We start from the raw sequence: 69,554 nt of genomic DNA on the forward strand, positions 1-69,554 counted from the left end.
GGGTAGTCGCCCCCTCCACAGCCTAGTGCCAGGCTCGGGGTATGCTGGTTCTCTCTCAGTGTCAGGTTCTCATGCCTGGCCGTCTCCTGCCTCGCCCCATTCCTGTCTCCTCCAAAGCCCTCCCCGTGGCCATCCGAAAAACGCATGTCCGGTGTCCTAAATCGTCCCATCCTCCCTCTCCCCGTGCCTCTGCACTCCAAGGGAGGAAATAGGGGGTTGTTTCCCCCCTCCGATCTGGCTTCATATGATGGAACAGCTTTTGGCCTCTTCCTTCTTGAAGGTAGAAGAGATGAGTTCAGGGCACTGGGGAGGCGGAGCAGTGGTTTGCAGAGGCGTCGCACAGCGCTCTTCGGGGCACTGGGCTAGGCTTGCTCAGACGCACCGTGGATGCCTCCCACAGATGCTGTGGATGCTGTTTTCTAAGGTGAAGGCCGAGCCTTCCGGGTAGATTTCTGCACCAGCTGCTTGGCTGCAGCACAACCCTGCTCATAGGAGACGGGCGCCTGCTTCCGGCAGGACAGCTCCATCGAGGCCGCAGGTCTGCTCGCAGCCAAGGAGCTAAACGCCGGCGCTGGGACGGTAATCTAGGGTTTCTGTCCCCCACTTCTTGGCGCTGTCCACTGTCTCCGGACCGCTGATGTGAAAACAATGTCTCAGTCGCTGTAGCAGAGTGGACGGACACTGTCGTAGCACGGAGATCCCAAGGTATCCCAGAGACTAAGCTCCACCCTCTGTTCCTCTGTCTCCAAACAGGCTGTGGAAGTTTCCAACACCGTGGGCTCATAGGTCTCTGGATAGCAATCCTTCACTAACACTTGTAACATCGTGGGCTTCCCACCCTGGACGTCCCCGATCAGAACGCACTTACATGTAGCCACGACTGGCCGGGGGACCGTTTCTGCTTCCTGGCTGCAGTGTCCGCGGGACTTGAACTCTGATTCAGAGAGGAGAGGGATGCACCAGCTGCGTCTCAGCACACCAACCCAGCCAGAATCCCTGCCTCCCTCCAACTCTCTGTGCAACTTTTAATACTCTTGAAGTCCAGGCTTCACTCAATATACTGACTTAGTGCCTCTAAGGCAGATCAGATTTCTACAGTTCAAAAAATGTGCTTTAAAAGAAAATCTTATTTTAAGTAATACTTTAAGGGTGACCATCATTGGCACAAGGTAATCGTGTAACAAATGGGATTTGAGGCCTGGGTCAGTGGCTTGTGCCAGTAATCCCAACACTTTGGGAGGCCAGACTGAGGCAGGAGGACCACTTGTGCCTAGGAGTTTGTGACCAGCCTGAGCAATATAGTGAGACCACATCTCTAGAAAGGATTTTAAGAGTTAGTTGGGCATGGTGGTGCATGCCTGTGGTCCCAGCTACTCAGTGGGCTGAGGTGGGAGAATTGCTTGAGCCCAAGAAGGCAAGGCTGTAGTGAGCTGTGATCACACTCCTGCATTCCAGCCTAGGCAAGGTAGGGAGACCTTGTCTCAGAAGCAAAATGGAAATGTAATTTTGATATCTTTTATTTCCATTTCTATCATAGTTTGCTAGTAACATGGCATGATAAAGTTTCATAAATATATCAAAGAGAAATTGTACAATGAAAGAGCTCAATGCAAACTATTCAAGTTAATGACTCTGAAACAGTAACCAAAGCAAATCATATAGCATTTTTTTTTTTTTGAGACAGTGTCTTGCTTTGTTACCCAAGCTGGAATACAGTGGCGTGATCTCGGCTCACTGCAACCTCCATCTACTGTGTTCAAGCAATTCTCCTGCCTCAGCTTCTGGAGTAGCTGGGACTACAAGCATGCACCACCATGCACAGCTAAATTTTTGTATTTTTAGTAGACAGGGTTTCACCTTGCTGGCCAGGCTGGTTTCAAATTCCTGACCTTGTGATACACCTGTCGTGGCCTCCCAAAGTGCTGGGATTATAGGCGTGAGCCTCCGTGCCTGGCCCACTGTTTTGAATAAATATCAAACAGAATTATGTTTTGTTATATTGATTACTTTTGACACGTTGCATTGTTGTCTCAGTTAGCAGTTTCCTGTTTTTTTCACACACATGAAACAAATGGGACAATAGGAGAGGCCTGGGCTGGAGAAAGATAGATCTGGAATTATATTTTATGTTTGGATTTGGGTATGATTCTAAGAAATATATTTCTTCTAGCTAATTGCTTCTAAAAATGGAAATATTATATTTAAGACAAAGAATTATTGCTTGAGTCAGCTTCAAAATATTCTACCCATATTTATATCCAAAACATATTTTTGTCATTCATTAATATGGCTAACACAATAAAACCACAGAAGATCATTGTTGGTAATAAACCCCAGAGATTATTTAGTTTCAAATTAAATGCATTTCTTGGTGATATTTCTATTGCTTCATAGTAACATACATGCTTTATAGCACAATTATTATATAAGTATTATTAAAAGGCATCAGTAACAGCGACAGTTTGCCCTTGAGTCTTATCCTGAAATGATACTCCTTTGCTTACACTGTGTAAGTATTTTGTTTCTGTTTATGTCTTTAAAGGACTAGAAATCATTATTTGAAGCAGGGAAGTCATGGAGGCACTGAGACAGACGCAATTGACTTACACAGCATTTCCTCTCTCCTTGTTCCAAAAGAATCACTCCTTGAAATTTAGCAGGATACATGATGACTCAACTAAAAACTAGGTTTTCTGTCAGTCTTCCTATCACCCTATTTAGTTTAGAATTAATCCCAGTTTTTTTCTATTAAGCTATGGTATTAATGGTTGCATCAAAGTAGGCCCGGATAGTTTCTGTGCTTCCAGATTCTCCCTTGATTTCTTCTCACAGTACAGGAGACATCTGTGTGGGCACAGCAAGAAGGGCTCCCACTGTAATGGAAGCTGATATCTGAACGATGTCCAGTAATATAACCAGTCTCTCTTTTCTCAGCCCTCTCAGGATGCCTGCAACACAGCCAACACTTTCCTTTCCATGGCAGCAGGCATGTGAACATAAGCTATTTTTGAAACTATTTTTTCTGTAGAACAATTTTTTAGATCTACTGATACAATGAAAAATAACTTGTCAGCTAATTAATACATATTTCAAAAAGTATATAAGTATGTTCAGCACTCCCCACTTTTTTTTCTTCAAAGTTGCTCTGGTTTAGACAATAAATTATATAGCCATACTACCTTTTGGTTACCATTTTAAAGATCAAACTTGCCTACACTTCCTCTCCCCCTTGAAGTTGCCTGGAAAATAACATTGTTGCAGTTTTCATGGAACCAGATATAGAGGCCACATGTTGAGCATGGATGCGAGTAAGAGTCACTAAATATGGGTGTCTGGGAGAAGGCATGGAGGAGAGCCTCCCAGCAGCCGGGATCCCTCAACTGCACACTGTTACTCAAGAGAGAAATAAAGTGCTTCTTACTAAGACATTGTATTTTGGTGTCTTGTTGCTACAGGAGCTTAATCTGTTTCTCAAGTAATATACTTCCTAAATAATAAAGATTAAACCTTATCTGTACACACTATGTCAGAAGTCACTCAAAGAGAACTAAGGCTTAACTGCACCTCTTGTGAATGACTAGTTGTGCATGTGTGTGTGTGTGTGTGTGTGTGTGTGTATGTATGTGTATGTGAGAGAGAGAGAGAGAGGGAGGGAGACAGGATCTTCCTCTGTTGCCCCAGGCTAGAGTACAATGGCACCATCACAGCTCACTGCAGCCTCACTTGATCTCCTGGGCTCATTCAATGTTCAGCCTCTCAAGTAGTTGGGAACCCAGGCACCCGTCACCATGCTCAACTAATTTTTTTATTTTTTTATAGAGAAGGGGTTCTCACTATGTTACCCAGGCTAGTCTTGAACTCCTAGGCTCAAACCATCTTTCCACTTGGGCCTTCCAAAATGTGGGGATTACAGGCATGAGCCACCACATCTGGTCTGTGAGTGATTAAGTTTTAAAGTTAATTATTAACGTGAAAGTTATGTAAACAGTAATACTCCTCTCACTGAACTGAATTGAACCATGAACATTAGAACAAACTAACCTGGAACCAACCCAAATGCCCATCGATGATAGACTGGACAGGGAAAATGTGGCATATATACCCCATGGAATATTACGCAACCATCAAAAATGATGAGTTCATGTCCTTTGTAGGGACATGGATGAACCTGGAAACCATCATTCTCAGCAAACTGACACAAGAACAGAAAATCAAACACCGCATGTTCTCACTCATAGGCAAGTGTTGAACAATGAGAACACATGGACACAGGGAGGGGAGCATCACACACTGGGGTCTGTTGGGGGTAAATAGGGGAGGGACAGTGGGGGGGTGGGGAGTTGGGGAGAGATAGCATGGGGAGAAATACCAGATATAGGTGAAGGGGAGGAAGGCAGCAAATCACACTGCCACGTATGCACCTATGCAACAATCTTGCATGTTCTTCACATGTACCCCAAAACCTAAAATGCAATAATAAAAAAAAACCTAACGTTTAATAGAGCATGGAATGAAGCAGTTTCTTGCAGTTCTGGACCATGTTGTGTGAAATATGTGTGCCACCTAAATATCACAATCCGAGCAGTGACATGTCCACACTAGGAATGACTCTGACTCACTGAACCCAGATTCAAAGTCCTCATCTTTGACTCCTCCAGGGTATACGGTTACATGATGGAACCATATGTCTTTAATAGATCATCCAAACTGTCCTCTCTCTTAGCTTAGCTGTATTATTACCATGGTATACTGGATGAAATCTGGAGGTCCTTTAACACTCGGCTTCTATAGGGTCAGTTCTATTCCACCTTATCATTTCCTAATGTAATTGTAAAAGCTTTCTTCTTATTTGTACTGTAAATCAGAATATAAAGCCATCCTGAATCAAGTCCTATTAAACGTGCAAGTATGGTGATTTAAAAAAAAAAAAAACTAATATTTGCAAGCTATAAAGAATATAATGTCTTATGAGACAAACAAAATATGGCAAAGTATAATACTTTATTCAATGTAGATGCCATAACATTACCTCTCTTCCTTTACGAGTATTTGGTTGTCACCTAGATGTGCTGATTTGTGCTATATCTGTTTCTTCCAGACTCTTAAGAGTTTGAGTCTTGAAATGCTTATGACTTCATAGCATTGCTCTTCTGTTCAGTGACAATTTATTTCAATTATGTTTTAAGGGGTAAAATATTACTTAAGGATGGTTTAAACCTATAATATTGCTGACTCCTCAGCTGATTTTATCTTACCCTAGAGAAAAATTTCTTTGGTCAGGTGCCTGGGGGAATTCGTAGTCTCAGAACTACTAATAATACAATTTTAAGGTATTAATACCTCAATATTATTTTTTTTTAATAGGAAATGTGTCACAATTTGCATGTCATCTTTGGACGGGCACCATGCTAATCTTATCTGTGTTTTTCCAATTTTAGAACGTGTGCAACCAAAGTGAGCATATTAATACTGCTTTAAGGATTGGAGTTTCTACACTATAGTACGTGTTATGACAAGTTTAATTCTGTTTTATCCTTTCTTTCAGGAAGCAGTCTTTTGGGTTTCCAGACAACCTCAGTGGTTAACCAGGGTCCCCACTTTTGAGAAGCTTTAAAAAACACTGTTTCTTCCCCTAAGTCCCTGGGGCTCCCAAATGTGCAGCTCAGACTTTTGGTGGCTTTCTCCAGAAAGCAAATTTCCTGACTTGAAAAGAGTTCTGAAGGGTGGATTCCTCGTTCCAGTTTCTTAGTTTCTAGTTCTAGTTCTGATCCTGTCTAAATTAGGACCTGGTTGTTCCCTGTTGTCTCACTAGCTGGTTGATGCTATTAATAAAACAAAACAAAAACACATTTTTGTTTCATTAGAAGTCCAAGACTGATGGATTGATATTAATTATATAATGTATGATGTATAAATGTGTGAAATGATGTGTCACATCACCATGTTTAAAAGAAATCATACTGTTCTCATCTGTTGCTTATGACCATGAGACAATAGCCTGAACTTTCTCCCCAGCTAGACAAAACTTTAAGCAGGTTTTCTTCTGATGCTGGGTCCCTCACTTGCACTTCTTAAGATCACTCACTTCAGTGAAGTTGAAATTGCCCCTTTGAGATATAAATCATTCCCTAGCCTCTGGCCAGTTTCACAATGCAGAAATGTCTCTCCCAAGGACCTGGGAGCTATCCCAGTGCAAGGTAATCATCTAGAAAGAGAGCACCCCTATCTTCCAGTCTCTGTGAGAGGTTAGGAACCTAACTTTCCTAATCCTCAATTAGCAAATACATCTGGCCCAATCACACTGGCCAACCTCTCCCCTAGCATCATGCAGTAGATTTCACTAGCTCATGCAAAACTCTCCCTCCTCTTGTTTCAACAGAGTGGAATTCAATCTTTCCCCTCTATTGCAGTAGCCTTAAATAACACTTTCTCTACCTCTTTAACACCATCTCTTGCAATTTTTCTCTGACATTTAATTACTGATTAATTCGTTCTGGAAATTAACCCTTTTTTTCCCATGGTTTCAGCAGCAGTAGCTAAAAGAAAAATTTTCATCAACCAACATAAAACCGAAGTTTTATTGTATGCTTTAATACAAAGGTAAAACACTGCAAACCAGTGGAACTGTATAGAAAAAATTCGCCGGGCGCGGTGGCTCAAGCCTGTAATCCCAGCACTTTGTGGGGCCGAGGCGGGCGGATCACGAGGTCAAGAGATGGAGACCATCCTGGTCAACACGGTGAAACCCCGTCTCTACTAAAAATACAAAAAAAATTAGCTGAGCATGGTGGCGCGTGCCTGTAATCCCAGCTACTCGGGAGGCTGAGACAGGAGAATTGACTGAACCCAGGAGGTGGAGGTTGCGGTGAACCGAGATCGCGCCATTGCACTCCAGCCTGGGTAAGAAGAGCGAATATCCGTCTCAAAAAAAAAAAAAAAATTTTCCGGCCCCGGTGGCTCACGCCTGTAATTCCAGCTACTCAGGAGGCTGAGACCGGAGAATTCATTGAACCCAGGAGGCGGAGGTTGCGGTGAGCCGAGATCGCGCCATTGCCTTCCAGCGTGGGTAATAAGAGCGAAACTACGTCAAAAAAAAAATCGTCCGGGCGCGGTGGCTCACGCCTGTAATTCCAGCTACTCGGGAGGCTGAGACAGGAGAATTGATTGAACCCAGGAGGCGGAGGTTGCGATGAGCCGAGATCGCGCCATTGCACTCCAGCCTGGGTAACAAGAGCGAATCTCCGTCTCAAAAAAAAAAAAAGAAAAAGAAAATAATTTAATTTTACAGAGCACATCAGTTTTTTCAGGCTCTTAATTTTCTTAAGCATAAAAGAGCAATATAAATTCCTGTGGAATTCTCCGGTTACTTAAGAATTTTATTATGAGTGAATTAGTTTAATAAGGCTGTTTGGTAGAGGGTGTGATTGCATTAAAAAATTAGAATGGGAACAAAGACTTGTAAAATTCAACATTTTATTTTATTTATTTTTGAGAAGGAGTCTTGCTCTGTCACTCAGGCTGGAGTGCAGTGGCACGATCTCGGCTCACTGCAATCCTGGCCCCCCAAATTCAACTGATTCTCCTCCCTCAGCCTCCCCAAGTAGCTGGGACTACAGACATGCACCACTACGCCTGGCTAATTTTTGTATTTTCAGTAGAGAGGGAGGTTTCATTATGTCGTCCAGGATGATCTCGAACTCTTGACCTCAAGTGATCCACTCACCTAGGACTCCCAAAGTGTTGGAATTCTAGGTGTGAGCCACCACACCTGACCAAGAGTCAATACTTTAAACTACCATTTATTATATTCACTGTGTCTATGATTGGACATATTTTTTCGATGGCCACAAAATTATAAAATGGATACAGAATAGTCTCTTCAAAAAATCAAGGAAGTTCTTTCTTCTTAAAAGGATCATAAAGCCGGTCACAGTAGCTTACGCCTGTAATCCCAGCACTTTGGGAGCCGAGGCGGGCAAAGCACCTGAAGTCAGGAGTTCAAGACCAGCGTGACCAACACGTTTAAACTTCATCTCTACTAAAACTACAAAAATTAGCCAGGAGTGGTAGAGGGCACCTGTAATTCCTGCTACTCAGGAGGTTGAGGAGGTAGGAGAATCGCTTGAAACTGGGAGGTGGAGGTTACGGTGAGCCGAGATCGCACCACTGCACTCCAGCCTAGGCAACAGAGTGAAACGTCGTCTTTTAAAAAAGGGGGGCGGGGTGGATTATAAATACAATTCAAACTGGCATGATGCTTTTACTAATATAGGCTGACGTTTTACTTCAAAGATCACATTTGTCCGTCTAAACTAATTTTGGTCAGTACGTGTGTGTGCATGTGTGGGTGAATGTGTGGATGTAAATGGCAGTAAAGGGTAGACAAAAAGGGAAGGTGGTAAAAAGAGACTTGGTCTAACATTTTTAACACATTTTTAAAATACACAAAATGTATGTACTAAAAACAATGGTTTGCTGAAAACAAAATATTGCAAACTAGAGAAAAGACAAAACTGGCATTTTAAAGATTTTATTATGTATTATTAAATATGTATTACATGTAAATGTTATAAAATTTAGCGTCCCTATCTCCCAGTCTCTGAGAGTGGTTAGGAACCTCACTTTCCTAAGCCACAATTAGCAAACACGTCTGGCCTAATCACATGGACCAGCCTCTCTCTCAGCATCATGCAATAAGTTTCAGTAGTTCATGAGAAACTCTCCCACCTTTCATTTCAACAGATATGTCAACTGATACCATTACAAAATCATTGTATCAGATATTAGACTGAATCTCACAATCACACTCAGCTTGATTAACACTTCTTTTAGATCTGCTCACTAATGTGTCTCCATTATCTATGAATTGAATAGCTTAAGAAATGTATGTCATCTGTGTTTTATAGTGTAAGTTACTGAATGTAGAAATATGGACTTTCTTTAACTTCCACTTTCTGCCTAGGAAATACCAATATTTTTCGAGTACGGTTAAGTGTTTCCAAGCATTCAGAAGTGTAGAGTGTAGGAAATCCACTGCAGAATGAGGTTGCTTGTCATCATCTCAGTCTCAACTCCTCTCCCTCCCTCATCCTTCTATGTTTCATTGATGAGTACAGAAGATCAATTATTTTTAAATAAAATGAACATTGATGAAACTAAGATGTTGATTTGATTATCCAACCAATCATTTATTGAGTGTTCATTACAAGTCAAGTTGTGATCTGGAGAACAGTTCAGGAAATGAATGTTTGATCTTGATGTACACAACAGAAATACAAACGTACCATTTTAAAACCACATGTCTTCTGACAATCCAGATTCCCATGTAGGTTGTGTGAAACTCTTTCAAATGAGAATGTAACATTTCAAAAAGAAATCATTTAAACAAATCATTCTTGAGACAGACAATGGAATTAGAAGATCATATATGGCAATTTCACTAGCTCAAATCTTAAAGTACTGTTTTTAGTCAGTTGGCAGCCATATAATTCTTAGTTTTATAGACTGATATTCACCAGAAATTAAAAACTTTAAAAAATATTCCAGGCCAGGCGCGGTGGCTCACGCCTGTAATCCCAGCACTTTGGGAGACCGAGGCGGGTGGATCACGAGGTCAAGAGATCTAGGCCGTCCTGGTCAACATGGTGAAACCCCGTCTCTACTAAAAATACAAAAAATTGCGACTTCTCCGGCCTCTCCTGTCGGACCGCAGAACCTCACCCGGGAGCCTGAATAAATTTCTTCAAATTGGAAAAAAAAAAAAAAATTAGCTGGGCATGGTGGCACGTGCCTGTAATCCCAGCTACTCAGGAGGCTGAGGCAGGAGAAATGCCTGAACTCAGGAGACGGAGGTTGCGGTGACCCGAGATCCTGCCATTGCACTCCAGCCTGGGTAACAATAGCGAAACTCCGTCTCAAACAAAAAAAAAATAATAATCATCTGGGACCGGCGGCTCATGACTGTAATTCCAGCTATTCGGGAGGTTGAGGCAGGAGAATTGCTTGAACCCAGGAGGCGGAGTTTGCGTTGAGGCGAGATCCTGCCATCGCACTCCAGCCTCGGTAACAAGAGGGAAACTGCGTCTCAAAAAAAAAAAAAAAAAATCTTCCTGGCGCGGTGGCTCACGCCTGTAATTCCAGCTACTCAGGAGGCTGAGACAGGAGAATTGATTGAACCCAGGAGGCGGAGGTTGCGGTGAGCCGAGATCGCGCCATTGCACTCCAGCCTGGGTAACAAGAGCGAATCTCCGTGTCAAAAAAAAAAAAAAAAAAAAAAAAAAAAAAAATCTTCCAGCCCCGGTGGCTCACGCCTGTAATTCCAGCTACTCGGGAGGCTGAGACAGGAGAATTGACTGAACCCAGGAGGCAGAGGTCGTGGTGAGCCGAGCTCGGGCCATTGCACTCCAGCCTGGGTAAGAAGAGCGAATCTCCGTCTCAAAAAAAAAAAAAAAAAAAAAATCTTCCTGGCGCGGTGACTCGCGCCTGTAATTCCAGCTACTCGGGAGGCTGAGGCGGGAGAATTACTTGAACCCAGGAGGCGGAAGTTGCGGTGAGCCGAGATCGCGCCATTGCACTCCAGCCCGGGTAAGAAGAGCGAATCTCCGTCTCAAAAAAAAAAAAAAAAAATCTCTTCCGGACCCGGTGGCTCACCCCTGTAATTCCAGCTACTCCGGAGGCTGAGGCAGGAGAATTACTTGAACCCAGGAGGCGGAAGTTGCGGTGAGCCGAGCTCGCGCCATTGCACTCCAGCCTGGGAAACAAGAGTGAATCTCGGTCTCAAAAAAAAAAAAAAAAAAAAAAAAAAATCCTCCTGCCCCGGTCGCTCACGCTTGTAATTCCAGCTACTCGGGAGGCTGAGGCAGGAGAATTGATTGAAGCCAGGAGGTGGAGGTTGCGGTGAGCCGAGCTCGCGCCATTGCACTCCAGCCTGGGTAAGAAGAGCGAATCCACGTGTCAAAAAAAAAAAAAAAAAAAAAATCTTCCGACCCCGATGGCTCACGCCTGTAATTCCAGCTACTCGGGAGGCTGAGGCAGGAGAATTGATTGAACCCAGGAGGCGGAGGTTGCGGTGAGCCGAGCTCGGGCCATTGCACTCCAGCCTGGGTAAGAAGAGCGAATCTCCGTCTCAAAAAAAAAAAAAAAAAATCTTCCGGCCCCAGTGGCTCACGCCTGTAATTCCAGCTACTCGGGAGGCTGAGACAGGAGAATTGATTGAACCCAGTAGGCGAAGGTTGTGGTGAGCCGAGCTCGGGCCATTGCACTCCAGACTAGGTAAGAAGAGCGAATCTCCGTCTCAACAACAACAACAAAAAAATCTCTTCCGGCCCCAGTGGCTCAGGCCTGTAATTCCAGCTACTCGGGAGGCTGAGACAGGAGAATTGATTGAACCCAGGAGGCGGAGGTTGCGGTGAGCCGAGCTCGCGCCATTGCACTCCAGCCTTCATAAGAAGAGCCAATCTCCGTCTCAAAAAAAAAAAAAAAAAAAAAAGGAATGTTCTGGGCCCGGTGGCTCAGGCCTGTTCTTGCAGCTACTCGGGAGGCTGAGACAGGAGAATTGATTGAACCCAAGAGGCGGAAGTTGCGGTGAGCCGAGATCGCGCCATTGCATTCCAGCCTGGGTAACAAGAGCGAAACTCCGTCTAAAAAAAAAATGTTCCGGGCGCGGTGGCTCGCTCCTGTAATTCCAGCTACTCGTGAGTCTTAGGCAGGAGAATTACTTGAACCCAGGAGCCGGAAGTTGCGGTGAGCCGAGATCGCGCCATTGCACTCCAGCCTGGGTAAGAGGAGCGAATCTCCGTCTCAAAAAAAAAAAAAAAAAAAAAATCTTCCGGCCCCGGTGGCTCAGGCCTGTAATTCCAGCTACTCGGGAGGCTGAGACAGGAGAATTGATTGAACCGAGGAGGCGGAGATTGCGGTGTGCCGAGCTCGCGCCATTGCACTCCAGCCTGGGTAACAAGAGCGAATCTCCGTCTCAAAAAAAAAAAAATGTTCTGGCCCCGGTGGCTCACGCCTGTAATTCCAGCTACTCGGGAGGCTGAGACAGGAGAACTGATTGAACCCAGGAGGCGGAGGTTGTGGTGAGCCGAGCTCGGGCCATTGCACTCCAGACTAGGTAAGAAGAGCGAATCTCCGTCTCAAAAAAAGAAAAAAAACTCTTCCGGCCCCAGTGGCTAACGCCTGTAATTCCAGCTACTCGGGAGGCTGACACAGGAGAATTGATTGAACCCAGGAGGCGGAGGTTGTGGTGAGCCGAGCTCGGGCCATTGCACTCCAGCCTTGGTAAGAAGAGCGAATCTCCGTCTCAAAAAAAGAAAAAAAACTCTTCCGGCCCCGGTGGCTCACGCCTCTAATTCCAACTACTCGGAAGGCTGAGACAGGAGAATTGATTAAACCCAAGATGTGGAAGTTGCGGTGAGCCGAGATCGCGTCATTGCATTCCAGCCTGGGTAACAAGAGCGAAACTCCGTCTAAAAAAAAAATCTTTCGGCCGCGGTGGCTCGCGCCTGTAATTCCAGCTACTCGGGAGGCTGAGACAGGAGAATTGATTGAACCCAGGAGGCGGAGGTTGCGGTGAGCTGAGATCGCGCCATTGCACTCCAGCCTGGGTAAGAAGAGCAAATCTTCGTCTCAAAAAAAAAAAAAAAAAAAAAAAAAAAAAATCTTCCGGGCGCGGTGTCTCACGCCTGTAATTCCAGCTACTCGGGAGGCTGAGACAGGAGAATTGATTGAACCCAGGAGGCGGAGGTTGCGGTGAGCCGAGATGGCGCCATTGCTCTCCAGCCTGGGTAACAAGAGCGAAACTCAGTCTCAAAAAAAAAAAAATAATAATCTTCCGGGCGCGGTGGCTCACGCCTTTTATTCCAGCTACTCGGGAGGCTGAGGCAGGAGAATTGATTGAACCCAGGAGGTGGAGGTTGCGGTGAGCCAAGATCGCGCCATTGCACTCCAGCCTGGGTAACAAGAGCGAAACTCCGTGTCAAAAAAAAAAAGTAAAAAGAATTTTTAACCTAAACCTTTTATTTGGGAAACACTGCAGTATGACAATATAATATATTTTTATCATTGTCCTACTGATTTTGATTTCTACTGTGTTTAATTTTGCGGGCTTATGTATTCTATCTAGGTCATCAGGACTTAGAGGAATAGAACCAGGTCACACATTTCTCTTTTTCCCCCTACAGTGCATGCACTACACTGTTCAGAATTTTGTAAACAAGTAAAAAAATTGTGCAATGTACGAACTTATTGATAAATTAATGACATATTAGTGTTTAAGACAATTGAAGCACTGTTCACTGTAGATAGGGAAAAATTCAATACAGTTGAATTACCTAGAATAAATTTCCCAGTGCCATAAGTTTATGCAGATAAAAACAACTACGCAGGCCAATTTTCTAGAGTAGAGCTCCTGCTGTACCTTTTCTATTAGCATTGGACAGTTATTTTACCCACAGAAGTGAATATACTTTTTTCTTAAGCAGTATAAAGCATCCTATATCTTTATCACTGGGTTTTTAGTTGCAGAAGAGGTTTAATCTTGCGAATATAGCCCATGAACAAAAGGTTTCACCTGCACTAATGCAACTCACATTTAATTGTCTTTGCCTCTCTTATTTAACTGTCTTCATTGTATTTGTCTTAATACAATAGCAGAGACCATAGCAGAGATTTTTAGCTGCTTTGATGTCACATAATTAAAAATTCCCTCTAAGTATAGTTCACTTCTGTTCTAATTAGTGAATTGTGTTTATGTGAAATCTTTTTAAAAAGTTCGTATGTTATATATTAGTTTTAAACATTAGAGTTTAAAAAATAATCTTGATTTTATTAGATATTAGTTTAAAATCTACTACAGAATTTGCATTAGTGGTCCTGCCTAATTTGATTGCATAATAAAATTCAGGTTTCTTTTAGTTTAGTTTGAGGGCAGAATCTTATATAGAAATATGTCAACAATGACATCCACAGGCACAAGCAGCATGAGAAACAACAGTTGAAAATATGGGTTCATATTTCATATTGATTGTTTCAAAAACAACAGTGAAACCACAACAAATCAATGAGAACATGCACAAGATGCAGATAGTTCACGAGAGGACATATAAGCAGCAACTAAGCACACAAAAAGATATTCAACATCATTAGCCATTAGGGAAATGCAAATGAAACCTACAAGGAAATATCACTGCACACCTATCAGAATGGCTATTTTTAAAATAAAGTGACAACATCAAATGCTGGCAAAAATGTGGAGAAACTGAATCACTCATGTATTGTTGATGGCGATGTAAAAAGGAACAGCCACTCTGGAATAGAGCTGGGCAATTCCTTAATAAACCAGGGCTTGGAAAAGGAAATGGGAAATGGGTTTCGCTTTAAAGGACAACAAAAAGATTCATGTGGTGATGGATTTTTTCTGTATCTTGACTGTGTCAGTGTCAATATCCTGGTTGTGATATTGCGCCTTAATTTTGTAAGATGTTACTAATGAGAGAAGTGGATTAAAGCTTAAAGGGGGCCTGGCACAGTGGCTCACACCTGTAATTCCAGCACTTTGGGAGGTTGAAGTGGGCTGATCACTTGAGGTCAGGAGTTCAAGACCAGCCTGGCCAACATGATGAAACCTCATCTCCACTAAAAATACAAAAATTAGCTGGGCATAGTGGCAGGTGCCTGCAATCCTAGCTCTTTGGGAGGCTGAGGCAGGAGAATTGCTTGAACCCAGGAGGCAGAGATAGTGCCACTGCACTCCAGCCTGGGCAACAGAGCAAGGCTCAGTCTCAAAAAAAATTAAATTAAATTAAAAGCTTAAAGGAAACTTCATGTGAATCTATAATTATTTCAAAATTTAAAAAATAATAATTAAAACATATTTTACTCTTCTCCCCAATCATTATATGTTTATTTTTCTATTTATTTATTTAGCTTTACTGCATGTTATATCAGGAAATATTATCTTAAAAATGGGGGTACTGAGCATCTAATCTCATTTCTGATTTCACAGGAAACATTCTCAATTGGTCACCATTAAGTATGATGTAGTTTGTGGATACCATTTTCTATAATCTATAACCTGTTGAATAATGCAGTTCATTGATTCTTAGTGTGCTATAGACTTTTATTATTGACTGATGATTAAAGTTATCAAATATGATTTATCTTCTGAAATATATTTTTTTCTTAATTTGTCAATGTGGCAAGTTGTATTGATTGATTTTTGAAAAATCAACATTAGACTCCTGCAATAAACCAAGTTTTGCTGTGGTGTATTATTTTTTGTATGTTGCTGAGTACAATTTTCTAAATTTAATTTTAAGTTTTCATCATCTATTCTTATAAGTAAGAACAATTGTTCAACTTTTGATTGCAGTGTTTTCTTTCTTTTTCTTTTTTTTTTTTTGAGATGGAGTTTGACTCTTGTTACCCAGGCTGGAGTGCAATGGCGCGATCTCGGCTCACTGCAACCTCCATCTCTTGGGTTCAGGCAATTCTCCTGCTTCAGCCTCCTGAGTAGCTGGGATTACAGCCACGTGCCACCATGCCCAGCTAATTTTTTGTATTTTTAGTACAGACGGGGTTTCACCATGTTGACCAGGATGGTCTCGATCTGTTGACCTCGTGATTCACCTGCCTCGGCCTCCCAGAGTGCTGGGATTACAGGCGTGAGCCACCGGATTGTAGGGTTTCCTTAATCTGATCTTCTTATAGTCTTTCAAATAAATTGTAATTTGCTATTTTTTCATAATGTTTGTTATATTAGAACATAAAACCATCTGAACACAGGGTTTTTGATGTTTCTGTTTTATTTATTTATTTATTTGAGATGGAGTCTTGCTTTGTTGCACAGGCTAGAGTGCAGTGGGGCAATCACAACTCACTGTAACCTCCACCTCCCAGGTTCAGGCAGTTCTCCTGCCTTAGCCTCTGGAGTAGCTGGGATTACAGGCACCTGCCACTACACCTGGCTAATTTTTGTAATTTTGGTAGAGGCAGGGTTACACCTTCTTGGCCAGGCTGGTCTCGAACTCCTGACCTAGTGATTCACCCACCTCAGCCTCCCAAAGTGCTGGGATTACAGGCGTGAGCCACCATACCAGCCTTAGCTGTCTTGTTTTGTTCCTTCCCCAAAAGAGTGTATTTATTACGGATTCAATTAACTTAATAGTTATAGAATATTTAATTCTTTATTTTTGTCTTGCTTCAGTTTTGGAAGAGACGTTTGTCTAGGATATGTTTATTTTACTTTATTTTGTCAAATATATGACAGCCAAAAATTATTCACATTATGCTGTTATAATTTTTCATGTCTGCTTCGACCTCTCTTTCTTGTGAATTCCCTTTCAAGCGTTCCATTTTCCTTTCCTAATATCTCGCTTCTGTGAAGTCCAATCCAATCCATCAGAAATATTTCAATACACTTGAACTTCACATTGGTTGATTGGTCAGAGGAAAGATAAAAGTCCCAGAATGTCTTCCACCTGGAGGCGTTTCTCTCACTAGGTAAGTTAGGTGCACATAGATCCACAGGAATTGGGATAAGCAGTTCTGTTCAAATTCATAATTCATCTATCAAGCAAGATCCAAGTACAATTGGATACATTTTATACTGACATAGTAGCCCAGGCCCTGGCCTACCCAAAAATTCTGTATGGTATATTTGCCATTTTCACACCATTATCTTTGAGAGTAATCTCCAAAAATGTTTTATATGGATAAATTTGGAATTAATTTAGGTAAAGTACTCAGACGTGGTTAAGGATTATATCTCATCTTTAGTATAGCTCTTCTTTTATTCTTTTATATATTTTACTTTCAGAAACAGTCAAACTTTTCAGAGTTCAAGTTTATGTGTACACAAGCACTGTATTTTATCTTCACCATCTCAAATCAAAGAGAAGAAAATGCCAGCTCACACCTTCCACGCTCATTTTTGTGTTTTAGGAGACGTTCCATTGAAGAGGAAAATTAGAAAGTCAAAGACTTGAAGAGTAGAGAAAATAGGAAAGTGTTTAAAACTGGAAATACTCCACTTACTCATGGTTACCTTCACTGACCCTGTACGGTAAACAATTCGAAAACACACAGGCACCTGCAGTTTAAAAATAAATGTTACCGATTTGCATAATTTGTATTAACAGAGGATGATGTATTCTAAATAGAAGTTTTGATTCACAAGAAGATTAAAGCCATTCAGAAACCTAATTCACTCATTGAAAGGAAAAAAAAAAAAAGATGAGCAAATTGTCTCTGGAAATTGTCTTAGGTCAGAAGTCGGTGGTCCCTGTTCACATGTACCCCAAAGCATCCTGCTGCTGCAGCTGTCTGATAAGCATGGTGTACTCTGCCTTCTCTGCACGCTTTGCATCTAGCTCATATTACCTCATCTTTATTTCCTTTCTGACGCCTCATCCCGGAATCTTCATATAAGGTCACACAGGAAGGAGAACTGCATTGAGTTTTGGTGCCCTAAATGGCTTCTGCCAACTTTGTCCCCCCACTAATTTCTCTCGGCCTCAGTTTTCTCAGCTAAACTATGAAATGTGAATGATAATGTCTGCCCTAAAAGAAATTAACTTAATTTTTACATATTATTTATGAAAGAAGACACAAAAAATGTCTCCCTAAAATGAAAAGTTACATGTTATTGACATCTGTGTTTTATAAACAGATTGAAAAGGGTTTATATGCACAAGATTTGTTTCTTTATGTGTTTGTTTTTGTTTAATTAAACCCATCAGGGCTGGACACAAGAAGTTTGCTTCCATGTTTTGATAAATAAGGGGCACTGAAGAACCCCCTGATCCCCAAATCTCTCCCACACTGCATCTTGACCCTCTACATTTTGCTTTGTTTCTCTCTGGAATTTCACATGTAGAGGTATGTTTCTTCGGCTTAACAAGTATTAATTAGTACCGTGGGCATAGAGTTTATTGTACCTAAGAGGATATTCTCACAAGTGAAGTAGCATACTCCTAAAAATTAGTAAGTAGCTTGCTGTTGATAATTAACAACAGGTAGCAGCTAGGACAGTGCCGGGCAACCACTATTCATTGTGAGTTTAAATTGATTGCTTTCTCAAATCTGAAAGAGATTTCTGGCACTTAAGAAAAATAGAATTATGTAAAGGAGGGAAGAGAAACGAAGAAAAAGTTCCTTAATTCAGGCTCTTGCAGAAGACCCTGAGCAGCAGGGGCCCAGTGGCTATCTAGGAGGCCGCTGACAACTATGTGCTTGGCAAATTGACTGCCTTTTTGTTTACAGTGGCTGCCTCCTCTCACACACCCAAGTGCTGATTTCAGCAAAATACGTGGACTGTTCCCATTTATAAAAAGGCAGAGAAAGGTCAGGTGCAGTGGCTCATGCTTGTAATCCCAGCACTTTGGGAGGCTGAGGCGAGCGAATCATCAGAGGTCAGGAGTTTGAGACCAGCCTGGCCAACATGGTGAAACCCTGTCTCTACTTAAAAAAATTACAAAAATTAACCAGGTGTGGTGGCACAAGCCCGTAATTCCAGCTACTCAGGAGGCTGAGACAGGAGAATTGCTTGAACCCGGGAAGCAGAGGTTGCAGTGAGCTGAGGTCAGGCCACTGCACTCCAACCTGGGCTACAAGAGTGAAACTCTATCTCAAAAAAATAAAAAAGGGCAAAGAAAAATGACTACAAAATAAAATTAATCGATTTTGATCTATGTTGCAATGTTTAAAAATACGATTTCTAGGTATCATTTTCTGTGGCTTAGGGCATATATGTAAAAGATATATTTACATATAACATATATATAAACATGTGCACATATATATGTGTGTGTATATTTGTGTGTATATACATATTCATTCACTCGATTATGGTTTAAGAAGCAAGAAACCTTGAGCACATGAGTCTTAGTGCCATGAAACCTGTTAGAGGAGGTTGTAGGAGACTGCAGTTTCCTCTGTCTCTTTCTCAGAGAAAAGACACGTCACATTGCACCAGCAATTATCTTATGACTTCTCAGTTACTATCTCTGAATTCCTTACATCGAATGAGGAACTTTCTCTTTTCATGACATGTATCAAACTGTCACTCCCTTACATATCAGTGAAGGCATAGTATGTGCCAAATACTATATTACACGTTATAATTCATAATTTTTCTTCATAAAAACAAGAATATAACATAATGTAATATAACATAACATAACATAACATAACATAACATAAGAATCGCTGGATGTCACCCTTGGGTAATTCAATAGGTAGCAAATTGGGTTTATTTTCAACTTCTCTATTAATGTGCAGGACCTGAAATCAAAGCAAAAGTGTGCTGTTGGGAGAAATGTTTTGTCACCTAGGAGATAGGTATTACTGTGGGTAACACTAGCCCTCATTAATGGGAATAAAATACCATCTGAGAGTCATCTCAAATATAATATAACATAACATAACATAACATAATAATATAACATAAATTGGATGTTATATTTTTAGTTTACAGATAACAAAGCCAAAGCTCAGTGGATTTGTGTGATCGGTTTCCTGAGGTGCTACTGGCTTACTACACTGACCTTCATTCTTTTCCTTAAAGAAGATAAACTTATTTTTATTTTACAGAGTTTGTTCCTGCTCTTATTCTTTCTGTTCTCAGAATTTTCCATGGTTAAATCTTTCCTCTCATTTTTATTTAATTCTACATATGACCTCCTCAACAAGACCATGCCTGATGACCTTTATAAATGACCTCACGTCCATCCCTATGTATTGCTTTATTCTTTGCATGTGGCAATCTAAGGCCATACACTTCTTAACCAAACAATCCTACAAACCCCAATAAATAGCACTCCATATTTTAGAACTTTTATTTTTATACACATTTTTCATTCATTCACTCATTCAGTTAGTTCATGGAAAACATGCTAGATTCCAGTTACTATGGCAGGTGTTAGAGGCACAGAGGAGACAAGTCAAAACTCTTGCCCCCAAGCAGCTTGCAGTCTCATAAGGGAAACAGATAATAAACCATGATATAATATCAGATATTGACTGCGATCTGTAGAGACACAGAGTGTGAGGTTCTATTTTACATAAAATGACAAGTGACGATTTCTTTGAGCAGGTAGCAGCTAAAGGGTGAGTCAGTTAAACGGAGAGCCAGACATGCAGGTTGATGGAAAAACAATCTTTTAGAGAAAATGTAAAAGCCCTGTAGTGGTAGGATGCTTGGCATTTTTAAGGGGGAGGTTACTGTCAGAGAGGAGAGTGAATAACAGGAAAAATGGTAGGAGAGATAACCAGGGGCCATATTATGTATAAAGCCTTCTCAACTATTAGGTCTCTGGATTTTATGGTACTTTTGATAGGAAGCCTTTCAAAGTGAAGGGGGAAGGAGTTAAACACTTCTACAAAGTAATATAACCTAATTATAAAACAATGTTTCTGGCTGCCACATGAAAAAGGTACTAAGAAATTAACTGAAATATAGAATGGAAGCAAAGGGAGCCTTTAGGGTCAACATGTACCTCTTTGTGTATTAGATAGACAAATGCATCTAATGGGCCAGCTAACTTTTGTAAACGATAACTTCCAAACCACCTATGCATCAAATTTGCATCAAGGCTCTATTCGGAAAGCAGAATGTCTTTATTCTAAAGAAATGATATTAGTAATAAAATTTTGAGCACCAAGATTATTAACCAGAGTGGTATTTTGATTTCGCTCCTTAAATCACTATACATAGCATTCTGCATTTATCTTGTGTTGACTGTCATACTTATGTGAATGAGACTGATACCACAGCAGTATTTTAAAATAATAATTGTACTTCAAATGACTGAAGTCTCAGAGGTATCTGAAGAGAATAACGTAGACCAGAGGGGAAGAATTGAAGATGTTACCAAGGTAAAATAAAAGCAGTTTAAATGTCAGTGAATAATGACGAGAAAATTAGCAGGAGATAAATGAAACAGATCATTTAAGATAAACAGTTTTACAGCATAGCAAGGAAGTTCCAAACCACAAGCTTTCTGTTTCCTGCATTAAAACAACTTCTTACTAGATGGTACATCTAGTCCCCAGGGAAGAAGTGAATGACACACTTTCAAGAACCAATTTGTAGCTTTCTAAATAAAACTCTTCCAGGCTGGAGAGAGATCCATGAACATAGAGATCTTAAAATTCATATTCAATAATAAATTCCGTGGTCCCAGACAGTGTTAGGTGCATAGGGGCTGTTCAGTAAACATCAGTGAAATGAAATGTATGAATAAACGAATGAACGGGATTCCTGGAAAATACTACACTCTCTTTCTCCAATTTATTTTCATCTCAAAGACAGGAATCTCTAACTTTTACTCTTTTCTTAGATTATGCTGTCTCCTAAACCATTTTTGTTTTCCAGAAATTTAAGGAAGGATGTCTCAGAGTCTGGGAAAATCCCACTTGCCTCCTGCTACACCTTACAGTTGTGAGAAAGCACATTTCAGACAACAGGGAAAACCCATACTTCACCACAACAACACACTGTACATTGTCTGGGCTGCTGGAGCATAAATTAGAGAGAAATAATGTAGTCAAGCAAGTAGGTGGTAAGAGGAAGGGGGCAGAGACACCATCAGGGAGTATAAATTCTGAGATGCCTCAGCATCTCAGAGACTGAACAAGAGCTCCAGCAAAGACTTTCACTCTAGATCAGCGTGACCTCAGATTAACTAAGGAATCTTGAGAATAAAGATGACCTCTGAAAATTGTTTCATAACAGAGAACAACTCTTTGCATCCAGAGAGTGGACAAGAAAGTAAGTCAGATCTGATTTCGTATATACTCTATAATATCTCTACATATGACATATAATAGTAGTTACAGAAGATATAATGGTAATCTCTCTATATATGATATATAATAGTAGAGAAAATATACTGGAAATCTCTATATATGTGATAGATAATGGTTGTTAGGGAAGAAAGTGAGGCTTTGTCTTTTAGAGAAGACAGGTTCTACTTCAGGGAAGAGGTGAATCCCTCTTTATATATAAGGAGTTCTAATACCCGAGATGAGAGAAAGCTGCAAAAATGAAGATCTTTAAAGATTGCTCTCTTCGCTTCAGTTTATATTATCTCAGTGTTTAGATTTAATTAGAAAACTTCCTGCTCTAGCCCAGTTATTCTCCATCATTTTCCATATCCATCTGTACATTCTCCAGGAAGTGTTGTCTATGAAAAATTCTATTTTCCACATAAGCAATTATGTTGTTTGCCTTCCCTTGCATCTTTATCTGCTTTCGGTGTGCCTTATCCCATGTTCTCATGACAGCATCCTCTAGTTGCCTTATCCCATGTTCTCATGACAGCATCCTCTAGTTGCTGGAAATGTGCAAGTTTGCCATCTTTGAGATAATTGCTATATAAGCAGCTAACATTTTACAGTGTCCATTTGTAATTTACTAAAAGAATGTCACAAAAGGATTCCTGAAAATGCAATCATCTGCTTTGATATTCTTTATAGGACATTTGTCCTCCATATCATCCTTCTATTTAACCCTTCCAATTTCTGGCTTCAAAGTCGATGTGACTTAGAATTTTTTCTTCCTTTCCTTTGTTTCTCATCAAAATGTAGTCATTTTAGAAATTTTCCTCTCTTCTATTTGTTTATTATATCCACATATCTGGTTTATTTCCTATTACTGTGATTTTGCCTATTATTTTTCTATAACTTATTTCTGTAAAATTTCTTGACTTTTTTCCATTTATTCCTCTTTCTCCTGAATTAATGAGGTACACTAAAGCACTAGCACTTAGGAATTAGACTTTGCTTGTCAGCAGGAGCTAGCCAGTAACAAAGGGATATGTTAGAAACAGCAGAACTAAAACAAGCTTGTAGAAAGGGATTATTTTCTTATCATGTGTCTGCTATATTAGTTTCCTTCCAAAAAACATCAATTACTTCTCCTAAATCCATCCTGTGTTTAAGAACATAAAATTTAGCATGGATAACAAGTGCAAAGCATGCAAAGTTTCAGGTAATCAGGTGAACCATTAGTTATGACCCAGTTGCACTGCTAAAAATAAAATAATAATAATAATTATTATTAATAAATAGCATAGCTGAAAGAAAAAAATGCAGACATTCTTAACTTTTCCTGATATTGTTTCAACTTTCTGTTGAATATCTAATTTAGGTTGCCCTAGTAAGATGCTTTATTAGTATGAAGAATCGCTGGATGTCACCCTTGGGTAATTCAATAGGTAGCAAATTGGGTTTATTTTCAACTTCTCTATTAATGTGCAGGACCTGAAATCAAAGCAAAAGTGTGCTGTTGGGGGAAATGTTTTGTCACCTAGGAGATAGGTATTACTGTGGGTAACACTAGCCCTCATTAATGGGAATAAAATACCATCTGAGAGTCATCTCAAAGCTTACTCCCTAGTTGAGCCAATGGACTCAGAGAGACCCTGGATCCCATGGGTTATTAGGGTGTGTTAGTGCTGGCTGAGGAGACAGCTGTTGTAGTGCTAAGTTCAAGCAGCACAACTGACTCTCACATAGCACCAAGTGAAACTAGACAGAGCTCTGAACTTGCTGCCTTAAGTAGCAAAGGCTGCTTCAGATCATGATTCTATACAGGTGAAAAAAGGAAAATCTGCTTTGAGAAGCTGGAAAATCGAGCTAGATAGCAGTGAAGTAAAGGCATCTTCTGCAAAATCTGAGTGCAGATCTGTGATAGGAAAAATAACTTACAGATAAAGCAAAAGTTGATGTTGACACCAGTACCTGGTAAATTACTAAGAAAGAAAGGCAACATCTCTTGGTCCAGTTTAACTTTAGATAAATGTTTAAAGGGTAAAAATATGTGGATTTCAACATAAATCTTATGTAAACATTTTTTAAGTTATGAAAATCATCCATGCTGAAAAAAAGTTGTTTTTTTTTAATTTTGAAACTGTTTTGTATTGTCAGTTACTCAAGTAGCCATTTTCCATTTCGGGTTTTGAGAATACAATAGGGACCTGTGTACTTCTCGGGGGCCACATTTTAAGAATCCTGACAGCGTATCATGCAAAATTGAAATCCAAAATCTAAGTCACAAAATTCTCTTTTCTCTTTCCTCAGTTATTTACTTACACTGTAGAACAGATATCCTTCTAGAGTTTTTTGTAACTATCAATTATCATTAACATCATATTCCTATTCTAAATCCTTCCACAGAAACATTACTTGTTGGAGAAAAAAAAAAGCCTTTTACTTTGTTTAACCACTGTACAGAGGGCAAATGAAAAAACTTTCACTGAATATTTGCTCTATAACACTGTCAAATTTCCTCTATTATTTTAACATCTTTTGAAAAAATCAAATATTTCACTGTTCATTCACACATCATTTTAAATTGAGGTTTAGTTTATGTATAATGAATGCACAGCTCATAGGTGTATAGTTTAATGAGTCATGACAATTGTAGAACCACAAGACCAGTCAACATTTGAATATTTCCATGACCCCAGACAGTTTGCCCTATGTCCCACTCCAGTTAAATTACCTTACCTACACACACAAAGGCAACTACTGTTCTGATTTCTGTCACCAGAGCTTAGGTAAACTATTCATTAATGTTATAGAAATGGAAATATTTATTATACAATCTTTTGTGGCTGGATTTTTTTCACTCAAAATTATTTATTTATTTTTTTGGAGATTCAGTCATTTTGTTGCATGTATCAGTTGTTTTATTTTAAATTGCTGAGCAGAATTTTCTTGTGTGGATATACTATAATTTGTTTATTCATTCTCCTGTTGATGAGTATTTGAGTTATTTCTGGAATTTGGCTCTTAAGAATAAAGCTGCTAGGAACATTCTTGCACAAGGCATTTTGAGAACATTTTTCATTTTTCTTGAGGATATACATAGGAGTAGATTTGTTGGGTCCTAGAAAAGGCATATATTTAATTTTATAAGAAACAGTTTCCAAAGTGTTTTTCCAATTTACTCTCCCACTAATAATATCTGAAAATTCCAATTAATTTTTTTCAGTCATTTTAATGTTACATATTTATATATCAATTCAATAATTTACTTTATGATATTATCCATGTTTATCCCATTCATATCATTTCTCTCCAACAGTAACCCCAAGGAAGTTAAGGAATTATGCTAGAATTTTTTTTTTTTTTGAGACAGCGTCTCACTCTGTCACCCAGGTTAGAGTGCAGTGGCACAATCTCAGCTCACTGCAACTTCTGCCTCCCAGGCTAAAGCAATCCCCCTACCTCAAATTCCCAAGTAGCTGGGACCACAGGTGCAAGCCACAATAACCAGCTAATTTTTTGTATTTTTGGTGAAGACAGAGTTTCACCATGTTGTTCATGATGATCTTCAACTCCTGAGCTCAGGTAATCTATCCACCCACCTCAGCCTCCTGAAATGCTGAGACTACAGGTGTGAGCCACCACACCCTCAAATTTTTTAATGTGTTTTCTAGGGCATGTGGATATTTAATAAATGTTCTTATCACGATTGAAACAATAAACTGATTATATACTTAGAATTTTCATAGCTATTAAGTGTATAAATTGTATGTGCCAGGTAAATATTTTGAGGAGATATTTTATGATCTCATCATTACGTTTGAATTGTTTCATTTCAAGTCAACAAGAGACTATTCAAAGTCACTCAAAATTGGGAGAAAATTAACTTAGAAATTTGTATACGGATATAGAGAAATTTCATATAAGGAGATGGGAAATACTAAATTTAAACGCCTCAAAATAATATCACATGTTAATATAGTACTTCTATAGACTGTCTGAACTAATCATCAACTTTCTCCCTTCCAGATGATGCCAATAGTCCCCGTTTTTCAACACAACGTGAAGGGTTCTTCCAAGTTCCTGTCCTATGTGCTGTAGTGAATGTGGTCTTCATCACCATTTTAATCATAACCCTCATTGCCTTATCAGGTGGATCTGTACTTCAATTCTTCTAAAGCCTCCTAGCTGTAGCATTCATGCCCAGCTGAAATCAATATTAGTTCAGTCTAGCTAATCAGAAATTGTAGCTAATTTAAAATTATCCCATATAACATATATGGCCAATTTCCTAATCAAGACTAAACATAATTCCACATTCCTTGAATGATTAATGTAATACTTTTATAAGTATTAAAAGTATCTATGATTTATGTATTACTGTAGGATAAAATTGCATTTGAAAAGATGTTTACATCTAGAATGAAGGCAGCTGATTTGAATTCTGAATAAATAGCTATTTAGCTAGAAAAAAGTGTGAACACATCCATTGATTATGGAAAAAAAAATCATATCTAACACCATAGATTCATCAGGAAGTGACCAGTATTCTGTGTTTTTTCTTAAAGGCCACAGAATAGTAGTTCTGAATAATTAAGACTGTATTTAAAAGTTCCCAGAAAGTCGGTAATGATAAGCTATTCAATGCCTACAGCTATACCAAGATATATTTGTGTCTTTTACAAATGGGAACATTTATCATTTTTTCAGATACTCTCAGTCATACCTCTTTCTGGATTGTGAATTAGTTCCCTAAAAGTTACTCTCTCCATTTTTCCAACTTTGTGCTGTAAATACGGCATCTTCAAATACCTCCACCTCTGCATTCAGATTCAAAACCTTATTTGAAATTTATAATGCACTTTACCTTTTTTAGTTCAAAAAACTATCTATTCCAAATTTTCAGAATTTTTCTATATTTCTGTTATTTTCTGACATTATGGCCAAAGGTACTCCCCCTTACCCTCACACCCCCATCTGATAATGATTAGGTGCAATGGAAGATTCGATATGTTCCTGAGAACTTTCTTTCTTCTTACCTTTTTCAGAATTCTCCTTTTTAGCTTTCATCCTTTGCTTTATCACCACCCAGCACCACATAGCATTCCTGGGCTAGTATTGCATGCTATGGGTATTTGGTTTCTTTTCTTACTAAAACAAAGCATTTTTCTGTTCACAGTGGGAAAATACAATTGTCCAGGTCAATACACATTCTCAGTGCTATCAGACAGCAATGTTTCTTCATGCCCGGATGACTGGGTTGGCTACCAGAGGAAATGCTACTTTATTTCCACTGCGAAGAAGAGCTGCACTTCTGCCCAAAATGCTTGTTCTGAACATGGTGCTACTCTTGCTGTCATTGATTCTGAAACGGACATGGTAAGAATAAAAAAGAGATAAAATAGGCCGGGCGCGGTGGCTCAAGCCTGTAATCCCAGCACTTTGGGAGGCCGAGGCGGGTGGATCACGAGTTCAAGAGATCGAGACCATCCTGGTCAACATGGTGAAACCCCGTCTCTACTAATACAAAAAATTAGCTGGGCATGGTGGTGCGTGCCTGTAATCCCAGCTACTCAGGAGGCTGAGGCAAAATTGCCTGAACCCAGGAGGCGGAGGTTGCGGTGAGCTGAGATCGCGCCATTGCACTCCAGCCTGGGTAACAAGAGCGAAACTCCGTCTCAAAAAAAAAAAAAAAAAAAAGAGATAAAATATTACTATTTTAATTCACATGGCTAATCAGTGGTTTCCTTCTAAGTGAAAAAACATTGTACCTACCACAGTTGTACGAAAACGTCATCTCAGAGAGCCATGTGATCAGCCTGAGGTCAAAATGAAACTAGTCTTTTTTTTGAGATGGAGTTTCACTCTAATTGCCCAGGCTGGAGTGCAATGGCACAACCTCAGCTCACCACAACCTCCGCCTTCTCTGGGTACAAGCAATTCTCCTGCCTCAGCCTCCTAAGTAATTGGAATTACAGGCATGTGCCACCATGCCTGGCTAATTTATTGTATTTTTAATAAATGCAGAGTTTCTCCATGTTGGTCAGGCTGGTCTCAAACTCCCCATCTCAGGTGATCTGCTCACCTCGGTCTCCCAACATGCTGTGATTACTGGCATGAGCCACCACGCCCAGTGTAACTCCGTCTTTTAATTTGCTGTGACTGCTTAGCTTCAAAGACCAGAAATCCAAATAAGCTGATGCTATATCCAATAAGTAAATGGTCAGACGGGCTGTCATGCCTCAAGTTGCAACTTTTGAGAAACAGGATTTAGTATCTACTTCCAAAAGGTGTTTAATGTAACAACTCATTTGTGCTTTTTTAAAGAACTTTCTAAAACGATATGCAGGTAGAGGTGAACACTGGGTTGGACTGAAAAAGGAACCTGGTCAGACATGGAAGTGGTCAAATGGCAAAGAATTTAACAACTGGTTAAGTCTCCAGACGTCTCTTTATTCTCACCAAGGTAGCATGTCAGGAAAATCATTTTCCTTTTCTCCTTTCAAAGCACTTTAGATACAAAGGCTGAGCTCTTCAAGAGCTCTAACAAACTCTTCTGAATGTGTATACTCTGGAATTCTTTAAAGACAGGCTTTATTATCATTCCTTTCTTTTTACACTAATAATTCATAAAATAAATGCTTATACTGATTCTTCTCAGCAAACTCTAATGCGATTTACTTAAAACTGTAATGTAAATAGATTTACTTGATTTGGAAATATCCTAATATTTATCATGATGCAACAAAACCCCATTTTTGTGTCACATTTAGACTTTACTAATGCGATAGTTGTTGGAAAATAAATCCCTCTTACTATTTCTCAGTTTTCATCTCCACAGAATAAAGAACATTTTCAATGCCTAATTAAGAGTTTCTGGCCGGGCGCGGTGGCTCACGCCTGTAATCCCAGCACTTCGGGAGGTCGAGGCGGGTGGATTACGAGGTCAAGAGATCGAGACCATCCCGGTCAACGTGGTGAAAGCCCGTCACTACTAAAAACACAAAAAATTAGCTGGGCATGATGGCGCGTGCCTGTAATCCCAGCTACTCAGGAGGCTGAGGCAGGAGAATTGCCTGAATCCAGGAGGCGGAGGTTGCCGTGAGCCGAGATCGCGCCATTGCACTCCAGCCTGGGTTAGAAGAGCGAAACTCCGTCTCCAAAAAAAAAAAAAAGTCCTACTGCACAAAAACGAAGCCCTTCTGGCTGCCTGCCCTCGGGGAGAAGCTGCGCCCCCTCAGGCTCCAGGGCTCCGGAAGCCTCCCGCCGCCCAACCCCGGCGCGCACCTAGAAGTCCCGAGCTCGGGCCCCGCCTTAGCCGTCCCCTCCATAGCCCCACCCCGCCCCATTCCACCGCGCCTGCGCGCCGCCCATCGCTCCACCGCCCCGCCCCGCTCGACCGCGCCTGCGCCTAGCTCCACAGCCCTGCCTGCGCCTCGCTCCACCCCGCCTACGCCTCGCCCCGGCGCCTGCGCCCCGCTCCACTGAGCCTGCCTAGCGGGCGCCGGGGCTGCAGTTGCAGTCGGTCGGGTGCAGTGCGCGGGTTCCCTGGCGGTTGGGGAGTGGCGTCCGCCGCGAGGGAGCGCCGCCGCCGGCGTCCGCCGCGAGGGAGCGCCGCCGCCGGCGTCCGCCGCGAGGGAGCGCCGCCGCCGGCGTCCGCCGCGAGGGAGCGCCGCCGCCGGCGTCCGCCGCGAGGGAGCGCCGCCGCCGGCGTCCGCCGCGAGGGAGCGCCGCCGCCGGCGTCCGCCGCGAGGGAGCGCCGCCGCCGGCGTCCGCCGCGAGGGAGCGCCGCCGCCGGCGTCCGCCGCGAGGGAGCGCCGCCGCCGGCGTCCGCCGCGAGGGAGCGCCGCCGCCGGCGTCCGCCGCGAGGGAGCGCCGCCGCCGGCGTCCGCCGCGAGGGAGCGCCGCCGCCGGCGTCCGCCGCGAGGGAGCGCCGCCGCCGGCGTCCGCCGCGAGGGAGCGCCGCCGCCGGCGTCCGCCGCGAGGGAGCGCCGCCGCCGGCGTCCGCCGCGAGGGAGCGCCGCCGCCGGCGGGGCGCCTTCTGGCTCGGGCTGGGGCTGGCAGCAGCGCGAACGAGCAACGGCGGCAACTGCAGGCATGTGGACGGCGGCCTCAGCGGCCAGCAGGTAAGGTCTGCGCGGGGGAGGGTGGGTCTTGCAGGCCCGTGACGGGGTGCGGGTTGCGGGTTGCGGGTTGCGGGCGAGCCAGCGGTGCGGCGGCCTGGCCGGGGGTGCAGGTGAGCGCAGCCCGTGCGGGGCCCGGTGGGGAATTGTCCTTCCGGCGGCGCCCGCAACGCGCCCAGGCCGCGGCGGGGACCCGGGAGGGGCGGGCCTCGGCCTCGGGGCGGGTGCGCGCTCCTCCGTCTTCACATCTCCTCTGCCCCTCGCCAACATGGCCGCTACTCTCCTGTCACCACTTCCCTGGCCGCTGCCGGTCCCTTAGCGCGCGCTTTGTTTGAAGCAGAACTGGGAGGAGGGTGGGCGGGGGGGGGGGGGGTGGCGGCGCTGTGCAGGCGGACGCGGGGACGGGGGAGGGGCGGGTCGGGTCACCCCGGGGACGCCGGCCTGCCCTCGGGCCATCCTACCACCCTACCTAAGCCCCGGGGATGGCCGTGGTCCTTGCCAGCTGTAGGTTGCCGGAACGCCCACTGGCCAGTCCTCGCGCCGGCGCAGCCCCCTTACTGATGCGTGTGGTGAAACTTCGTGCTCTGGAGAGCCGCGCACTTTTCTTCTTCTTAGTGAGTGGCCTTGGATGTATTCGTTTAGGAGTGAGTGTGTTCCAATTTGCAATGCGGGACTGCGCAGCCCCTCTGGTTTGGCTTTCTCCAGCGTCGATTGTGCGTTCTTGGTTTTACAGAGGTTTCTTTTGAGTAATGGCTTCAGTATTGTCAACCCCATACGCATTTCGAAGTTTGTTTATGGAATTGTTTTTACATTTCTCTTGTTATTTATAATGTTTGAATTAGATTTTGTGTTTTTGGAGAGATTTTCCGTACGTGGTGGAAACGTTTTTAATCTTGGTAAATACGGATTGTCTATTTTATCGTGTCGATCGGAAAGCAATACCAGGAACATTGAAACGTTTTAAAGACTTTCACTCTCCACTGACTTGTGTGAAAGACGACGTACATACTAAAACGGGAATACCTGGCTTTTTTTCTATTGGAGTTTTCTGGAAGAAATTCTGTGCAATCTGAAAAGATTGATGGAGGATACAGTAATTGCTGTCTACATCGCTTTTGTTGAGCAGTGAAAATTAGGCAAACTTGGAGATTTATATCTGGACCTACTGAGTTTTTGAACAGCCTTGAAGTGAAATTTTGGAAAGGGCAGGTGAAATGAGGTTTCTTCCAACCTCCCCCTCCCCCCGTCAGCTTGGTTAACAGGCAAACACCAAAATATTGTAATATCTGGTAATTTACAGAACGTTGGTTATCAGATTTGATAATTATATATTAAGGTTGTACAATATGTGTATGTCAGAGTTACAGGTAGTAGGTCTTAGGTTGTAGAGTCTTATGAAAAATACGATTTTTTTATAATTTCTGAGTAGCAAAATGGTAACTGTTACAATGGTTATGAATTGTCAAGGCAATAGGGCCGGTCAGTATATGTCTTCAGTCACGTTTTTATGCCTGAAATCCAGGAAACTCGGTAAATGGATGTTTCCTGAAACAGCCATTGCAATGCCATATGTATTGGTGTCCTTACAGTACATCTCAGATAATGGTGTGTCTCCCTTACTTGTGAACTGAGGGGTTGTGATATTGCTGCAGCTTGTCTGTGCCCCTCTGCATTTTGTGGGTAGTGTCTCACATTTGGCTATCATATTTATAAAACAAGAGTTATTAATTTGGTTTTAACTGGAAGAAATTTAGGTGGTTTTCACTTCCCAGTGACTTACCTGATGGCACGTAGTTACAACGTTAATGGTTGCACTCCTTAATTGCTAGCATCTTTTTTCTGGTGTGTTAGATATATATTCTTTTGGTTTATCATTTAAAAGAATATTGCTGAGAAAGCATTTAAATGTTAATACTGTATTTGTTTATATTTATTGGCTGCTTAATTAAATGTGTTTTCTTTCCCTTTTCCTGAATGAAAAGAAATTGGGAGAAGAGAATGAACCATTTTGTGCAAGTACTTTGTTCAGTTGAGAAGACGTGGTATTGTGAAAACAGTGTAGTCTCTGGAGTTAGACCTGGAGTCAGAATGTATATCTAACATACTAGAAAAAAGATGCTTGGAAGAATGGCCTTCCAAGTCAGAAGCATCTGGATTGAAACTGAGCTCCACTCCGTACTGGGCCAAAGCCATGTAACTGATTCATCATGCAGCCTTTTTTTTTTTTTTTTAAGAAAAAAAAAGTTTTTAATGTTACTCGAATATGTCAGTTTTATTGTTTCTGTATACACACATTTGTTACTGAAAATTGCAAAAATAGCACATTGAAAGTCCTTTTATTGGAGTTCAAACTTGTGAAAACAAGAAAATTTAATTATACTGTAGCCAGACTACCCAGTGTTTTCTTTACGTTGTTGCCCCACAAGTTGGTTTCCTCCGATTCTTGATGTTGGGCTTCATCTCACTGACTTCAGGCTTCTGACGCACATGGGAATCTTAGGACCTACTGGCTCTTTGGGTCACGTCAGAGAGGAGAGCTTATTGAAAAGGATGTATTGAGCATGGTGGCTCACACCTGTAATCCCAGCACTTTGGGAGGCTGAGGCGGGTGGATTGCCTGAGATCAGGAGTTGTGACACCAGCCTGGCCAACGTATTGAAACCCCATGTTTACAAATAATACAGAAAAATTAGCTGGGTGGGATGGTGCACGTCTCCTGGGTTCAAGCGATTCTCCTGCCTCAGCCTCCCAAGTAGCTGGGACTACAGGAGCATGCCACTATGGCTGGCTAGTTCTTTTTTTGTTTTGTTTTTTTTTTTTTGGTAGGAGTTTCGTCTCTACTTTCGTCTAAGGAGGCCCAAAGCTACTTTCCGCCCAGGCTGGAGTGCAATGGCGCCATCTTGGCTCACCGCAGCCTCTGCCTCCCACGTTCAAGTGATTATCCTGTCTCAGCCTCTGGAGCAGCTGGGATTAGCCCAGCTAATTCATTTTTATTTTTATTTTTATTTTTGAGGTGGAGTTTTGCTGTTGTTGCCTGGAGTGCAGTGGCGCTATCCCGGCTCACTGCAACATCCACCTCTTGGGTTCAAGTGATTCTCCTGCCACAGCCCCCTAAGTAGCTGGGATTACAGGCATGCACTACCACACCTGGCTAATTTTGTATTTTGAGTAGAAACAGGGTTTCTCTATGTTGATCAGGCTGGTCTCGAACTCCTGGCCTCAGGTTATCTGCCCGCCTCGGCCTCCCAAAGTGCTGGGATTACAGGTGTGAGCCAGCGTGCCCTGCCCATGTCAGTTTTTAACATGAGTGTGCATGTAGTTGTTAGTATGTTCTTTTATTACCTGTTTAGTGACTACAGGATCTGTGGTTATATGTTCTCTTTCAGTGCTGGCATTCTTAATTTGAATCTCCTCTATTATTTTAGCATCAGCAGATTGTGAAGTTTACTGATTGTATTAAAAGAACAATTTTCAGCTGTGTGCTGACCATCGTAAAGGACTGAGCCTTTTTTCATTCTTTCCCATGGCTCTGATGCATGGTTTCCAGATACCAGTTAGGAAAGAAGTTCCTGAGATGATGGAACTTGTGCTAGTCACATAGGGCTGCTAGGACAAAGTGACCATAGACTTGGGGGAGCATATTAAAAACAGAAATGCGTTAGTCACAGTCTGGGGGCTGGAAGTCCAAGGTTGGGGTCCCAGTGTGGTGAGGTTCTGGTGAGGGCTGTCTTCCTGGCTTGCAGATGGCTGCCTTCTCACTGTGTCCTCGTGTCAGGGAGAGAGAGCTCTGGGGTCTCTGCTTCTTACCAGGGCCCTAATCCCAACATTAGGTCCCCACTCTCATGATCTTCTCTAACCCTGAAGAACTCCCAAAGGCCCCATCTCGAAATACCATCATCTATCCTGGATTAGGGCTTCAACACAGGAATTGGGCGGGAGGGAGGAATGAACATTCAGTCTGTCAGAGCCCCCCACTCGCCGAGATCGTGCCATTGCACTCCAGCCTGGGTAACGCACGAAACTCCGTCTCAAAAAAAAAAAAAAATTTAATTAGAGTAAAATTTTGTGATTTAAAATACGTAGTACCGTAAGGTGTTAGTGTTTTAAGATGGTTTCAAATAAATGGATCGGAAGTAGATACTTTTGACTTAATTATGTCTTATTTTCTTTAATCGTAGGACTTTATTGACCTGACGTTGTCGAAGACGCAACGGAAGACTCCAACTGTTACTCATAAACATTACCAAATTCATCGCATTAGACATTTTTACATGAGAAAAGTCAAATTTGCTCAACAGAATTACCATGATAGACTTTCACAAATTCTAACAGATTTCCCTAAGTTGGCTGTAAGTGACTTGGGGACCTCTCTGTTTATGTAAATATGAGCCTTCAGAGAACCAGTGTTTAACCAGTTTTGTGTACTCATTTGACAGAAAGGGAGACAAGATAATTGACTTAGACTGCTCAGTAAGTTAATGGCAAAGAACCATCTTGTTGAATTAATAGAAGTGGGAACAGAATGTGGGTTTTTTGATTCTCTAATATTCTCCCTTTTCTCCAACCAAACCCTGTCTAAGGAGGCCCAAAGCTACTTCGCAGGCTTTCTGTATAATCCCTGGGCTTGCAGGGGCGAACCCAAGTGGTAATGGCAGCTGTGGCTTAGGAACACAGAAGCTGGCAGCTCACTGGTGCATCTCCTCCACCCTCTTTTCAAGGGTTTTTTCCCCTCTGGGCTCAGCTTGGGTCAGTGGCGTAAAGTCCACCAGTTTGTGAGCTTGTTGCTTCATTAGCGGATGACAGTCAGTTCAGTACTGACTTTTCTTCTCGGGCAAGAAGAGATCACATGGGGAGCTGTGCCTTTTTCATTAAGCCAGAAACCTTGAGCTCCCTTCTCTGCCACACATTGCGTTTGCCTGTTTCTTTTTTTTCTTTGAGACCGAGCCTCACTTTCTTGCCCAGGCTGGAGTGTAGTGGTGCGATGTCGGCTCGCTGCAGCCTCCACCTCCTGGGTTCCGGTGATTCATGTGCCTCAGCCTCCTGCGTAGCTGGGATTACAGGTGCACACCACCACGCCTGGCTAATTTTGGGTAATTTTAGTAGAGACAGGGTTTCACCATGTTGGCCAGTGTGGTCTTAAACTCCTGACTTCAAGTGATCCTCCTGTATCTGCCTCTCAAAGGTCTGAGATTACAGGCATGAGCCACCATGCCCAGCCTGCCTGTTTAGCTATAGAAAAGCAAGAGCAGAAACTGCTTGGCAGGCACTGCTGACAAAGCCTTGACTCCACGTATAGGGCAGTGCGGTTGCGAGGTTACTTGAGGTTGTGAAGGGTGTGAGGATCAGCAGGACAGTCTTAAAGCCTCAATCTGCCATTGCCCTGGAATAGTCCCTGAAGGGAGGTGTAGGCAGAGAGAAACACTTGGCTTCTGTGACAGTACTTTTTATTTAAACAAGCAAAAATAATGGCTTACTAAAAGACACGTGCTTAAAATAAACAGTAAAAATTCCTGCTAGAGGACATACACTTAGGTTGTATCTCTCCAGGGTTTGACGCAGTTGTTCCGTAGATGCTGCTCGAATGGCTGGACGGTTTCTTGGGAAGGGTAGAGAGTCCTGGAGGTAAAGAAAGTGATTAAGAAAGAGATGATTTAAACTGATCTGGTATTAGGAAACACTTGATCTTAGCAAACAACATATTTTGATCTACTTAGTATCAGATGTTTGTGGTTCTTTTTAAGAAGTTTTGTCGTTTTCATCCTCAGTATTATATACATCAGAGGTAGGAGAGTTCGGATGTATTAACATTCTATTATCTCTTTTAAAGCCAGGACTAGTTATCTGAGGACAGTTTCGGAGTGGAGAGTTAGATTAACTTGTCATTCATTGAATGCTTATTATCTGTCTGGTACGTTCTGAGCACTGGGCATAAAAAAGTGGTAAAGGCTCCTGTTCTGATTCTGTGGGGGAAAAGATAGTGAACGTGAAAATACATAGCATGTCGGTTGGATGCAGGGAAGCCCTGGAAGGGGACTGGGGAATATCTGCTCGGGGAGAGGGAATCAGGCCTGTGGTCAAAGCAGCAGCAGGTGCAGGGGCCTGAGGTCCCAGAGACCCTAGAGGGCAGGGGGAGGTGGAGAACATGGGGAGATGGGATTGGAGGAAGTGGTAGTCGGGTTGAGTTTATATGCGCTGGTGAGATACGAGACGCTGCTGGCCTGGTGATGTAAAATGCACTAGTCAAATACAGGTACCATTTAAATCTCTCTGAGATGACCTTGGAAGGGAATGTAGGAAGAAGGGTGCTGTGGAGAGCATGGATGTTTCGGGTGGAGCTGTGAGCAGGAGCCAGCACAGGACTTAGAGAGGGCAGACCATCTACCTGGAAGCTGTGAGGAAGATGCTGCAGGCAGGATGCAGGGCCAGCCCCCATCGCTTCAAGAGGTCTGTGAGATACAGTGTGAGAGCTGGTCATTGGGAGGTCCTTGTGAGCTTGTAGCCTGTTTAGACGGAGTGGTGGACACAGAATTCTGGTGAGGATTGGCTTCAAGATAGGGAGGAGAGGAGAGACACAGTGCCTCTTGGGAACAAAGAGAAGGAATTGGAAGGATTTGGGGGTCACGGGAGTTTAAATTTTTTTTCCCTATAGTTTGGGAAATAACGGCAGATTTTTAGGCTGATGGTAAGAGTCAGGCGGAGGGAAGGATTTCTGGTGCAGAGTTCCTGAGCAGCAGGAAGGGTGCCTGCAGGGTGGGGGCTGGTCATGCTGGGTCCCACAGCTGCACTGCCATACTGGGAGGCAGGTGGGTGGCAGCAGCCACCACTGGTGCCTGCATCCCTTCTGATGCTTGTTTTCCCAGAGGGCTAAATAGAGCCCCTGGCCAGGAGAGTGAACTGGGGAGGAGACACTGCAGGCTTGAAGAGAGAGGGCAGGAAATTGTTCAAGTGTTGCTTCTATGAGGATGAGAAACTGCCGGCCCAGACTGACCATGGTATGCTTTTGTTTGTTACAGGACATTCATCCGTTCTACGCCGATTTGATGAATATTCTGTACGGCAAAGATCACTACAAGTTGGCTCTGGGGCAAATAAATATTGCCAAAAATTTAGTGGCCAAGTAAGGTACTTCTTTTACTGTGATGTCTTTTAAGTTATTAGCAAAAGTGAAAAGAAACCTAACATTTCTTCCTTTTTTAAGTGTTGCTAAAGATTACGTGCGGTTGATGAAGTACGGTGACTCTCTGTACCGCTGCAAGCAGCTGAAGCGTGTGGCCCTGGGGCGGATGTGCACCGTGATCAAGAGGCAGAGGCAGAGTCTGGAGTATTTGGAGCAAGGTGCTTGTCACGCATGCACAGGAACTGTGTTAGTGTCCTGCTGACAGGATGCGTCCTTGTTGGGGAGTTACTCTTGAGATGTCTGTTTTGTCATAGTTTGGAGATGACATGGTCAGTTATTTCTCCTAGCTTTACCTGTGAGAAACAGTGCTATAGGCTTGTTTTTATTGAAAAAGTGCTAGCACTTACAATACGTACAAATTAATAGCACCCATAAGAAAGTTTATGTATTTCATATTTAATAGGTAAGGGATAGACAAATCATGAGAAAATGATGAAAAGTGTAAAACATAAGATGGCTTAGAAACAATAAAACAAGCAAAAATAAGATGGCTTGTAGTTTATTGTTGACACTTTTATTTCAGAAGATACTTTTATTCAGTAGGACTTCTCTGAATTACTCTAGTAGGGTTCTATTGAAAGCACCACTTGCCTGCTTATTTGCGTGTCTTCTTACATGACAAATCATTTGGACTCATTTGGTTTTGTTCTCCCTCCTGCATCTTGCAAGTAATTTTTAACAAAATATGATATTTGGATGCTTTGCAGGTGCTTTCCTACAGATCTCTGTGGCCTTCATGATGGCCCAGGGGTGTCACCTTGGAGCTGTGTTTGTTACAGATGAGGTGGCTGAATGGCAGTAACCCATGCTCCAGCCAGAACGTCATGGCATGCAGGCTTCAAAATACACTGTTTCCCTAATGTCGTCTTGCTGATGAGAATCGTCTGGACACTTCCAGACATGCGGTTGGACACCTTTGACCTAATGAGTTAAAATATGGGCTTGGAAGGGCTGCGGACCAGGATTCTTAGTACAGCCAAACTTGGGAAATAACTATTGAATGTACTGTGTATGTATTATACCGTCTGCAACTATTTTCTCCATCACTGTTGCGTTATAGAAATTGGAGTAAGATTAATATCACCACAGGCCTTGACTGGAACTAAATTGAAAAGAAAATTTAAAGCAAATCTTAAACTTTCGGTATCTTAATTTTTCCATTTGAACTCTTTCATAGTATGTCAGCATTGATCCCGTTTGCCAACCATTGATCCGAATACCAGGACTCTGCTTTTGTGTGGGTACCCAAATGTTGGCAAGTCCAGCTTCATCAATAAGGTTGGTCTGCTTTTTATTGTAAAGCAAATCCTCTGGCCATTTTACATCATTGCTACTATATTCTGACTGCGTGGGATTCAGAATGGCCTTGGTCATAATTTTGGCCTCCGAGTTGGTCCTTTAGTAAATACTCCCCTGGTCTGCAGGAGGCCCCAGTGCCTGAGTACATCTGAGTTCCCTTGGAGAGGATTGACTTTGTCTGTATCTAGATTTATGTTACGATTACAGAAACCATTGCTTTTGGTTCTTGCGTGCCCTATAATTTCTAAGGAATTTGAGATGTGTAAGTGCATTTTTGTTGACAACTGGAGAGTTTTCGTGGGTGTTGTTGACCTGCCCTGGAATGGCGACGTCAGATGGGCTCCAGCGGCAGAGGACACTCCGAGCTGGGGTCTGCCCATCTGCAGCTGCCTCTGGGTGATCTTGACACACCTTGGTTGCTGTGTCAACTTTCACGTGAAATGGTATGTGGTCCAGCAGAGGGGCAAGGTGCCTTGTCTCTTTTTCCTTGGGTGTACTCACTGACTAGGATTCAAGTGTCACATTTAAGGGACTCAGTCATTTAGTGCTTCAGGACAATTTGGCTGAGTTTGAGGGACCCAGGAAGAGGCAAAGCAACTTTAAAATGTGAATTTACAACCAGCCACAGCTCATGTGCCAAGAAAATTGTCAAATTTTATGGCCTACTCAGTGCCAAGATCCCTATATTTTTAATTAAAAAAAAATTTTATCTTTTTTTTTTTGGAGACGGAGTTTCGCTCTTGTCACCCAGGCTGGAGTGCAATGGCACGATCTCGGCTCACTGCAACCTCCACCTCCTGGGTTCAGGCAATTCTCCTGCATCAGCCTCCTGAGTAGCTGGGATTACAGGCACACGCCACCATGCCCAGCTAATTTTTTGTATTTTTAGTAGAGATGAGGTTTCACTCCCACGGGGGAGTCCAGGGTCAAAAGGTGCCGGGGTGGCAGCAGGAGACCAGGGTCTGCGAGCCGGTCCCGGTGGGGGAGTCCAGGGGCAAACGGTGCGGCGTGGGTCAGAAGGAGACCAGGCATGGTGAGCCGGTACCGCCGGGGGAGTCCAGGGGCAAATGGTGCGGGGGTGGGGGCAGCAGGAAACCAGGGAGGGCGAGCGGGGTCCCGGCGGGGGAGTCCAAGGGCAATCGGTGTGGGCGGGGCAGAAGGAGACCAGGGTTGGCGAGCCATTCCTGGTGGAGGAGTCCAGGGGCAAACCGTGCGTGGAGGGGGCAGAAGGAGACCAGGCATGGGAGCCGGTCCCGGCGGGGGAGTCCAGGGGTGAAAGGAGCGGGCGGTGGTGCAGGAGGAGACCAGGGACGGCGAGCCGGTCCCGGCGGGGCCGTCCAGGGGCAAACGGTGTGGGGGGGTCAGGAGGAGATCAGGGACGGCGAGACGTTCCCCTGGCAGAGTCCAGGGGCAATCGGTGTGAGGGTGCAGGAGGAGACCAGGGTGGGCGAACCGGACCTGGCGGGGGAGTCCAGGGGCAAACTGTGTGGCTGGGAGCAGGAGGAGACCAGGGAAGGCAAGCCGGTCCCGGCGGGGGAGTCCAGGGGCAAATGGTGCGGGGTGGGTCAGAAGGAGACCAGGCACGGTGAGCCGGTACCGCCGGGGGAGTCCAGGGGCAAACAGTGCGGGGGGGCAGCAGGAAACCAGGGGAGTCCAGGGGCAAATGGTGCAGGGTGGGTCAGAAGGAGACCAGGTATGGTGAGCCGGTCCTGGAGCAGGAGTCCAGGGGCAAACGGTGCGGAGGGGGGCAGGAGGAGACCAGGGACGGTGAACCGGTCCCAGCAGGGGAGTCCAGGGGCAAACGGTGCCTGATTGGCAGGAGGAGACCAAGGACAGCGAGCTGGTCCCGGCAGGGGAGTTCAGGGGCAAATGGTGCGGGAGGGGGGCAGGATGAGACCAGGGACTGGGAGCGGGTCCCAGAGGAGGAGTCCAGGGGCAAACGGTGCGGGGGGGGACAGGAGGAGACCAGGGACTGCAAACCGGTCCCAGCGGGGCAGTCCAGGGGCAAACGGTACCGGAGTGCCAGGAGGAGACCAGGGATGGCAAGCCGGTCCCGGCGGGGCAGTTCAGGGGCAAACAGTGCGTGGAGGGGGCAGGAGGAGACCAGGCACGGCGAGCCAGTCCAGGTGGGGGAGTCCAGGGGCAAATGGTGTGGGGGGGACCAGGAGGAGACCAGGGACAGGGAGCCGGTCCCGGCTGGGGAGTCCAGGGGCAAACGGTGCGTGGGGGCGCAGGAGGAGACCAGGGACAGCGAGCCGGAACCGTCGGGGGAGTCCAGGGGCAAACGGCGCGAGGGGGCAGGAGGAGACCAGGGAACTCTAGCGGATACCCACGGGGGAGTCCAGGGTCAAAAGGTGCCGGGGTGGCCGCAGGAGACCAGAGAAGGCGAGCCAGTCCCGGCGGGGGAGTTCAGGGGCAAACGGTGCGGGGGGGGGGCAGCAGGAAACCAGGGGAGTTCAGGGGCAAATGGTGCGGGGGTGGTGCAGGAGGAGACCAGGGATGGCGAGCCGGTCCCGGCGGGGCCACCCAGGGGCAAACGGTGCAGGGGGGTCAGGAGGAGACCAGGGTGGGCGAGCCGGTCCCGACGGGGGAGTCCAGGGGCAAACTGTGCGACTGGGAGCAGGAGGAGACCAGGGAAGGCAAGCTGGTCCCGGCGGGGGAATCCAAGGGCAAATGGCGTGGGGTGGGTCAGAAGGAGACCAGGCACGTTGAGCCGGTCCTGCCAGGGGAGTCCAGGGGCAAATGGTGCCGGGTGGGTCAGAAGGAGACCAGGCATGGTGAACCGGTCCCGGCGGGGGAGTCCAGGGGCAAACGGTGCGGGGGTGGCAGGAGGAGACCAGGGACAGTGAGCCAGTCCGGCGCTGGAGTCCAGGGGCAAACGGTGTCGGGGGTGGGGGGCAGGAGGAGACCAGGGACTGCTAACCGGTCCCGGCGGGGGAGTCCTGGGGCAAACGGTGCTGGAGTGCCAGGAGGAGACCAGGGACGGGAAGCCAGTCCCGGCGGGGGAGTTCACGGGCAAACGGTGCATGAGGGGGCAGGAGGAGATCAGGCACGGCGAGCCGGTCCAGGCGGGGGAGTCCAGGGGCAAATGGTGTGGGGGGGGGCCAGGAGGAGACCAGAGAAGGTGAGCCGGTCCCAGCGGGGGAGTCCAGGGGCAAACGGTTCAGGGGTGGCAGCAGGAAACCAGGAGAGTCCAGGGGCAAATGGTGCGGGGTGGGTCAGAAGGAGACCAGGCACGGTGAGCTGGTCCCGGCGGGGGAGTCCAGGGGCAAACGGTGCAGGGGGAGCAGAAGGAGACCAGGGTCGGCGAGCCGTTCCCGGCGGGGCTGTCCAGGGGCAAATGGTGCGGGGGTGGCAGGAGGAGACCAGGGACGGTGAACCGGTCCCCGTGGGGAAGTCCAGGGGCAAACGGTGTGGGAGGCGGCAGGAGGAGACCTAGGATGGCGAGCCGGACCGGGCGGCGCAGTCCAGGGGCAAACGGTGCACGAGGGGCAGGAGGAGATCAGGGATGGGGAGCCGGTCCCAGCGGGGGAGTCCAGGGGCAAACGGTCTGGGGCGGGGGGGCAGGAGAAGACCAGGGACTGCGAGCCGGTTCCTGCCCGGGAGTCCAGGGGCAAATGGTGTGTGGTTGGCAGGAGGAGACCAGGGATGGTGAACCGGTCCCAGCGGGGGAGTCGAGGGGCAAACGATGTGAGGGGGCAGGAGGAGACCATGCACGGCGAACCGGTCCCGGCGGGGGAGTCCAGGGTCAAACGGTGCGGTGGGGGCAGGAGGAGACCAGGAACTGCGAGCCGGTTCCTGCCCGGGAGTCCAGGGGCAAATGGTGCGGGGTTGGCAGGAGGAGACCAGGGATGGTGAACCGGTCCCGGCAGGGGAGTCCAGGGGCAAACGGTGCAGGGGGATCAGAAGGAGACCAGGGACTGCGAGCTGGTGCCTGCCCGGGACACCAGGGGCAAATGATGCGGGGTTGGCAGGAGGAGACCAGGGATGGTGAACCAGTCCCGGCGGGGGAGTCCAGGGGCAAACGGTGCAGGAGTGGCAGGAGGAGACCAGTGAACCCTAGCGGATCCCCTCGGGGGAGTCCAGGGGCAAAAGGTCCCGGGGTGTCAGGAGGAGACCAGGGATGGTGAACCGGTCCCGGTGGGGGAATCCAGGGGCAAATGGTGTGGTGGGGGCAGGAGGAGACCAGGGACGGTGAACCGGTCCCGGCGTGGGAGTCCAGGGGCAAACGGTGCAGTGGGCCAGGAGGAGACCAGGGAGTGCGAACCGGTCCCGGCGGGGGAGTCCAGGGGCAAACATTGCAGGAGTGGCAGGAGGAGACAAGGGAACCCTAGCGGATCCCCACGGGGGAGTCCAGGGGCAACAGGTGCCCAGGTGGCAGCGGGAGAGAAGAGAAGGCGAGCCGATTCCGCCTAGGGAGTCCAGGGGCAAACGTTGCGGGGGGTGGGGCAGGACGAGACCAGGGACGGGGAGCCGGTCCCCGACGGGGAGTCCAGGGGCAAACGGTGCGGGGGTCGCAGGAGGAGACCAGGGACGGCAAGCCGTTCCTGGTGGGGGAGTCCAGGGGCAAACGATGCGGGGGGGGGGGCGGGCCAGGAGGAGACCAGGGATGGGGAGCCGGTCCCCAAGGGAGAGTCCAGGGGCAAACGGTGCGGGGGTCGCAGGAGGAGACCAGGGACAGCAAGCCATTCCTGGTGGGGGAGTCCAGGGGCAAACGATGCGGGGGGGGGCAGGAGGAGACCAGGGACGGGGAGGCGGTCCCGGCGGGGGAGTCCAGGGGCAAACATTGCGGGGCGGGGGCAGGAGGAGACAAGGGACAGTGAGCCGGTCTGGGCGGGGCAGTCCAGGGGCAAACGGTGCATGAGGGGCAGGAGGAGACCAGGCATGGCGAGCCGGTCCCGGCGGGGGAGTCCAGGGGCAAACGGTGCAGGAGTGGCAGGAGGAGACCAGGGAACCCTACCGGATCCCCACGGGGGAGTCCAGGGGCAAAAGGTGCCCAGGTGGCAGCAGGAGAGAAGAGAAGGCGAGCCGATTCCGCCTAGGGAGTCCAGGGGCAAACGGTGCGTGGGTGGGGGCAGGAGGAGAACAGGGACCGCGAGCCCGTCCCTTCCCTTGCCGGGAGCTCGGACAACGCGGAAGTGCCCGCTCTGCAGTGGGCATGCGCGCTCCTGGAAGAGCCAGCAGCCCCGCCTCTACTTCCGGTTGGCTACGCGTGAGGGGCCGGCCTCTGAAAAGGTCATGGTGGCGAACCTCTGGCGACTTCACGCGGAGGTGTGTCGTCTAGGAGCTGCATTGTCTTCTCCGCAGAGCAGAGCCCGGTAACCTCCACCTCCCGCTGCGTCCTGTGTGCTGCTGGCTGGAGAAGCGTAGGTAACAAACTCCGACCCAGCACCGCATTTATGTGGGTCAAAAATAGAAAAAGTGTGTCCGGACCCTGGGGAGGTGGGAAGTTTCCTTCAGGCCAGGAGTTCAAGGGCAGCCTGGCAAAGTGGTGTGACCCCATTTCTGTAGTCCCACTTCAGCCTCCCAGCTACTTGAACCCCAAGGTTCAAGGCTGCAGTGAGCTGTGATCCTACCACAGCACTCCAGCCTGCGAGACTGAGGTAAACCCTGTCTTCAAAACTAAAAAAGAAAACTGTCCAAGCGTGTGACATTGTGGGACTGCTTAAAGAAAAATTGAGGCTGCCTGGGCCCTGTAATCCCAGCACTTTGGGAGGCCGAGGCGGGAGGATGGCTTGGAATCAGGAGTGTGAGACCGGCCTGAGCAACATGACAAAACCCCATCTCTACAAAAGATATAAAAATTAGCCAGGCACAGTCCGTGCCTGACCTAATATTTTGTATTTTTTTGTAGAGATGGGGGGAGTCCTGCCCCCGTGTTGCCCAGGCCGGTCTCGAACTCCTGAGTACAAGCCGTCTTCTCACCTTGGCCTTCAGAGTTGTTGGGATTAAAGGTGTGAGCCACGGCGCCCCACTTGGGTTAGGCTATTTAATAACGAAGTCCGTGGCTCGGCTTGGTGGCTCACACCTGTAATCCTAGTACTTTGGGAAGCTGAGACAGATCACTTGAGGCCAGGAGTTTGAGCAGAGCCTGGGCAATATGGCAAAACCGTGTCTCTACTAAAAACACAAAAATTAGCCAGGTGTGGTGGCACTTGCCTCTAATCCCAGCTACTCAGGGGGCTGAGACAGGAGAATGGCTTGATCCAGGCAGGCAGAGGTTGCAGGGAGCCGAGATCACGCCACTGCACTCTAGCTTGGGCAACAGAGTGAGACTCCATCTCAAAAAAAAAAAAAAAAAAAAAAACCCCTAAAGAAGAAATGTCTACTTCTGGGGGTTGTGCGGGGGACTGCTGACAGAACTGGAAAAACTTTCTTCAGGTGGGGTTGTTTGTTTGTTTTGAGATGGAGTCTGGCTCTCTCACCCAGGCTGGAGTGCAGTGGCACAATTTTGGCTCATTACAACCTCCTCCTCCCCCTCTTCAGGTTCAAACAGTTCCCATGTCTTAGCCTCCTAAGTAGCTGAGATTACAGGCATGTGCCACCACACCAGCTAGTTTTTTTTTCAGAGACGGGGTTTCACCATGTTGACCAGGCTGGTCTCAAACTTCTGACCTCAAGTGATCTTCCCACTTTGACCTCCCAAAATGCTGAGATTACAGGCATGAACCACTGCACCCAGCCCCTTCAGGTGGGTTTTGAGGCTTCACTACGATACTAGTTTCCTGTTTCTGCTGCAACAAATTACCACACAATTAGGGCTTGAAACAACATAGACGTAGCTGGGTGTGGCGGCTCACGCCTGTAATCCAGCACTTTGGGAGAGTGAGGTGGGCGGATCGCCTGAGGTCTGGAGTTCGAGACCAGCCTGACCAACATGGAGAAACTCCATCTGTACTAAAAATACAAAAATAGCTGGACGTGGTAGTGCATGCCTGTAATCCCAGCTACTCAGGAGGCTGAGGCAGGAGAATTGCTTCAACCTGGAAGGCAGAGGTTGCAGTGAGCCGAGATCGTGCCATCGCATTCCAGCCTGGGTAAAAAGAGTGGAACTCTGTCTCAAAAAAAAAAAAAAAAGCAACACAGATGTATTCCCTTACAGCTCTGAAGGCCAGAATTCTAAAGTCAGTCCCACTGACTCAAGGTGGGAGCAGGGCAGGTACCTTCTGAGGCTCTGTAGGAGAATGAGTTTCCTGGCCCTGGAGGCGTCCTGCACTCCTCAGCTGTGCTGCCCTTCTTGAACGACTCGAGGTTCCTGCTTCCATCACTACACTTCCCATCGCTCTCCATCACCTGCTCTGCTCTGATAAGGATCTGGGTGAGTACATCAACCCCACTGTGACAAGCCAGAATAATCTTCCTTGCCAAAAATCCTTAACTTCATTATATCTGCAAAGTCCCTTTTACCATATGAGGTCATGATCACCAGTTCCTGGGATTAGGTTATGAGCATCTTGTGGGGTCACTGTCAGCCTATTACAGGTATGCTGCAAAACTATTACACCTTCCTGGTGTTTCAGTGATTGGGAGAAAAAGGGTTGGGATTTTTGCTTTGGGGTTCCTCTTAAACCTTGTTTTTTTCTTTTTTGAGATGGAGTCTTGCTCTTTTGCACAGGCTGGCTGCGGTCTCCATTCGCCCGCAACGTTTGTCTCCTGGGTTCAAGTGGTTCTTCTACCTCAACCTCCTGAGTAGCTGGGACTACAGGTACCTGCCACCATGTCTGGCTAAGTTTTGTATTTTTGGAGGAGATGGGGAAAGGGAGGGGGTAGTGCAAGGTCGGGGAGGGGACAGAAGTTTCTGCTATGTTGCCCTCAGCTCAAAGCGATTCTCTGGACGGAGTAGGTGCTGGGGTCTTGGGTATCTGGACATGGGTAGGTGCCGGGGTCTACCCTACCTGGGTCTCTGGACAGGGTAGGTGTCGGGGGGCCTGGGTCTCTGGAGAGGGGTAGGTGCCGGGGTGCCTGGGTCTCTGGACAGGGGTAGGTGCCGGGGGGTCTGCGTCTCTGGGCAGGTGTAGCTGCGGGGGGCCTGAGCCTGGATAGGTGCCGGGGTCCAGGGCCTTTGGACAGCGGCAGGTGCTGGGGGGCCTGGATCTCCGGACTTGAGTAGGTGACGGGGGGCCTCGGTCTCCGGACCGGGATAGTTGCCGGGGGCCTGGGTCTCTGAACGGGGGAAGGTGTTGGGGGCCTGGGTCTCTGGACGGGGGTAGGTGCCGGGGTCCAGGGCCTCTGGACAGGGTAGGTGCCAGGGGCCTGGGTCTCTGAACAGGGGTAGGTGCTGGGGGCCTTGGTCTCTGAACAGGGGTAGGTGCCAGAGGTCCTGGGTCTCTGGACGGCGGTAGGTGCCGGGTGGCCTGGGCCTGGGTAGGTACCGGGGTCCAGGGCCTCTGGACAGGGCACGTTGCTGGGGGGCCTGGGTCTCTGGACAAGGGTAGGTGCCGGGGGACCTAGGCCTTGGTAGGTGCGGCGGTCCAGGGCCTCTGAACAGGGGCAGGTGCCGGGGTCCAGGTCCTCTGGACAGGGGCAGGTGCTGCGTGCCTGGGTCTCTGAACGGAGGTAGGTGCCAGGGTCCTGGGTCTCTGGACGTGGGTAGGTGCAGTTGGGCCTGGGTCTCTGGACGGGGGTATGGGCCGTGGGGCCTGGGTCTCTGTACAGGGGCAGGTGCCGGGGGGCCTGGGTCTCTGGACAGGGACAGGTGCCTGGGGTCCTGGGTCTCTGGAAGGGGTAGGTGCCGGAGGCCTGAGTCTGTGGACAGGGTAGGTGCCTGGTGGCCTGTGTCTCTGGACAGGGATAGGTGCCGGGGGGGCTGTGTCTCTGGACAGGGTAGGTGCCGGGGGACTGGGTCTCTGGACGGGGTAGGTGCCGGGGGGCCTGGGTCTCTGGACAGGGGCAGGTGTCGGGCTCCGGGCCTCTGGAAAGGTGCAGGTTCCCGGGGACCTCGGTCTCTTGACAGGGGCAGATGCGGGGGCGCCGGGGTCTCTGGACAGGGATAGGTGCCAGGGGGCCTGGGTCTTTGGACAGGGATAGGTGCCGGGGGGCCTGGGTCTCTGGACAGGGGTAGCTGCCGGGGTCCTGGATCTCTGGACGGGGTAGGTGCCAGGCATCCTGAGTCTCTGGACATGGGTAGGTGCAGGGGGCCTGGGTCTCTGTACAGGGGTAGGTGCCAGGGGGCCTGGGTCTCTCGATAGGGCTAGTTGCCGGGGGGCCTGGGTCTCTGGACAGGGGTAGGTGGTGGGGGGCCTAGGTCTGTGGGCAGGTGTAGGTGCCGGGGTCCAGGGCCTCTGTACAGTGCTACGTGCCGGGGGGGCCTGGGTCTCTGGACAGAGGTAGGTGCTGGGGGGCCTGTGCCTGGGTAGGTGCTGGAGTCCAGGACCTCTGTACAGGGTACAGGGGTAGATGCCGGGGGCCTGGGTCTCTGGACAGGGGTAGGTGCCATGGGTCTTGGGTCTCTGGACGGGGTAGGACCTGGGGGACCTGGGTCTCTGGAAGAAGCAGGTGCCGTGGGTCTGAGTGCCTGGACAGGGGTAGATGCCAGGGGTCCTCGGTCTCTGGACTGGTAGGTGCCGGGTGCCTGGGTCTCTGGACAGGGGTAGGTGCCGGGTGCCTGTGTCACTGGACAGGGGTAGGTGCCGGAGTCCTGGATCTCCAGATTGGGTAGGTGCCGGGGGCCTGAGTCTCTGGACAGGGGTAGGGGCCAGGGGGCCTGTGTCTGTGGACAGTGCTAGGTGCCGGGGTCTAGGGCCTCTGAATAGCGCTAGTTGCCGGGGGGCCTTGTTCTCTGGACAAGAGTAGGAGCCGGGGGGCCTGTGCCTGGGTAGCTATTGGGGTCCAGGGCCTCTGGACAGAGGCAGGTGCCGGGGGGCCTAGGTCTCTGGACAGGGGTAGGTGCGGGGGGCCTGGGTCTCTGGACAGGGGTAGGGGCCAGGGGGCCTGGGACTGGGTAGGTGCCGGGGTCGAGGGCCTCTGAACAGGGGCAGGTGCCGGGGGCCCTCGATGTCTGGACAGCGGTAGGTGCCGGGGGGCCTGGGTCTCTGGACAGGTGTCGGTGCCGGGGTCCAGGGCGTTTGGACACAAGCAGGTGCCGGGGGTCTGGGTCTCGGGACCTGTGTAGGTGCTGGGGGGACTGGACCTGGGTAGGTGCCACGGTCGAGGGCCTCTGGACAGGGGCAGGTGCGCAGGGGCCTGGCTCTCTCGACAGGGGTAGGTGCCGGGGGCCTGGGTCTCTGGACACGGCCAGGTGCCGGGGTCCAGGGTCTATGGACAGGGGTATGTGCCAGGGTTCCTGGGTCTCTGGACGGGATAGGTGCCGGAGTCTTGGGTCTCTGGACAGGGTAGGTGATGGTGGGCCTGGGTCTCTTGACAGGGGTAGGTACCGGGGGCCTCGGTCTCTGAACAGGTTAGTTTCCGGGAGGACTGGGTCTTGGTAGGTGCCAGGGTCGAGGGCCTCCGCATAGGGGCAGGGCCTTGGGGGCCTGGGTCTCTGGACAGCGGTAGGTGTCGGGTGGCCTGGGCCTGGGTAGATGCGGGGGTCCAGGATCTCTGGAGAGGGGTAGGTGCAGGGGGGCCTGGGTCTCTCGAAAGGGGCAGGTTCCGGGGGCCTGGGTCTCTGAACGTAGGTAGGTGCCAGGGTCCAGGGCCTCTGGACGTGGTAGGTGCCGGGGTCCTAGGTCTCTGGACACGGATAGGTGCCGGGGTCCTGGGTCTCTGGACAGGTTAGGTGCCCGGGGCCTGGTTCTCTGGACAGGTTAGGTGCCCGGGGCCTGGGTCTCTGTATAGGGGTAGGTTCCGGGGGGCCTGGGTCTCTGGACAGAGGTAGTTGCTGGGGGCCTGGGTCTCTGGAGAGACATAGGTGCCGGTGGGCCTGGGTCTCTGGACAGGGGCAGGTGCCGGGATTCAGGGTCTCTGGACAGGGATAGGTGCTGGGGGGCATGGGTCTCTGGACAGGGGTAGTTGCTGGGGACCAGGGTCTCTGGACAGGGTTAGGTGCCGGGGAGCCTGGGTATCTGGACAGGGGTAGTTGCCGGGGTGCCTGGGCCTGGGTAAGTGCCGGGGTCCAGGGCGTCTGGACAGGGGTAGGTGCCTGGGGACCTGGCTGTCTGGAAAGGGGTAGGTGCTGAGGGGCTGGGGCCTGGGTAGGTGCCGGGGTCCAGGGCCTCTGGTCAGCGGCAGGTGCCGGGGGACCTAGGTCTCTGAACAGAGGTAGGTGCCGGGGGCCCTGGGTCTCTGGGAGGGGCAGGTGCCGGGGGCCTGGGTCTCTGAACGGGGGTAGGTGCTGGGGGGCCTGGGTCTCTGGATAGGGGTAGGTGTCGGGGGCCAAGGCCTCTGGACAGGGTAGGTGCCAGGGGTCCTGGGTTTGTGGACGGGAGTAGGTGCTGGGCGGCTGGTGCCTGGGTAGGTGCCGGGGTCCAGGGCCTCTGGTCCGCGTCAGGTGCCGGTCGGCCTGGGTGTCTGAATAGGGGTAGGTGTTCTGATCCAGGGCCTCTGGACAGGGGCAGGTACCGAGGGCCTGGGTCTCTGGACAGGGGCAGGTGCCTGGGGCCTGTGTCTCTGGACAGCGGCAGGTGCCCGGTGGGCTGTGTCTCTGGACAGGGGTAGGTGCCGGGTTCCAGGGCCTCTGGACAGGGAAAGGTGCTGGGGGGACTGGGTCTCTGGACAGGGGCTGGTGCCGGGGGCCTGGGTCTCTGAACGGGGATAGGTGCCGGGATCCAGGGCCTCTGGACAGAGGTAGGTGATGGGGGCCTGGGTCTCCGGACAGGGTAGGGGCTGGGGGCCTGGTTCTCTGGAAAGGGTTAGGTGTCGGGGTCCTGGGTCGCTGATCAGGGGTAGGTGCGGGGTCCTGAACAGGGGTAGGTGTTGCGGTCCTGTGCCACTGGACAGGGGTAGGTATTGGGGGACCTGGGTCTTTAGACAATGGTAGGTGTGGGGTCCTGGGCCTCTGGACAGGGGCAGGTGCCGGGGTCCAGGGCCTCTCGACAGGGGCACGTGCCGTGGGGCCTGGGTCTCTGAACAGGGGTAGGTGCCGGGGGCCTGGGTCTCTGGACAGGGGCTGGTGCCGGGGGCCTGGGTCTCTCAACGGGGGTAGGTGCCTGGGGACTGGGTCTCTGGACAGGGACAGGTGCCTGGGGGCCTGGGACTCAACATGGGTAGGTCCCGGGATCCAGGGTCTCTGGATACGGGCAGGTTCCGGGGGGCCTGGGTCTCTTGACAGGGGCAAATGCAGGGGCGCCTGGGTCTCTGGACAGGGATAAGTGCTGGCTGGCCTGGGTCTGGGGACAGGGGTAGGTTCCCGGGGGGCCCGGGTCTCTGGACAGGGGTACGTGCCGGGGTCCAGGGCCTCTGCACAGGGCTAGGTGCCGGGGGCCCTGGGTCTCTGGACAGGGTAGGTGCCGGGGGCCTGGGTCTCTGGACAGGGGTAGGTGCCTGGGGGCCTGGGTCTCTGGACATGGGTAGGTGCGGGGTGCTGGACAGGGGTTGGTGTTGGGGGACCTCGGCCTCTGTACAGGGGTAGGTGTTGGGGGACCTTGGTCTCTGGACAGGGGTAGGTGCGGGGTCCTGGGCTTCTGGACAGAGGCAGCTGCCGGGGGTTGGGGTCTTTCGACAGGGGCAGATGCCGAGGGGCCTAGGCCTTGGTAGGTGCCGGAGTCCAGGGCCTCTGAACAGGGGCAGGTGCCGGGGTTTAGGTCTCTGTACAGGGGCAGGTGCTGGGGGCCTGGGTCTGTGGACAGTGGTAGGTGTCGGAGGGGCTGGGTGTCTGGATAGTGGTAGGTGCCGGGGGTCCTGGGTCTCTGGACAGGGGTAGGTGCCGGGGGGCCTGGGTCTCTGCACAGGGGTATGTGCCAGGGGGCCTGGGTCTCTGCACAGGGGTAGGTGCCGGGGGGACCGGGTCTCTTGACAGGTACAGGGGCCGGGGGGCCTGGGTATCTGGACATGTTCAGGTGCCGCGGGCATGGGTCTTTTCACACGGGCAGATGCGGGGGCGCCTGTGTCTCTGGACAGAGGTAGGTGCCGGAGGGCCTGGGTCTCTGGACAGGGGTAGATGCTGGCGGGCCTGGGTCTCTGGACAGGTGTAGGTGCCGGGGGTCCTGAATCTCTGGACAGGGGTAGGTGCCCGGAGCCTGGGTCTCTGGACAGTGGTAGGTGCCGGGGGGCCTGGGTCTGTGGACAGGGGTAGATTCCGGGGTCCAGGGCCTCTGGACAGGGCTAGGTGCCGGGGTGCCTGAGTCTCTGGACAGGGGTAGGTGCCGGGGGGCCTGGGTCTCTGGACGTGGTAAGTGCCATGAGCCTGTGTCTCTAGACAGGGGTAGGTGCCAGGGGTCCTCGGTCTCTGGACAGGGTAAGTGTCGTGGGCCTGAGTCTTCGGATAGGGGTAGGTGCCGGGGAGCCTGGTCCTCTGGACAGGAATAGGTGCCGGGGGGCCTGGACCTGTGTAGGTGCCGGCGTCCAGGGACTCTGGATAGGGGCAGGTGCCGGGGGCCTTGGTCTCTGGACAGGGGTAGGTGCCAGGGGGCCTGGGCCTGGGTAGGTGTCGCGGTCCAGGGCGTCTGGACAGGGGCATGTGCCGGCGGGCCTGGGTCTGTGGACAGGGGTAGGTTCCGGGGACCTGGGTCTCTGGACAGAGGCAGGTGCCGGGGGGCCTGGGTCTCTTGACACAGGTACGTGCCAGGCGTCTTGAGTCTTTGGACAGTGGTAGGTGCCGGGGGGCCTGGGTCTCTGGACAGGGGCAGGTGCTGGGGCCTGGGTCTCTGAACGGGGGTGGGTTCTGGGAGCATGGGTCTCTAGACGATGGTAGGTGCCAGGGGACCTGGGCCTGGGTAGGTTCCGGGATCCAGGGCCTCTGGACAGGGGCAGGTACTGGGGGGCCTTGGTCTCTGAACGGTGGTAGGTGCCAGGGGGCCTGGGTCTCTGGACAGGGGGAGGTGCCGGGGGTTCTGGGTTTTTTGACAGGGGTAGGTCCCGGGGGGCCTGCGTATCTGGACAGGGGTAGGTACCGGGGGCCTTTGTCTCTGGACAGGGGTAGGTGCCGGGGTCCAGGGCCTCTGGACAGGGCTAGGTGCCGGGGGACCTGATGTCTCTGGACAGGGCTTGGTGCCGGGGGGCCTGGATCTCTGGATAGTTGTCGCTGCCGAGGGCCCTGGGACTGGGTAGGTGCCGGGGTCCAGTGCCTCTGGACAGGGGTATGTGCCGGGGTCCAGGGCCTCTGGGCAGGGGTAGTTGCCCAGGAGCCTGGGTCCATGGACGGGGTAGGTGCTGGAGGCCTGGTTCTCTGGACTGGGGTAGGTGCTGGGGGGCCTTGGTGTCTGGACAGGGATAGGTACGTGGTCCTGGAAAGGGGTAGGTGTTAGGGGTCCTCGGCCTCTGGACAGGGGCAGGTGCCGGGGTCCAGGGCCTCTCGACAGGGGCAGGTGCCGAGGGTCTGGGCCTCTGGACAGGCGCAGGTGCCGGGGCGCATGGGTCTTTGGACGGGGTAGGTGCCGGGGGGCCTGAGTCTCTAGAAACTGGTAGGTGCCGGGGTCTGGGTCTCTGAACAGGGGTAGGTGCCAGGGCCCTGGGTCTCTGAACAGGGGTAGGTGCCAGGGGCCTGGGTCTCTGGACAGGGGCTGGTGCCGAGGAGCCTGGGTCTCTGGACAGGGGCAGGTGCCGAGGTCCAGGGCCTCTGGACAGGGCTAGATGCCGGAGTCCCTGGGTCTCTGAACCGGGGTAGGTGCCGAGGGGCCTGGGACTTAGTAGGTGCTGGGCTCTAGGGCCTCTGGACAGAGGCAGGTCCTGGGGTCCAGTGCCTCTGGACAGAGGCAGGTCCTGGGGAGCCTGGGTCTCTGGACAGGGGTAGGTGTCGCGGGGCCTGCATCTCTGGACAGGGCTAGATGTGGGGTCCTGGACCGGGGTAGGTGTTGGGGTCCTGGGCCTCTGGACAGGGGTAGGTGCCGGGGCCTGGGTCTCTGGACAGGGTTAGGTGCCGGGGGCCTGGGTCTCTGGACGGGGGTAGGTGCCGGGGCCTGGGTCTCAGGACAGGGGTAGGTGCCGGGGTCCAGGGACTGTGCACAGAGCTGGGTGCCTGGGGCCCTGGGTCTCTGGACAGGGGTAGGTGCCGGGGAGCCTGGGTCTCTGGACAGGTGTTGGTGCCGGGGTCCAGGGTCTCTGGACAGGGTAGGTGCCAGGGGCCCTGGTCTCTGGACAGGCGTAGGTGTCAAGAGTCCTGGGTCTCTGTACGGGAGTAGGTGCCAGGGGGCCTGGGCCTGGGTAGGTGCCGGGGTCCAGGGTGTCTGGACAGGGTCAGATTCCGGTGGGCCTTGATCTCTGGACGGGGCCAGGTGCCGGGGTCCTGGGCCTCTGAACGGGGGTATCTGCCGGAGTCGAGGGCCTCTAGACGGGGTAGGTCCCGGGGAACTGGGTTTCTGGACAGGGGTAGGTGCCAGGGGTCTTGGTCCTCTGGACGGGGTAGGTGCCGGGGGCCTGGGTCTCTCGACAAGGGTAAGTGCCTGGGGGCCTGGGCCTCTGGACAGGGGTGGGTGCCAGGGGGCCTGGGCCTGGGTAGGTGCCGGGGTCCAGGGCCTCTGGACAGGGGCAGGGGCCGGGGGCCCTGGGTCTCCGGACAGGGGCAGGTGCAGGGGGCCTGGGTTTCTGAACGGCGGGGGTAGGTGCCGGGGTGCCTGGGTCTCTGGACAGGGATAGGTGCCGGGCTCCATGGCCTCTGGATGGGGTAGGTGCAGGGGGCCTGGGTGTCTGGACAGGTGTAGGTGCCGGGGGGCCTTGGCCTGGGCAATTGCTGAGGTCCAGGGTGTCTGGACGGGCAGCTGTCGGGGGGCCAGGGTCTCTGAACGCGGGTAGCTGCCGGGGTCCAGGGCCTCTGCACAGGGGTAGGTGCCTGGGGGCCTGGGTCTCTGGACAGGGGTATGTGCCGGGGTCCAGGGCCTCTGGGCAGGGGTAGGTGCCCTCGGAGGCCTGGGTCCCTGGACGGGGTAGGTGCTGGGGGCCTGGTTCTCTAGACAGGGGTAGGTGCTGGGGGGCCTTGGTGTCTGGACAGGGATAGGTGCGTGGTCCTGGAAAGGGGTAGGTGTTAGGGGTCCCCGGCCTCTGGACAGGGGCAGGTGCAGGGGTCCAGGGCCTCTGGACAGGGGCAGGTGCTGAGGGTCTGGGCCTCTGGACAGGCGCAGGTGCCAGGGGCCTGGGTCTCTGGACAGGGGTAGGTGCTGGGGGGCCTGGGTCGCTACACAGGGGTAGATGCCTAGGTGCTTGGGTCTCTGGACAGGTGCAGGGACCGGGCGGCCTGGGTATCTGGACAGGGGCAGGTGCCGGGGTTCAGGGCATCTGGACATGTTCAGGTGCTGGGGTCCTGAGTCTCTGGACAGCTGTAGGTGCCGAGGGGCCTTGGTCTTTGGACAGGGTCAGGTGCCGAGGGGCCTTGGCCTGGGTAGGTGCCGGGGTCCAGGGCCTCTGAACAGGGGCAGGTGCCGGGGCTTTAGGTCTCTGGAGAGGGGCAGGTGCCAGGGGCCTGGGTCTCTGGACAGGGGTAGGTGCTGGGGGTCTGGGTCTCTACGCAGGGGTAGGTGCCTCGGTGCTTAGATCTCTGGACAGGTGCAGGGACCGGGGGGCGTGGGTATCTGGACATGTTCAGATGCCGGGGTCCTGAGTCTCTGGACAGCTGTAGGTGCCGGGGGGCCTTGGTCTCTGGACAGGGGCAGGTGCCGGGGAGCCTGGGTCCCTTGACAGGGGCAGGTGCCGGGGTCCAGGGCCTCTGGACAGGGCTAGGTGCCGGGGTGCCTGAGTCTCTGGACAGGGGTAGGTGCCGGGGGGCCTGGGTCTCTGGACAGGGGTAGGTGCCGGGGGTCCTCGGTCTCTGGACGTGGTAAGTGCCATGGGCCTGGGTCTCTGGACAGGGGTAGGTGTCAGGAGTCCTCGGTCTCTGGACGGGGTAAGTGTCGTGGGCCTGGGTCCCTGGATAGGGGTAGGTGCCAGGGAGCCTGGTTCTCTGGACAGGGATAGGTGCCGGGGGGCCTGGGCCTGTGTAGGTGCCGGAGTCCAGGGCCTCTGGATAGGGGCAGGTGCCAGGGGGCCTTGGTCTCCGGACAGGGGTAGGTGCCGGAGGGCCTGGGCCTGGGTAGGTGTCCCGGTCCAGGGTCTCTGGACAGGGGCATGTGCCGGGGGGCCTGGGTCTCTGGAAGGGGCAGGTGCCTTGGTCTCTGTATAGGGATAGGTGCTGGCGGGCCTGGGTCTCTGGAAGGGGCAGGTGCCGGGGGCCTAGGTCTCTGAACGGTGGTTGGTGCCAGGGGGCCTGGGTCTCTGGACGGGTAGGTGCCAGGGGTCCTTGGTCTCTGGACGGGGGCAGGTGCCAGGGGGCCTGGGCCTCGGTAGGTGCCGGGTTCCAGGGCCTCTGGACAGGGAAAGGTGCTGGGGGGCCTGGATCTCTGGACAGGGCCTGGTGCCGGGGGCCTGGGTCTGTGAACGGGGATAGGTGCCGGGATCCAGGGCCTCTGGACAGAGGTAGGTGACGGGGGCCTGGGTCTCCAGACAGGGTAGGGGCTGGGGGCCTGGTTCTCTGGAAAGGGTTAGGTGTCGGGGTCCTGGGTCGCTGAACAGGGGTAGGTGCGGGGTCCTGAACAGGGGTAGGTGTTGCGGTCCTGTGCCTCTGGACAGGGGTAGGTATTGGGGGACCTGGGTCTCTAGACAAGGGTAGGTGTGGGGTCCTGGGCCTCTGGACAGGGGCAGGTGCCGGGGTCCAGGGCCTCTCGACAGGGGCACGTGCCGTGGGGCCTGGGTCTCTGAACAGGGGTAGGTGCCGGGGGCCTGGGTCTCTGGACAGGGGCTGGTGCCGGGGGCCTGGGTCTCTCAACGGGGGTAGGTGCCTGGGGCCTGGGTGTCTGGACACGGACAGGTGCCGGAGGCCTGGGACTCGACATGGGTAGGTCCCGGGATCCAGGGCCTCTGGATACGGGCAGGTTCCGGTGGGCCTGGGTCTCTTGACAGGGGCAAATGCAGGGGCGCCTGGGTCTCTGGACAGGGATAAGTGCTGGCTGGCCTGGGTCTGGGGACAGGGGTAGGTTCCCGGGGGGCCCGGGTCTCTGGACAGGGGTACGTGCCGGGGTCCAGGGCCTCTGCACAGGGCTAGGTGCCGGGGACCCTGGGTCTCTGGACAGGGTAGGTGCCGGGGGCCTGGGTCTCTGGACAGGGGTAGGTGCCTGGGGGCCTGGGTCTCTGGACATGGGTAGGTGCGGGGTGCTGGACAGGGGTTGGTGTTGGGGGACCTCGGCCTCTGTACAGGGGTAGGTGTTGGGGGACCTTGGTCTCTGGACAGGGGTAGGTGCGGGGTCCTGGGCTTCTGGACAGAGGCAGCTGCCGGGGGTTGGGGTCTTTCGACAGGGGCAGATGCCGAGGGGCCTAGGCCTTGGTAGGTGCCGGAGTCCAGGGCCTCTGAACAGGGGCAGGTGCCGGGGTTTAGGTCTCTGTACAGGGGCAGGTGCTGGGGGCCTGGGTCTGTGGACAGGGGAAGGTGCCGGTGGGGCTGGGTGTCTGGACAGTGGTAGGTGTCGGAGGGGCTGGGTGTCTGGATAGTGGTAGGTGCCGGGGGGCCTGGGTCTCTGGACAGGGGTAGGTGCCGGGGGGCCTGGGTCTCTGCACAGGGGTATGTGCCGGGGGGCCTGGGTCTCTGCACAGGGGTAGGTGCCGGGGGGCCCGGGTCTCTTGAAGGTACAGGGGCCGGGGGGCCTGGGTATCCGGACAGGGGTACCCTGGCCAGGGTCCAGGGCATCTGGACATGTTCAGGTGCCGCGGGCATGGGTCTTTTCACACGGGCAGATGCGGGGGCGCCTGTGTCTCTGGACAGAGGTAGGTGCCGGAGGGTCTGGGTCTCTGGACAGGGGTAGATGCCAGCGGGCCTGGGTCTCTGGACAGGGGTAGGTGCCGGGGGGCCTGGGTCTGTGGACAGGGGTAGATGCCGGGGTCCAGGCCCTCTGGACAGGGCTAGGTGCCGGGGTGCCTGAGTCTCTGGACAGGGTTAGCTGCTGGGGGCGGGTGTCTCTGGGCAGGTGTAGGTGCCAGGGGTCCTGAGTCTCTGGACAGGGGAGGTGTCGGGGGCCCGGGTCTCAGGACAGGGGTAGGTGCCGGGGTCCTGAGTCTCTGGACAGGGGTAAGTGCCGGAGGCCTGGGTCTGTGGACAGGGGTAGGTGCCTGGACACCTTGGTCTTTGGATAGTGGTAGGTCCTGCGGGGCCTGGGTCTCTGGAAGGGGCAGGTGCCTTGGTCTCTGTATAGGTGAAGGTGCTGGGGGGCCTGGGTCTCTGGAAGGGGCAGGTGCCGGGGGCCTAGGTCTCTGAACGGTGGTTGGTGCCAGGGGGCCTGGGTCTCTGGACGGGTAGGTACCAGGGGTCCTTGGTCTCTGGACGGGGGCAGGTGACAGGGGGCCTGGGCCTCGGTAGGTGCCGGGTTCCAGGGCCTCTGGACAGGGAAAGGTGCTGGGGGGACTGGGTCTCTGGACAGGGGCTGGTGCCGGGGGCCTGGGTCTCTGAACGGGGATAGGTGCCGGGATCCAGGGCCTCTGGACAGAGGTAGGTGACGGGGGCCTGGGTCTCCGGACAGGGTAGGCGCTGGGGGCCTGGTTCTCTGGAAAGGGTTAGGTGTCGGGGTCCTGGGTCGCTGAACAGGGGTAGGTGCGGGGTCCTGAACAGGGGTAGGTGTTGCGGTCCTGTGCCTCTGGACAGGGGTAGGTATTGGGGGACGTGGGTCTTTAGACAAGGGTAGGTGTGGGGTCCTGGGCCTCTGGACAGGGGTAGGTGCCGGGGTCCAGGGCCTCTCGACAGGGGCACGTGCCGTGGGGCCTGGGTCTCTGAACAGGGGTAGGTTCCAGGGGCCTGGGTCTCTGGACAGGGGCTGGTGCCGGGGGCCTGGGTCTCTCAACGGGGGTAGGTGCCTGGGTCCTGGGTCTGTGGACAGGGACAGGTGCCGGGGGCCTGGGACTCGACATGGGTAGGTCCCGGGATCCAGGGCCTCTGGATACGGGCAGGTTCCGGTGGGCCTGGGTCTCTTGACAGGGGAAAATGCAGGGGCGCCTGGGTCTCTGGACAGGGGTAGATGCCAGCGGTCCTGGGTCTCTGGACAGGGGTAGGTGCCGGGGGGCCTGGGTCTGTGGACAGGGGTAGATGCCGGGGTCCAGGGCCTCTGGACAGGGCTAGGTGCCGGTGTGCCTGAGTCTCTGGACAGGGGTAGCTGCTGGGGGCGGGTGTCTCTGGGCAGGTGTAGGTGCCAGGGGTCCTGAGTCTCTGGACAGGGGAGGTGCCGGGGTCCGGGTCTCAGGTTGGGTTAGGTGCCGGAACGCCTTGGTCTTTGGATAGGGGTAGGTGCTGCGGGGCCTGGGTCTCTGGAAGGGGCAGGTGCCTTGGTCTCTGTATAGGGGTAGGTGCTGGGGGGCCTGGGTCTCTGGAAGGGGCAGGTGCCGGGGGCCTAGGTCTCTGAACGGTGGTTGGTGCCAGGGGGCCTGGGTCTCTGGACGGGTAGGTGCCAGGGGTCCTTGGTCTCTGGACGGGGGCAGGTGCCAGGGGCCCTGGGCCTCGGTAGGTGCCGGGTTCCAGGGCCTCTGGACAGGGAAAGGTGCTGGGGGGACTGGGTCTCTGGACAGGGGCTGGTGCCGGGGGCCTGGGTCTCTGAACGGGGATAGGTGCCGGGATCCAGGGACTCTGGACAGAGGTAGGTGACGGGGGCCTGGGTATCCGGACAGGGTAGGGGCTGGGGGCCAGGTTCTCTGGAAAGGGTTAGGTGTCGGGGTCCTGGGTCGCTGAACAGGGGTAGGTGCGGGGTCCTGAACAGGGGTAGGTGTTGCGGTCCTGTGCCTCTGGACAGAGGTAGGTATTAGGGGACCTGGGTCTTTAGACAAGCGTAGGTGTGGGGTCCTGGGCCTCTGGACAGGGGCAGGTGCCGGGGTCCAGGGCCTCTCGACAGGGGCACGTGCCGTGGGGCCTGGGTCTCTGAACAGGGGTAGGTGCCGGGGGCCTGGGTCTCTGGACAGGGGCTGGTGCCGGGGGCCTGGGTCTCTCAACGGGGGTAGGTGCCTGGGGCCTGGGTCTCTGGACAGGGACAGGTGCCGGGGGCCTGGGACTCGACATGGGTAGGTCCCGGGATCCAGGGCCTCTGGATACGGGCAGGTTCCGGGGGGCCTGGGTCTCTTGACAGGGGCAAATGCAGGGGCGCCTGGGTCTCTGGACAGGGATAAGTGCTGGCTGGCCTGGGTCTGGGGACAGGGGTAGGTTCCCGGGGGGCCCGGGTCTCTGGACAGGGGTACGTGCCGGGGTCCAGGGCCTCTGCACAGGGCTAGGTGCCGGGGGCCCTGGGTCTCTGGACAGGGTAGGTGCCGGGGGCCTGGGTCTCTGGACAGGGGTAGGTGCCTGGGGGCCTGGGTCTCTGGACATGGGTAGGTGCGGGGTGCTGGACAGGGGTTGGTGTTGGGGGACCTCGGCCTCTGTACAGGGGTAGGTGTTGGGGGACCTTGGTCTCTGGACAGGGGTAGGTGCGGGGTCCTGGGCTTCTGGACAGAGGCAGCTGCCGGGGGTTGGGGTCTTTCGACAGGGGCAGATGCCGAGGGGCCTAGGCCTTGGTAGGTGCCGGAGTCCAGGGCCTCTGAACAGGGGCAGGTGCCGGGGTTTAGGTCTCTGTACAGGGGCAGGTGCTGGGGGCCTGGGTCTGTGGACAGGGGAAGGTGCCGGTGGGGCTGGGTGTCTGGACAGTGGTAGGTGTCGGAGGGGCTGGGTGTCTGGATAGTGGTAGGTGCCGGGGGGCCTGGGTCTCTGGACAGGGGTAGGTGCCGGGGGGCCTGGGTCTCTGCACAGGGGTATGTGCCGGGGGGCCTGGGTCTCTGCACAGGGGTAGGTGCCGGGGGGCCCGGGTCTCTTGACAGGTACAGGGGCCGGGGGGCCTGGGTATCCGGACAGGGGTACCCTGGCCAGGGTCCAGGGCATCTGGACATGTTCAGGTGCCGCGGGCATGGGTCTTTTCACACGGGCAGATGCGGGGGCGCCTGTGTCTCTGGACAGAGGTAGGTGCCGGAGGGCCTGGGTCTCTGGACAGGGGTAGATGCCGGCGGGCCTGGGTCTCTGGACAGGGGTAGGTGCCGGGGGGCCTGGGTCTGTGCACAGGGGTAGATGCCGGGGTCCAGGGCCTCTGGACAGGGCTAGGTGCCAGGGTGCCTGAGTCTCTGGACAGGGTAGCTGCTGGGGACGGGTGTCTCTGGGCAGGTGTAGGTGCCAGAGGTCCTGAGTCTCTGGACAGGGGAGGTGCCGGGGGCCCGGGTCTCAGGACAGGGGTAGGTGCCGGGACACCTTGGTCTTTGGATAGGGGTAGGTGCTGCGGGGCCTGGGTCTCTGGAAGGGGCAGTTGCCTTGGTCTCTGTATAGGGGTAGGTGCTGGGGGGCCTGGGTCTCTGGAAGGGGCAGGTGCCGGGGGCCTAGGTCTCTGAACGGTGGTTGGTGCCAGCGAGCCTGGGTCTCTGGACGGTTAGGTGCCAGGGGTCCTTGGTCTCTGGACGGGGGCAGGTGCCAGGGGGCCTGGGCCTCGGTAGGTGCCGGGTTCCAGGGCCTCTGGACAGGGAAAGGTGCTGGGGGGACTGGGTCTCTGGACAGGGGCTGGTGCCGAAGGCCTGGGTCTCTGAACGGGGATAGGTGCCGGGATCCAGGGCCTCTGGACAAAGGTAGGTGACGGGGGCCTGGGTCTCCGGACAGGGTAGGGGCTGGGGGCCTGGTTCTCTGGAAAGGGTTAGGTGTCGGGGTCCTGGGTCGCTGAACAGGGGTAGGTGCGGGGTCCTGAACCAGGGGTAGGTGTTGCGGTCCTGTGCCTCTGGACAGGGGTAGGTATTGGGGGACCTGGGTCTCTAGACAAGGGTAGGTGTGGGGTCCTGGTCCTCTGGACAGGGGCAGGTGCCGGGGTCCAGGGCCTCTCGACAGGGGCACGTGCCGTGGGGCCTGGGTCTCTGAACAGGGGTAGGTGCCGGGGGCCTGGGTCTCTGGACAGGGGCTGGTGCCGGGGGCCTGGGTCTCTCAACGGGGGTAGGTGCCTGGGGCCTGGGTCTCTGGACAGGGACAGGTGCCAGGGGCCTGGGACTCGACATGGGTAGGTCCCGGGATCCAGGGCCTCTGGATACAGGCAGGTTCCGGTCGGCCTGGGTCTCTTGACAGGGGCAAATGCAGGGGCGCCTGGGTCTCTGGACAGGGATAAGTGCTGGCTGGCCTGGGTCTGGGGACAGGGGTAGGTTCCCGGGGGGCCCGGGTCTCTGGACAGGGGTACGTGCCGGGGTCCAGGGCCTCTGCACAGGGCTAGGTGCCGGGGGCCCTGGGTCTCTGGACAGGGTAGGTGCCGGGGGCCTGGGTCTCTGGACAGGGGTAGGTGCCTGGGGTCCTGGGTCTCTGGACATGGGTAGGTGCGGCGTGCTGGACAGGGGTTGGTGTTGGGGGACCTCGGCCTCTGTACAGGGGTAGGTGTTGGGGTACCTTGGTCTCTGGACAGGGGTAGGTGCGGGGTCCTGGGCTTCTGGACAGAGGCAGCTGCCGGGGGTTGGGGTCTTTCGACAGGGGCAGATGCCGAGGGGCCTAGGCCTTGGTAGGTGCCGGAGTCCAGGGCCTCTGAACAGGGGCAGGTGCCGGGGTTTAGGTCTCTGTACAGGGGCAGGTGCTGGGGGCCTGGGTCTGTGGACAGGGGAAGGTGCCGGTGGGGCTGGGTGTCTGGACAGTGGTAGGTGTCGGAGGGGCTGGGTGTCTGGATAGTGGTAGGTGCCGGGGGGCCTGGGTCTCTGGACAGGGGTAGGTGCCGGGGGGCCTGGGTCTCTGCACAGGGGTATGTGCCGGGGGGCCTGGGTCTCTGCACAGGGGTAGGTGCCGGGGGGCCCGGGTCTCTTGACAGGTACAGGGGCCGGGGGGCCTGGGTATCCGGACAGGGGTACCCTGGCCAGGGTCCAGGGCATCTGGACATGTTCAGGTGCCGCGGGCATGGGTCTTTTCACACGGGCAGATGCGGGGGCGCCTGTGTCTCTGGACAGAGGTAGGTGCCGGAGGGCCTGGGTCTCTGGACAGGGGTAGATGCCGGCGGGCCTGGGTCTCTGGACAGGGGTAGGTGCCGGGGGGCCTGGGTCTGTGGACAGGGGTAGATGCCGGGGTCCAGGGCCTCTGGACAGGGCTAGGTGCCGGAGTGCCTGAGTCTCTGGACAGGGTTAGCTGCTGGGGGCGGGTGTCTCTGGGCAGGTATAGGTGCCAGGGGTCCTGAGTCTCTGGACAGGGGAGGTGCCGGGGGCCCGGGTCTCAGGACAGGGGTAGGTGCCGGGACACCTTGGTCTTTGGATAGGGGTAGGTGCTGCGGGGCCTGGGTCTCTGGAAGTGGCAGGTGCCTTGCTCTCTGTATAGGGGTAGGTGCTGGGGGGCCTGGGTCTCTGGAAGGGGCAGGTGCCGGGGGCCTAGGTCTCTGAACGGTGGTTGGTGCCAGGGGGCCTGGGTCTCTGGACGGGTAGGTACCAGGGGTCCTTGGTCTCTGGACGGGGGCAGGTGACAGGGGGCCTGGGCCTCGGTAGGTGCCGGGTCCAGGGCCTCTGGACAGGGAAAGGTGCTGGGGGGACTGGGTCTCTGGACAGGGGCTGGTGCCGGGGGCCTGGGTCTCTGAACGGGGATAGGTGCCGGGATCCAGGGCCTCTGGACAGAGGTAGGTGACGGGGGCCTGGGTCTCCGGACAGGGTAGGGGCTGGGGGCCTGGTTCTCTGGAAAGGGTTAGGTGTCGGGGTCCTGGGTCGCTGAACAGGGGTAGGTGCGGGGTCCTGAACAGGGGTAGGTGTTGCGGTCCTGTGCCTCTGGACAGGGGTAGGTATTGGGAGACCTGGGTCTCTAGACAAGGGTAGGTGTGGGGTCCTGGGCCTCTGGACAGGGGTAGGTGCCGGGGTCCAGGGCCCCTCGACAGGGGCACGTGCCGTGGGGCCTGGGTCTCTGAACAGGGGTAGGTGCCGGGGGCCTGGGTCTCTGGACAGGGGCTGGTGCCGGGGGCCTGGGTCTCTCAACGGGGGTAGGTGCCTGGGTCCTGGGTCTGTGGACAGGGACAGGTGCCGGGGGCCTGGGACTCGACATGCGTAGGTCCCGGGATCCAGGGCCTCTGGATACGGGCAGGTTCCGGTGGGCCTGGGTCTCTTGACAGGGGCAAATGCAGGGGCGCCTGGGTCTCTGGACAGGGGTAGATGCCTGCGGTCCTGGGTCTCTGGACAGGGGTAGGTGCCGGGGGGCCTGGGTCTGTGGACAGGGGTAGATGCCGGGGTCCAGGGCCTCTGGACAGGGCTAGGTGCCGGGGTGCCTGAGTCTCTGGACAGGGGTAGCTGCTGGGGGCGGGTGTCTCTGGACAGGTGTAGGTGCCCGGGGGCCTGGGTCTGTGGACAGGGGTAGATGCCGGGGTCCAGGGCCTCTGGACAGGGCTAGGTGCCGGGGTGCCTGAGTCTCTCGACAGGGGTATGTGCCGGGGGGCCTGGGTCTCTGGACAGGGGTAGGTGCCAGAGGTCCTCGGTCTCTGGACGTGGTAAGTGCCATGGGCCTGGGTCTCTGGACAGGGGTAGGTGCCAGGGGTCCTCGGTCTTTGGACAGGGTAAGTGTCGTGGGCCTGGGTGTCTGGACAGTGGTAGGTGCCGGAGGGCCTGGGTCTCTGGACAGGGGTAGGTGCTGGGGCCTGGGTCTCTGAACGGGGGTGGGTTCTGGGGGCATGGTTCTCTAGACGATGGTAGGTGCCGGGGGGCCTGGGCCTCTGGACAGGGGCAGGGGCCGGGGGACCTGGGTCTCCGGACAGGGACAGGTGCGGGGGGCCTGGGTTTCTGAACGGCGGGCGTATGTTCCGGGCTGCCTGGGTCTCTGGACAGTGATAGGTGCCGGGCTCCATGGCCTCTGGATGGGGTAGGTGCTGGGGGCCTGGGTGTTTGGACAGGTGTAGGTGCCGGGGGGCCTTGGCCTGGGTAATTGCTCGGGTCCAGGGTGTCTGGACGGGGCAGCTGTCGGGGGCCAGGGTCTCTGAACGCGGGTAGCTGCCGGGTTCCCGGGCCTCCGCCCAGGGGTAGGTGCCTGGGGGCCTGGGTCTCTGGACAGGGGTATGTGCCGGGGTCCAGGGCCTCTGGGCAGGGGTAGGTGTCCTCGGGGGCCTGGGTCCCTGGACGGGGTAGGTGCTGGGCGCTTAGTTCTCTGGACAGGGGTAGGTGCTGGGGGCCTTGGTCTCTGGACAGGGATAGGTGCGCGGTCCTGGAAGGGGGTAGGTGTTAGGTGTCCTCGGCCTCTGGACAGGGGCAGGTGCAGGGGTCCAGGGCCTCTGGACAGGGGCAGGTGCCGAGGGTCTGGGCCTCTGGACAGGCGCAGGTGCCGGGTCGCATGGGTCTTTGGACAGGGGTAGGTGCCAGGGGGCCTGAGTCTCTAGAAACTGGTAGGTGCCGGGGTCTGGGTCTCTGAACAGGGGTAGGTGCCAGGGGCCTGGGTCTCTGGACAGGGGCTGGTGCCGAGGAGCCTGGGTTTCTGGACAGGGGCAGGTGCCGAGGTCCAGGGCCTCTGGACAGGGCTAGGTGCCGGAGGCCCTGGATCTCTGACCCGGGGTAGGTGCCGAGGGGCCTGGGACTTAGTAGGTGCTGGGCTCTAGGGCCTCTGGACAGAGGCAGTTGCCGGGGGGCCTGGGTCTCTAGACAGGGGTAGGTGCCGGGGTCCTGGGTCTCTGGACAGGGGTAGCTACCAGGGTCCTGGGTCTCTGGACATGGGTAGGTGCCGGGGGCCTGGGTGTCTGGACAGGGTTAGGTGCCGGGGTCCTGCGTCTCTGGACGGGATAGGTGCCGGGGGCCTGTGTCTGTGGACAGGGTTAGGTGCCGGGGGTTCTGGGTTTCTTGACAGGGGTAGGTCCCGGGGTGCCTGCGTCTCTGGACAGGGGTAGGTACCGGGGGCCTGTGTCTCTGGACAGGGGTAGGTGCCGGGGTCCAGGGCCTCTGGACAGGGCTAGGTGCCGGGGGACCTAATGTCTCTGGACAGGGCTTGGTGCCGGGGGTCCTGGATCTCTGGATAGTTGTCGGTGCCGAGGGGCCTGGGACTGGGTAGGTGCCGGGGTCCAGTGCCTCTGGACAGGGGTATGTGCCGGGGTCCAGGGCCTCTGGGCAGGGGTAGGTGCCCAGGGGCCTGGGTCCCTGGACGGGGTAGGTGCTGGGGGCCTGGTTCTCTGGACAGGGGTAGGTGCTGGGGGGCCTTGGTCTCTGGACAGGGATAGGTGCGTGGTCCTGGAAAGGGGTAGGTGTTACGGGTCCTCGGCCTCTGGACCCGGGCAGGTGCAGGGTTCCATGGCCTCTGGACAGGGGCAGGTGCCGAGGGTCTGGGCCTCTGGACAGGCGCAGGTGCCGGGGCGCATGGGTCTTTGGACAGGGGTAGGTGCCGGGGGGCCTGAATCTCTAGAAACTGGTAGGTGCCGGGGTCTGGGTCTTTGAACAGGGGTAGGTGCCAGGGGCCTGGGTCTCTGGACAGGGGCTGGTGCCGAGGAGCCTGGGTCTCTGGACAGGGGCAGGTGCCGAGGTCCAGGGCCTCTGGACAGGGCTAGGTGCCGGAGGCCCTGGGTCTCTGAACCGGGGTAGGTGCCGAGGGGCCTGGGACTGAGTAGGTGCTGGGCTCTAGGGCCTCTGGACAGAGGCAGTTGCCAGGGGGCCTGTGTCTCTAGACAGGGGTAGGTGCCGGGGTCCTGGGTCTCTGGAAAGGGTAGGTGCTGGGGGTTGGGTCTCTGGACAGGGGTAGGTGTTTGGGGATTCTGGTCTCTGGACAGGGGAAGGTGCGGGGTCCTGGGTCTCTTGAAAGAGGCAGGTGCCGGGTGTTTGGGTCTCTGGACAGGGTCAGGTGCCGAGGGGCCTTGGCCTAGGTAGGTGCCGGGGTCCAGGGCCTCTGAACAGGGGCAGGTGCCGGGGGTTTAGGTCTCTGGAGAGGGGCAGGTGCCAGGGGCCTGGGTCTCCGGACAGGGGTAGGTGCTGGGGGGCCTGGGTCGCTACACAGTTGTAGGTGCCTAGGTGCTTGGGTCTCTGGACAGGTGCAGGGACCGAGGGGCCTGGGTATCTGGATAGGGGCAGGTACCGGGGTTCAGGGCATCTGGACATCTTCAGGTGCTGGGTTCCTGAGTCTCTGGACAGCTGTAGGTGCCGAGGGGCCTTGGTCTCTGGACAGGGTCAGGTGCTGAGGGGCCTTGGCCTGGGTAGGTGCCGGGGTCCAGGGCCTCTGAACAGGGGCAGGTGCCGGGGGTTTAGGTCTCTGGAGAGGGGCAGGTGCCAGGGGCCTGGGTCTCCGGACAGGGGTAGGTGCCGGGGGCCTGGGTGTCTGGACAGGGTTAGGTGCCGGGTTCCTGCGTCTCTGGATGGGATAGGTGCCGGGGTCCTGTGTCTGTGGACAGAGTTAGGTGCTGGGGGTTCTGGGTTTCTTGACAGGGGTAGGTCCCGGGGGGCCTGCGTCTCTGGACAGGGTTAGGTACCGGGGGCCTGTGTCTCTGGACAGGGGTAGGTGCCGGGGTCCAGGGCCTCAGGACACGGCTAGGTGCCGGGGGACCGGATGTCTCTGGACAGGGCTTGGTACCGGGGGGCCTGGATCTCTGGATAGTTGTCAGTGCCGAGGGGCCTGGGACTGGGTAGGTGCCGGGGTCCAGTGCCGCTGGACAGGGGTATGTGCCGGGGTCCAGGGCCTCTGGGCAGGGGTAGGTGCCCAGGGGCCTGGGTCCCTGGATGGGGTAGGTGCTGGGGGCCTGGTTCTCTGGACAGGGGTAGGTGCTGGGGGGCCTTGGTCTCTGGACAGGGATAGGTGCGCGGTCCTGGAAAGGGGTAGGTGTTAGGGGTCCTCTGCCTCTGGACAGGGGCAGGTGCAGGGGTCCAGGGCTGCTGGACAGGGGCAGGTGCCGAAGGTCTGGGCCTCTGGACAGGCGCAGGTGCCGGTGCGCATGGGTCTTTCGACAGGGGTAGGTGCCGGGGGGCCTGAGTCTCTAGAAACTGGTAGGTGCCGGGGTCTGGGTCTCTGAACCAGGGGTAGGTGCCAGGGGCCTGGGTTTCTGGACAGAGGCTGGTGCTGAGGAGCCTGGGTCTCTGGACAGGGGCAGGTGCCGAGGTCCAGGGCCTCTGGACAGGGCTAGATGCCGGAGGCCCTGGGTCTCTGACCCGGGGTAGGTGCCGAGGGGCCTGGGACTTAGTAGGTGCTGGGCTCTAGGGCCTCTGGACAGAGGCAGTTGCCGGGGGGCCTGTGTCTCTAGACAGGGGTAGGTGCCGGGGTCCTGGGTGTCTGGACAGGGGTAGCTGCCAGGGTCCTGGGTGTCTGGACATGTGTAGGTGCCGGGGGCTTGGGTGTCTGGACAGGGTTAGGTGCCGGGGTCCTGCATCTCTGGACAGGATAGGTGCCGGGGGCCTGTGTCTGTGGACAGGGTTAGGTGCCGGGGGTTCTGGGTTTCTTGACAGGGGTAGGTCCCGGGGCGCCTGCGTCTCTGGACAGGGGTAGGTACCGGGGGCCTGTGTCTCTGGACAGGGGTAGGTGCCGGGGTCCAGGGCCTCTGGACAGGGCTAGGTGCCCGGGGACCTGATGTCTCTGGACAGGGCTTGGTGCCGGGGGTCCTGGATCTCTGGATAGTTGTCGGTGCCGAGGGGCCTGGGACTGGGTAGGTGCCGGGGTCCAGTCCCTCTGGACAGGGGTATGTGTCGGGATCCAGGGCCTCTGGGCAGGGGTAGGTGCTGGGGGGCCTTGGTGTCTGGACAGGGATAGGTGCGTGGTCCTGGAAAGGGGTAGGTGTTAGGGGTCCTCGGCCTCTGGACAGGGGCAGGTGCAGGGGTCCAGGGCCTCTGGACAGGGCTAGGTGCCGGAGGCCCTGGGTCTCTGAACCGGGGTAGGTGCCGAGGGGCCTCGGACTTAGTAGGTGCTGGGCTCTAGGGCCTCTGGACAGAGGCAGTTGCCGGGGGGCCTGTGTCTCTAGACAGGGGTAGGTGCCGGGGTCCTGGGTCTCTGGACAGGGGTAGGCGCCGGTATCCTGGGTCTCTGGAAAGGGTAGGTCCTGGGGGTGGGGTCTCTGGACAGGGGTAGGTGTTTGGGGATTTTGGTCTCTGGACAGGGGAAGGTGCGGGGTCCTGGGTCTCTCGAAAGAGGCAGGTGCCGGGTGTTTGGGTCTCTGGACAGGGTCAGGTGCCGAGGGGCCTTGGCCTGGGTAGGTGCCGGGGTCCAGGGCCTCTGAACAGGGGCAGGTGCCGGGGGTTTAGGTCTCTGGAGAGGGGCGGGTGCCAGGGGCCTGGTTCTCCGGACAGGGGTAGGTGCTGGGGGGCCTGGGTCTCTACACAGGGGTAGGTGCCTAGGTGCTTGGGTCTCTGGACAGGTGCAGGGACCGGGGGGCCTGGGTATCTGGACAGGTGCAGGTGCTAGGGTTCAGGGCATCTGGACATGTTCAGGTGCTGGGTTCCTGAGTCTCTGGACAGCTGTAGGTGCCGAGGGACCTTGGTCTCTGGACAGGGTCAGGTGCCGAGGGGCCTTGGCCTGGGTAGGTGCCGGGTCCACGGCCTCTGAACAGGGGCAGGTGCCGGGGGTTTAGGTCTCTGGAGAGGGGCAGGTGCCAGGGGCCTGGGTCTCTGGACAGGGGTAGGTGCCGGGGGGCCTGGGTCTCTGGACGGGGGCATGTGCCGGGGGGCCTGTGTCTCTGGACAGGGGTAGCTGCTGGGGGCGGGTGTCTCTGGGCAGGTGTAGGTGCCAGGGGTCCTGAGTCTCTGGACAGGGGAGGTGCCGGGGGCCCGGGTCTCAGGACAGGGGTTGGTGCCGGGGTCCTGAGTCTCTGGACATGGTTAAGTGCCGGAGGCCTGGGTCTCTGGACAGGTGTAGGTGCCGGGACGCCCTGGTCTTTGGATAGGGGTAGGTGCTGCGGGGCCTGGGTCTCTGGAAGGGGCAGGTGCCTTGGTCTCTGTATAGGGGTAGGTGCTGGGGGGCCTGGGTCTCTGGAAGGGGCAGGTGCCGGGGGCCTAGGTGTCTGAACGGTGGTTGGTGCCAGGGGGCCTGGGTCTCTGGACGGGTAGGTGCCAGGGGTCCTTGGTCTCTGGACGGGGGCAGGTGCCAGGGGGCCTGGTCCTCGGTAGGTGCCGGGTTCCAGGGCCTCTGGACAGGGAAAGGTGCTGGGGGGACTGGGTCTCTGGACAGGGGCTGGTGCCGGGGGCCTGGGTCTCTGAACGGGGATAGGTGCCGGGAT

General features: G+C 53.0%; 1 protein-coding gene, 1 non-coding gene and 1 pseudogene across 2 annotated transcripts; 1 reads left to right on the top strand and 2 right to left on the bottom strand.

The window, feature by feature from the left end:
- Positions 1–240: 240 nt before the first annotated feature.
- On the bottom strand, positions 241–17,038 carry LOC105706690 (rho-related GTP-binding protein Rho6-like; annotated as a pseudogene).
- LOC135271373 (U6 spliceosomal RNA) lies at positions 5,357–5,460 on the bottom strand. Its single transcript, XR_010339471.1, has one exon. It is a non-coding gene; the product is annotated as a U6 spliceosomal RNA (small nuclear RNA).
- Positions 17,039–21,705: 4,667 nt separating the features above from the next.
- On the top strand, positions 21,706–39,259 carry LOC135271295 (uncharacterized). The gene is made up of 9 exons (XM_064368320.1): positions 21,706–21,769; positions 25,801–25,923; positions 26,951–27,150; positions 28,099–28,202; positions 29,195–29,897; positions 34,073–34,243; positions 36,908–37,011; positions 37,093–37,229; positions 38,249–39,259. Exons 1-9 carry the CDS (start codon positions 21,706–21,708, stop codon positions 38,260–38,262), a joined length of 1,620 nt encoding a protein of 539 aa, XP_064224390.1. The 3' UTR covers positions 38,263–39,259.
- The last annotated feature ends 30,295 nt before the right edge of the window (positions 39,260–69,554 follow it).

This window comes from Aotus nancymaae, unplaced genomic scaffold (genome assembly GCF_030222135.1).
Source record: "Aotus nancymaae isolate 86718 unplaced genomic scaffold, 86718_ANA_hifiasm-v0.15.2.pri h1tg000076l, whole genome shotgun sequence".
Lineage (NCBI taxonomy): Eukaryota > Metazoa > Chordata > Mammalia > Primates > Aotidae > Aotus > Aotus nancymaae.

What these genes read in the sequence shown, in the direction of transcription:
- LOC135271295 (XM_064368320.1), top strand. Translation starts at nt 21,706, where the DNA reads ATGACCTCTGAAAATTGTTTCATAACAGAGAACAACTCTTTGCATCCA. An exon ending in GGCAAAGAATTTAACAACTG is followed by an intron (nt 28,203 to 29,194) that starts GTTAAGTCTCCA and finishes CTAGCTCCACAG; the next exon opens with CCCTGCCTGCGCCTCGCTCC. An exon ending in CAGATTTCCCTAAGTTGGCT is followed by an intron (nt 34,244 to 36,907) that starts GTAAGTGACTTG and finishes TGTTTGTTACAG; the next exon opens with GACATTCATCCGTTCTACGC.